Source organism: Lampetra fluviatilis, chromosome 7, assembly GCF_964198595.1.
Source record: "Lampetra fluviatilis chromosome 7, kcLamFluv1.1, whole genome shotgun sequence".
Lineage (NCBI taxonomy): Eukaryota > Metazoa > Chordata > Hyperoartia > Petromyzontiformes > Petromyzontidae > Lampetra > Lampetra fluviatilis.
In genome coordinates this window covers 11,846,596-11,918,684 of record NC_136281.1, presented here as the reverse complement: position 1 = coordinate 11,918,684, position 72,089 = coordinate 11,846,596, and the positions used below count along the sequence as shown (strand labels likewise).

At 45.2% G+C, this 72,089-nt stretch overlaps 2 protein-coding genes and 2 long non-coding RNA genes across 4 annotated transcripts; all 4 read left to right on the top strand.

Annotated features, from left to right (window-relative positions):
* The first annotated feature begins 21,823 nt into the window (after positions 1–21,823).
* LOC144933292 (uncharacterized) lies at positions 21,824–27,378 on the top strand. Its single transcript, XR_013637007.1, has 3 exons — positions 21,824–21,895; positions 24,588–24,720; positions 27,335–27,378. It is a non-coding gene; the product is annotated as an uncharacterized LOC144933292 (long non-coding RNA).
* A 46-nt stretch (positions 27,379–27,424) lies between these two features.
* LOC144933353 (uncharacterized) lies at positions 27,425–33,965 on the top strand. The gene is made up of 7 exons (XM_078858036.1): positions 27,425–27,513; positions 28,359–28,472; positions 29,263–29,564; positions 30,393–30,480; positions 30,945–31,083; positions 32,690–32,827; positions 33,923–33,965. Exons 3-7 carry the CDS (start codon positions 29,289–29,291, stop codon positions 33,963–33,965), a joined length of 684 nt encoding a protein of 227 aa, XP_078714162.1. The 5' UTR covers positions 27,425–27,513; positions 28,359–28,472; positions 29,263–29,288.
* A 1,125-nt stretch (positions 33,966–35,090) lies between these two features.
* On the top strand, positions 35,091–38,164 carry LOC144933291 (uncharacterized). Its single transcript, XR_013637006.1, has 3 exons — positions 35,091–35,218; positions 36,130–36,311; positions 38,026–38,164. It is a non-coding gene; the product is annotated as an uncharacterized LOC144933291 (long non-coding RNA).
* Positions 38,165–44,029: 5,865 nt separating this feature from the next.
* LOC144933352 (transmembrane protease serine 11D-like) lies at positions 44,030–47,800 on the top strand. The gene is made up of 5 exons (XM_078858035.1): positions 44,030–44,045; positions 44,147–44,315; positions 45,523–45,797; positions 46,137–46,282; positions 47,636–47,800. Exons 1-5 carry the CDS (start codon positions 44,030–44,032, stop codon positions 47,798–47,800), a joined length of 771 nt encoding a protein of 256 aa, XP_078714161.1.
* The last annotated feature ends 24,289 nt before the right edge of the window (positions 47,801–72,089 follow it).

Below are 72,089 nucleotides of genomic sequence, written 5' to 3'. Positions count from 1 at the left end.
GTCGCTGCCTCACCTCTCGTCTCTCCCTGTATTTGCAGCGAAGCACCGCAAATTTGGCGATTTTGACTAGAATAAATTATTGGAATCATATTGAAATGACATTTATAACACAGATCAGTGGGGAATTTTTTGAATCTGATTATTTCTTTTATTATTTACTTTTCATAACAGCTATTTTCATTGGAGTATGACAGGTGAGGCTCTGCCTCCCCTGCCTCCCCTGACCGCATGTACCTGCTGCAGATGTAGATGCCACCGCTTCTTCATGTTCTGCAGATGTAGACACCACCACCGCCATCTATAGCGCGACGGTTGCACTTGCGGCTCTCGATTCTAACAGGCAGCTTGTTTGTATCTCTGAACGTTCGTAAGCCGAACGTTTGTAAGTAGATGAGTCCCTCGACGTGGAAGCGAGTGAGCGTCCTTGCCCATATATAGTTATTGTGGCTCGTGAACAGAGGCTGTGTCTCGTTTGCTGCTCAGTCGATCCGGCAACACCTGGCTCAAAGTGGATCGGGTTTATCCATCTGGAAAATTTACAATTTGATCTTAAATTAAATCCCACGGTTCACAGATCATACAAACCAACGGTATTGATTATGTGATTTTAACGTAACTTTTTATGGCAGTTTGTTCATATACGGTCGATCAGAGTGCTGTGTTAAATCGCTGTTCAAAAATTCAGGCGTACACTGGACTTTGGAGGCAACACTATTTATTATCTAAACACAACGGGTAACTGTTAACATTAACAGGTTCACGATATAGGGTGGTAACCACCGTTCCTAACTTAGCTAATACACGGGGATACTACATTTCTGGACCGGAGACCGAGGATCGTAGATGGTGGCTTCATCCCAGACTTGACAATGCAGAACAGCCCAGCTCTCCGTCCACACCCTGCTTATAATCACTCCGGCGTAGCCGGCTCCGCCCCAGGCCTCGCCCCTCTTCCCGATCCTTCGGGAAGGCCCGAGCCCCCAACCACGTGACCCCCCTGGGGCCCCTGGCCCCCCTTTATCCGGTCACGTGTCCTGTTGGGTTCACGCAGAGTGTCACGGCCTGACACGACCTCCGTGACACCCGCCTACTGCCCCCGTACCGAGCCACAGTCGTGTCGTTCTACTACACTACAAATGCAAACGATTATTGTCCTGGATCGAGACGGTCATGATCAAGTGGCGAGCCCTCATTTATCTTTCTTTGATCGGCTAAGCGCTGCTTTTACGTCAGTTCGCTGTTACTTCAGTTCGCTGTTACTCCAGTCTGCTTTTATTTCAGTCCGCTTTTATCGTATTACAGCGCCGTTTCCAGGTGTGCGTCAATCCCTTGATCGCATCCACGGTGACAATTCCTAGAGCTCATTCCGGAGCAGATGGAATCTCTATTGATTCTCCCCTCATACCGATACCATACCTGTTCAACCCCTTATTAGTGCGTACATTATTACACACCTTGTTGGTCACCCCGTGCCCTTATAAATCTCAAAGTTAATCCTACAAAGTCCCATCACAAGGGAGAAACACAACCAAATAGACAATTTTATTTTTGCCCGTATTGAAACGTCTGTATGCCGTATGGACCTTAAAAATCAGTTTCCCTGTATAATATGGGTAAACGGTATGGGTTGACAGGTATGCGATATCGTGATGCTCATGCTGACCCATAAATCACAGCAGTGGCCCGGCAATCACTCGACTGTTGTGCGCGCAAATCAGGCTTTGTTCGTGCCCACTTTTAACACAGCCGTAAAAACAACTTACCTTGCCTGCCGGCAGGGACGATTATAATAGCACATTCTTAATTGAGGAGAGAGGTTTCCAGGTTCAGCAGGCTATATCAGAATCTGAATATTTACACTGGCGGAATCTGATGAGTTAATGACGTTCTTTTTGATGAAGACTGGTTTATGAGCGTCCAATGATGATGAACGCTTGTGTTGCGCCCGAAACGTCCTGATTTATTTTATTTTATACCTACGTGACTTTACCGAAAGAACAAAATAGTATGGATTCTTGCAGTCACGAAAGCTTAAAATCAAGATTGACCTTACAGGTTCCCTTACGAATTGAGATGGCTCTGTGACAATGACAGCGAGAGTAACACCGGGAAGTAAAGCTTCACAACAGCAGCAATGACAACGCATATCGAGCATTCCAGACACTCCCAGTCAGTTCAAGTGGCATGTCAGTGCTGAGCAGGTTTAGCGAGCTTCAGGTCGCCCTGGTGGAATGATGTTTGTCCGTTCACAGATTAGACGGATTATGCAATGATAGCCATTCCAGGATTGCAGTGATGCAGTTCGTTTCACCGCCATATATAATCGTGAACACAACTAAATCTTGCATGCTTAGGAAGTAGTAGTTTGTATTCCAGTGATTTTTTTCTGGCGCTCCTAATTCTCGATAGAGAATTGTCATTTGCCTACGACCAATTCACCAGGAATGGGTCCGATATTGTCAGATATTCGGAAGCTAAGCTCGGTTGAGAATGAATGGGCAGTGCTTGGATGCAAGACTACTATCCACAAGTTGTTATAGGTTACCAGTTCACGTGGAGTGAGGGCCAGTGCAAACATATGTAATCCCCTAGTGTAAATGTTAACAGGTTGGTTATAAACTATTGAGACACAATATAACGTGTACAACTGGGTAATACTTCTTCTGACTCCACTCTACAAAAGGTATTCGACACGACGTTGTTGCTCAGTCTTTTTCTATTCTCAACATCTATGAACACAATAGCGTCAAATTTCGACGCCATGCCGACAATATGAGTCACGATGCTCCCGGATCTTCAGAAGGCAATGTGAAACTAAACATAGATTTCTTTACAACCCCACTCTTAAAACGCATAAAGACATTCCTGCGGAGGGAGCTGGTAGGAACGGTGGGTTGCTCGGTCAATGGCCAAGGTTAACGGCGGCGTGGTGTATTCCGCAAATATGCCCGACTGTGAGGGCGGGCACAAGCCGGCGTGAGTAGGTTAAACGTTGAGTTTTATAAGGGCACCACGGGGTGACCAGCCCCTCCCCACCCAGCCCCACCCTCCCCACCCATTACAGACAGACACAATAATCCCCTGTGGGCTGGTGGAACCAGTGGGTTCCTACCAGTATTAACCTTGAAACTCCACCAGAAAGCAAACACGACAATATATGTTACTCATGAGCTCCAACTCTTCTACATCTCAGAGCCATTGCACGTGGCACATAACCACTCTGTGCAGCACTTGGACTTGTTTCCGTGTGAGTATCTTTGTGCCTGGCGTGACTTTTATCTCAGCTTGTAGCATAACCTCACCTATAATTATCTCTGACATATAACCGTGTCTGTTTACACCATCGTGCAATAATCCCCATAAATAGACGCAAATGTTTCCGTAACTTCATTATACGAGGAACGATGTTTTAAAAAGAATTTGTCGGAGCCAACTTTATTAGAGGAAGGAAACAAAGCATTATTTATTTTATGTTTGTGCACTTTTCTGTTCTGTAATGCTGTTTTTTTCAGATTTCTGTTGGGGTTTGTTTGCTCATATTTCTATTTGTTCATAGTTGTACTTCGTTTTATGTTACTATTTTTGCCATGTTGGTGACTCTTGCACATGAGACTATCCTGATTTCACGTGCTTAGCCAACATACACTTGCAATCATCAGGTGAACGGTATGTGATCGTGACTGTTCTAGATTTGAAGCTTTCGTGACTGCAAGGATTCATACTCTTAGTTCTTTCGGTAAAGTCACGTAGGTAAAATTAATAAAAATAAAACAATAAAAATCACGACGTTTCGGAGGCAACACAAGCTTCCGTCTTCAGGTGAAACCGTCACAGCAAAATATCTGTACCTTATATAGTGGTTAAGGGGGGAGGAGCCAGGAAGGGCAGCGGGGGAGGAGGGGTTGTGAAGTGGTCAATTACTGCTTTTGTTATACTGCTGGGTGGGTAAATGAATTAGATACGATTAAGCCGCTCTTTGTTATGCTGTTAATGCGCAAGTCACTGTGGGATGAATGGACTCGTGGTCAGGGACGTGTTGCGCAAGTAACTGTGGATGTACATAATAGAAAAGGGGCGGAAATGCCCATGTTACAGGGAGGAACAATGTTCCACCCTGCCCACCAGGGATTATTTAGCTGTCTGTCTGTCTGACTGTCTGTCTGTCGTACATAATATGTAATACACACAGCTCTTTGATTGGTGGAGACTTTACAAACAGCTCTTTGATTGGTGGAGACCTACTGCCGGGTACGGAGAGGGGAGGTGCCTAAGGGAGGAGGGTCAGGGGAGGGGCCTAAGGAAGGGGGGAGTCAGGTAAACAGCTCTTTGATTGGTGGAGACCTACTGCCGGGTACGGAGAGGGGAGGTGCCTAAGGGAGGAGGGTCAGGGGAGGGGCCTAAGGAAGGGGGGAGTCAGGAGAGGGGCCTGAGGGGGGGGGGTTCAGGGGAGGGGCCTGAGGGGGGGGTCAGCGGAGGGGCCTGAGGGAGGGGGGGGTCAGGGGAGGGGCTTAAGGATATGGGGGGGGGGTGCTCAGGGGAGGGGCCTAACAGAAGGGGGGTTAGGGGAGGGGCCTAAGGGGGGAGGGGCCTAAGGGAGGGGGGGGGGCGATAGTTCAGGGGGCTGTCTGCCTGGCTACCTAAAGTCAAGTTATCTTTTATACATACAGGTAGGAACAACAGGTTCCACACTGCCCACCAGGGATTATTTGTCTGTCTGTCGTGCACGAATGCGCTGTCCAACCAAGTTCCTACATGCCCACTCCGAAGGAACGTGTTTATACCAGTGTTGGCTGACAATAAAGAGTACTGTTAAACGTTAGGTATGTTAACACTCGGTGAAGTAAAATAGTGCCCGTCAGATAAGATGGTCCAAAAATGTGTAAATAAATCTTTTTTGCATGGTTGATAACATCTTCTATTATGTACATCCACAGTTACTTGCGCACCACGTCCCTGACCACGAGTCCATTCATCCCACAGTGACTTGCGCATAAACAGCATAACAAAGAGCGGCTTAATCGTATCTTATTCATTTACCCACCCAGCAGTATAACAAAAGCAGTAATTGACCACTTCACAACCCCTCCTCCCCCGCTGGCTCCTCCCCCCTTCACCACTATATAAGGTACAGATATTTTGCTGTGACGGTTTCACCTGAAGACGGAAGCTTGTGTTGCCTCCGAAACGTCGTGATTTTTATTGTTTTATTTTGATTAATTTTACCTACGTGACTTTACCGAAAAAACTAAGAGTATGATCGTGACTGGGCAGTGTACGGCTACTGACGTTGTTCTTGATTCCTTGTCGGCCCCTCGAAGACCGATCCGATGTCTTACACTTGTTATCCTCATGAACCGGACTTGCCCAAGTCTCTCATCGCAGCCTCCAGCGTGTCTTGACTCAATAGTCGTTTACCTGAAGGGTTCCACTCGTTAATTACTTTGCCAGTTTAATTTTATCCTCCATCGTTAATTCATGCGCTGCGCACGTCAGGGACCGTCCATAAATGACGTCACACACCTGGGGGGGGGGGGGGAGGTCAGACATTTGTGACGATGTGTGACGAGGGGGGGTTGAGAAATGTGACGTCACGTCAAAATGCGCAACTTTAAATAAATATGGACAACACGTTCTACTTAATTAAATATACTTTTTCATACATATTTTCTCCTACAACATCAGAGTGCAGCGCCACATTAAATACGCACTACAATGACAATAGTTTAAAGCGATTTGAAGCATGTTTTATATATTTTTTGGGGGGGTGGGGGGGGGGGGTCGAGCTTTGTGACGTCATATTTGAGGGGGGTCTGACTTTTTGTGATGCAGTGTGACGAGGGGGGGGGGTCAGAAATCGTCCAAAATCGCGTCACGTCATTTATGGACGGCCGCTCAGTCTTATCCAAATGAGAAGTGCATGTGCATTAATTTAGGTCGGAGAGAGACCGCACTTTTATCTACAGCGTAAAACTTTTTTTATAACGCACGTAAAAAAAGATCAAGAATGTTACACACGTACATCGTTATTTGTTCGATTGTATACATTTCAACCTATAACACCCTGCCTCTGAGCTCGGTACACGTTAATCCCTTTCTAAATTCTCACGTCGGTACATTCTCTCCATCGCTACACCCAATAATCCGGCTCGGCCTGCCTCTGCACTCACTGTTTTGCATGTCCCCTCCACGCCACTGGTACTGTTCAAGCCCAGCAGGCATCTACACCCTCTCCCTACACGGTGCTTGCGTCTTCGGCATCGTGATTGAGAGCCCCTCGAACCAGCTTTCTGTCTCTCTGCACCAAGAAACATGGCCCACGATATTTAGTGCAACCAAAGTATCTGCACAGGCCTCCGATCTCCATCCTATTTGTCTCAGATCTTTTTTGCTATCCTTTGACATCCTGCCTATCATCTCCCTTGCCCTAGCCCTCAGTGTTGCTGCTTCCCTTTGGTTGATGCTGCCTCTTGCCGCCCCCCCCCCCGCCCATACCCCCATTAGCATCACCCTCTCCTGCCTTGGGGGCACCAAAGCAAAAAAAGAGACCCCCCTCCACCAATGGGTAAAGGTAACACACATACTCTTTGGTTCTTTCGGTAACGTCACGTAAGTAGAAATAAAATAAAACAAATCACGACGTTTCGATCGCAACACAAGCAATCTTCATCAGGTGGAACAACCACAGCAAGAAAATTGCTGAAATGTGCGAGAGAGCTGCCGTGGCAAGAGGTAATACATACACATGTAGTTTTATTTATGTTGTTAATACTGAAATTATCATATGAAAGAACATAGTCATACTTTTCTTAGTAAAAAAAACATATTTTAAAAGGTTTTCACCTTGGTCCTGTGTACATGTACACCCCATGTGTTTATCCATTCCTGGATAAGCAACCTCCCTGTACCGTTTTGTTTATCAGAGTTCTTTTGCCGTACTTCTCCACTGGTCAGTGTGTGGGGTGTGAAGGTGGGGAGCATAGTACTGTACAACAATGTTCCCCCCCCCCGCCTTACTCTCTAATGCTCACAGCGTACCCCTGCAGTAGCTGCTGACGCCTGTTTATAGATGGTGGTAGGCGATTGTGGAAATCGCCTTCCTCTCTCCGTTGGGGAATCCCGAGTCAAGTTAAACTTTTTAAAGCACGTCGTAAAACTCACCTATTTGTGCAGGCCTTCCCCATTTACTTGGGATTTCAAAAAACCAGTACCCAAATTGTATTCATTGGCTTTTCCCGTTGTCTGATTTGATCGCTGTGTTATTATCATTCGCTTTTATCGTAGTTTGATTTTCATTGTCTGCATTTCGAGTCGTCGTTCTTGTTATTATCAGTGGCTTTGTATTTTGCTTTCATTTTATCTATATTCGTGAATAATTTTTTTTATTATTATTTTATGTACAGCACTTTGAGATATGTCGATATGACAGACGCTTTATAAAATGGTGATTATTATTTTCCAAGCACTCCGGAGGATTGGGTTATAGGATCACAATCATATAGTTGCCAGACTTTGACCTTGACAGTCTGAAAATTGGGCACGTGTTCGGGTGGCAGGAATTGATTTGTACCGAGATCTGGCACCGATATTGTGTTCAACTTTATTTCAGTAGACTGCACCGTTTGCATAGACTTAAGCCAGATCGAGACGCACCTCTGTGATTGGTCTGTGGAAAAGGCGGAAACTCTCTATACATAGCGCACTTAAAATGTGGATTGTCAGGTGTATGAAGCAATACGCTGTCGGGGAGAAACCCTGGTGTGGGTGTGGTACAGATTTGCATGATGTTCTACGAGTAAAAATGTCATCAAATAGGCTGCGTTATGCAGTTCGGAGCTGGCAAAATTGCGCACTCTCTGGGTCATTCAGTTGTAAGAAATCGTTAATATTCACTAAAAAGTTAATTAGTAGCACGATGAAAATTCACCGGGAATCCAAAGTAATTTCCACGACTGATATTCACATGCAAAGTTTAGTTTTGTTCACAATTCTATTGATGGCGTTCAATGGTGGTGGACTGTACACTCGTAAAATACTGATCGCTTCACTGCTTTGCAGGAATGACTGAGGCACAATCAATCTTCACTGCAGTCACAGCTCTTGTCTCAGTGTATGGAGCAAGCTTCATTCTCCACATACCAGCTGGAGCTCGTTCAAGCGGCTGTGCTCCTGACAATCCATGAATACTGTGGGTGTGAAATGCTCACAACTGAATTTTGAAATTTTTGTTCCATATTTTCGTTAACGACCGTGTTTCTGAGCCGTATGCCATCGCAAGTGATTCTCACCGATAAACATAAAACGGTCATCTTTTTGATGATTGGTTTGTTACTTTTCATTATCAAGTTAAGGTTTCCAAAGGCACTTCATCACATTCACGTCTGGCTTGATTTCATTAATGCAATGTTGGTTACCTTCAGCGGCTGACCAAGGTACATATTTTATCTGTTCTGCTTTTGTCAATTTGTTGACTGAGGTCACTCTTGCAAGTGAGAATTTACCTTGGCATTTTCTTGTCTGGGGAAAAATAAAATAAAATTTAACTTGGAACTTGACAGTTTTTATGTTGTGTGTTCCGCTTTTTTACTCTCATTCTTTTACAGAGTTCTGTTGTATTCGATGTTCAGTTTCACATCGCAGTCTCTTTGTGATACTTCTTATCTTCGTCAACACGTATTTTGACTTTTGTTCTCTGTTTACTTTCTTATACCACTCCACCCTCCCCCACCCCCTCCCCCCATGTTTGTTTTGTAGGCGTTGTTTGTGTATGGGGCTAGATGTTAACTACCTTGCCTGGTAAGCACGGGGTCGTGGGTTGAATACCAACCCTAACTCATGCATTTTTGGAGTTTGCGTGTTCCCGTGGTCGCGTGGATTTTTTGTCCGGGTCCTCCGGTTTTCCCCTCGACATTTAGAAACATGCGTTTAGAGTAATTGGCTGCTAAACATTTCCACATGATAAGCCACTTCGATTTAAAGCTTTCGTGACTGTTGGGATTCATCTTCTTGGTTCTTTCGGTAAAGTCACGTAGAAGGGAAGTAATAATATAATAAAAATAAAACATAATAAAATAATTCTCACGACGTTTCGGCTACAACGCAAGCATCCGTCTTCAGGTGAAGAATGAAACATTGCCAAGCTTGGAGCGTATATATAAGCTGGGTTGGTGGTGGAAGAAGTGCGCCTTGACACACCTCCTACGCATTTCCCATAAATATGCTAAATACCTCTTGATATGCAAATTATTTTGTCAAGGCGCTCTTCTTCCACCACAAACCCAGCTTATATATACGCTCCAAGCTTGGCAGTGTTTCATTCTTCACCTGAAGACGGCTGCTTGCGTTGTAGCCGAAACGTCGTGAGAATTATTTTATTATGTTTTATTTTTATTATGTTATTACTTCCCTTCTACGTGACTTTACCGAAAGAACCAAGAAGATAAGCCACTTCGTTGAGCTGTCATTCGTGGTCATGTCGCTTCTGAAAAATACCTATATATTCTCAGTGGGCCTTACCTGGTCAAATAAAAAATAGTCTCAATAGTTTTGGTTTCGTTTGGGTATATTACGTTTCACTATCAAGTTAAGGTTTTCAAAAGCACGTCAACCCACTGACATTTGCCTCAATGTCATTCATACATTTTTTTGCCACTTATCAATCGCTGTTCTAAGTACATATATGGGTGGTGACGTGGCCCGGCAAACGGTTATGTGCTGCTTGTTGCAGAGATTCGCGCTTCGATTCCGGTTAATACCATGGGTGTATTGACCATAAACTAAGCACTATCTGCATCAGTGACATCATTCAACATTAGCAGGCCATTGCGTGCTTACACTGCAGTTCAATTTGCTTTTAATCCCCCACAAATTAATGAATTGGGAGAACACGAAAGAAAAATGTCCCCTAATGTGAAATTACTGCAGCACTGTTGTAACTACATAGCACCTTTCCGATAGGCTTGCGTGAATACCAAATATAGGAATGATTTAATATTATGTTCAGTTGTGTTTTACAACCGAGTCCCTCATATAGATTGGTTTGTGACAGCTTGGATGACTTCACCGCTTTATACTGAGTTAAATGCTTTATCATTCTACAAAGGCTAGGAACAATGCTAATTTAAATTAACAGGGCTTTTCTTGAATATGATTCATAATGTGGTCAATGGAAGGGAACTTTTCCTAAACCCTGCTTGTTCCCAGTTATTGTTATTCTGTTCCCATGATCTCCGTGAATAATTACCTTAGTACTATAATCACCCAAAAATGTCTGTCCGTCCCGCACGTGACGTCACTCCACATGAGGCCCACCTCTCATTAATATTCATGAGTAGGTGGATTTTTACACTAACGTAGAGGAAGGTCGAGCTAAATTAAATAATTTATTACGCAAAGTCGCTTGACAGAAAGTGACGGCAAAAAATGAATCTACGCAGCACAGTGCTACATACATTTGATACTCCTGCTGACACTCCTGCTGTTATGGAGTGACTCATTCTGGCAGCTATGACTGCAAAGTTTGATCGTACATGTTATATAGATCGTTTATTGTTAAATTTGAATCACAGTTCCTATGATCACTGTTACATTGCTTTTATAGCTTTATTTTGGTGATTTCGAAAACGTATGGTTAAGCCATGTTTGTTTGTTGAAGTACAGAGTTAGCCTGATAACTTTAAATCTAAATTGTCCTATGGTTATTAGTCTTTGACTTGCATCCCACTGGGATTTTTGCACACAGCGTTGATATACAGTGTTTTTTCTGGAAGATTGTGCTGGTTTTTCCTGGATGTTTCTGTTGCGCGTCGTCACTTTAAGATGTTCTTTGTTCATGTTTTTGTTTGTTGCGGTTGCACCCGAGTCAAGAGAGGTTCAATGATTGGTTCTCGATTGCGGTGTTTATTCTGGACATCTGCATTATTTCACTCTGTTTGCCAGCGTTGTTCGGGACTCTTGGTTGAGATTCTAGTATGGTGAGAGTACCATCATCCAATTTAAATTAAACGCATTGCATATGTAACGGGTTCCGGAGACACTTGTAGAGGTAACTTCTTTATTACAATACAACACTCCAACAGTACTCCAACAGTCCAACACTCCAACTCTCCAACACTCCTGATACTCTGTTACAGCCTAGGTACACAGCCTAGATACTCTAGTCTGGCTACGCTCTGGAACTCGCCCTCACAAGGTCATAGAGTCGGGAGTTCCAGAGTCCCACCACTGGCTCTCACATCTTCCCAGGGTCCTCCGATGGCTGGTCTTGGGTCTTGGGTCTTGAGCTACGACTGGCCCTGATCGTCCAGGGAGCTCCGCTTTTATGCCCAGTCCCCAACGAGGGGTGGGGCCGTGTGCGCCCCCAGATATCCCACAGAGCACACACAGCCCCCCCCTTTGGCGGCGCCAAGGGGATTAAGCGCCTGGGAACTAAACGCCTGACGCCAAGAGGCTTAAGCGTCTGACCCGCCTGGGAACTCACCGCCTGGTGCCAAGAGGCTTAAGCGCCTGGCCCACCCAGGGTCCCAGAGCCCCCAGCAGCCCCTCCCTTCTTATGTCACTACATTACCCCCCTCTACGTAGCCTCCAGCCGTCCCGGCTGTCAATAATTAGAAAGTTTAAATTAACGCGAGAAAAGAAAAGAGAACAAGAAAGCAACCATAAATACCATAACCAACCTGTACAACTTTACACTATATACAAGCATCAATCAACAAAAAGGTGAAGCAATGACACGTGAACAAACGACCCATGGCACACCTAGCCCTCCTCGGGATCCGCATAGAAAACGGGGAATTAACAACAACAAATATACAGATTCTGACGCGTTGGATGCACAACCACCGCATGGATGGCAGGGTTCCACACCACCCTGTCAGCCTCCCATCCGTCAGGTGGAGAGAAGGCGAAGACCAACATGTCTATCACCCCTCTACACACACTTATCCGGACGTCTGACTTTACCGAAAGAACCAAGAAGATGAATCCCTGCAGTCACGAAAGCTTTAAATCGAAATTTAACTTCAAAGCTCATCAGATTCCTCCAGGATAAATAAAGATTCTGGTTTAGATAATTTGTACAAATATGTGCATTGTTGGAAATGTACCTTATCGAATATAAAAATAGCAGTGTACTGTATTGTAAACATTCGTACAATAAACCGTTGGTTTACAACGTTAGTGGCATTAGTGCTGGACACATCTTTGATGTACGTGACTACTGGTGTCATTACCTGGTGAAGTGCATGAAAGCAATGCTCGCGATTCCGTCTATTTGAATTATTACTGGGCAGTGATGGCAAACTCCACCTTGAACGTTTGAGTCATGGCCAATGTACGGATGCTTTAAATGATTCCAAAACAATAGCAATGGGTTAATCAGAACTGTTGAGTTCTTGGACATTTGAATAGTTTCTCAGGAATGTCCCTCCTGGTGACTATCTAGTGAAGTTTAACTTCTGAAATAATGTCAAACTGTTGCATTTGGGTTTAATATGTTTGCTCAGAGCTGTCCTCTGAGTTTAATTAGAAGTGTTATATTTGAACAATTAAGATCCACCGGTGACAACTGCATGAACCATAGCAACGTTTACAAGTGTGTGGATGTGTTGTACATTTGCCTTTAACATGTAATAGCTATAATTTAACGTGCGAATAAAACAATTAAACATAAATATTTTTTTAATGATAAAATAGTAATAAATAATCATAAATAAAATAAGTTATTAAGACTGTTGACTAGTAAATTAATTAATAAGTAATACCATTCATATCGAGGGCACTAACCTTTACTAAGCCTTTTTACATCCATTACACTATTGTAATATTACAATTGTAATTATTTAAATTAACACCTTAAAATTTTGTATTATTATTAATTTAATACATTGACATTTAATAACCTTTCACACGCTAACATTTTTTTTGCGAACACCCATATATATGTAATAAAAAACTCCGTTAGGCACTGCTGGTCTCCGCTTGTCTTTTATTCAGGTTCTTCTCCGCACCCCTCCTCCACGGACCAGCGTCGTCTCGCGCGCGCCCCGAGCACGCTCCCTCTCGCGTGCCACACACGCTCCTCCGTTAGCTCCTCTACTCCCGCACTCCGCTGGCCGACGGCGTGCTGAGGTCCTTCGGCCACGTGGCCGATGGCTCGGATCTCTCTCTCACCACCCAACGTGGCTCAGACTCTTAAATTCCCCAACTGCCCCGATCTCTTCCGGGCTCCCACTTATATCCATTCCCCCCACCTGACCCTGACTCCTCCCCTTCCGGATCGTCAGATCCGGCCTTCCCATACTACCCCGCTGGCTCTGCTCCCATTCACCTCGCCTCCTCCCATTGGAGCCGAGGTGAACGGTGGCCCCTCCCACACGCCGTGCAGACCAGGCTCCGCCCCCCAATACCCCGGGCCGTGTGGTTGGACCAGAGCCCAGCAACAACCCCATTTACGCTCGCATTACATATACAACAATTGATTATTTTCAGGAAATGGGGTCTCCCTGCTCTTCTGCTGGGTAGTCGTGCAAGAACACCAATACAGGGACTCCTCCACTTACGACAATTCAACTTACGAACTTTCAGAGATACAAACAAACCTGGTCCGTATGTCCAGCTGCCTGTTCGGATCGAGAGTCGTAAGTTCAACCGCCGCGCAATAGATTGCGGTGGTGGCATCTACATATGCAGAACACGAAGAACCAGCGGCATCTACATCCACAGGAGATTACACAACTTTTAAAGCCATTTGCCGTGTTTAGTGTACATGTCGTAAAAACGTGTTTGGAATCGACAGGAGCAAAGTCGAACGACATGCTCGCATGCACGCAAACACCAACTTATTCAAAACTGAGCACTAAGAATAATACATGCCCCAATGTCACGACCTTCGACAAACTCACGCACACCACAACGATTCAGTACTCTACCCCGAACTAACACGCACCAACGCCACCCGACGCATTTCAACACACCTCTTACACACAAACACCGCGTCCACACAGCATGTATAGCTTTACGTGAGTTAATACTGGTAGGAACCTCCTAGTTACACCAGCCCACAGGGGATTAATGTGTCTGTCCGTCGTGCAGGGAGGGGCTGGGTGGGAAGGGGAGGGTGGGGAGGGGCTGGGTGGGGAAGGTGGGGCTGGGTGTGGAGGGGAGGATGGGGAGGGGCTGGGTGGGGAGGGTGGGGATGGGCTGGGTGGGGAGGGCCTGGGTGGGGATGGTGGGGAGGGGCTGGGTGGGTAGGGTGGGGAGGGGCTGGGTGGGGAGGGTTGGGAGGGGCTGGGTGGGGAGGGTGCGGCTGGGTGGGGGGTGGGAGGGGTGGGGCTGGGTGGGGTGGGGCTGGGTGGGGAGGGGCTGGTCACCCCGTGGTGCCCTTATAAAACTCAAGGTTTAACCTACTCACGCCGGCTTGTGCCCGCCCTCACAGTCGGGCATATTTGCGGAATACACCACGCCGCCGTTGACCCTGGCCATTGACCAAGCAACCCAACGTTCCAACCAGCTCCCTCCGCAGGAATGTGTTTCGGGAGTGACAAAAAAAACCCCTCAGTTTATAGGATGATGGCCGTGAGGTAGATTTCATTGAGACTTACAAAACCTTTCTCTTAACTTTGTTGGAGTGCAGGTTTGCACCTTCCACAGCGCCCGTGTTGCGAATCACTCGGATTAATCATTACGCGATTTCAGCGCCACGCAATCACAGTGACAAGTGCGTTCACTGCCCACGAAACAACGCACTGCTGCCTCTCAGACACGTATTACTGCATTCCCCCTTTTCTCCCGCTTCCTCTCTTTATTTATTAACTCACATGTCCGCAATGGGTTCTCCTTCAATTTGAATAAGGCAGTCCTCGACTTACGAACGCCCGACTTATGAACATCCGTACTTACGAATAAGCTTCCCTGAAATAACTCGTAATTGCAAACTGATCCGCTGAACTATCTGCGAGATGTAATGAGTCGGCCTCGTGCTGCGAGTGTATGTGTGTGCGCGTGTGGACACGTGTGCATGTGTGTGTGTGAAAGTGTGTGGGCAGCGCTAGTTCCATTCTTGCTCACGGCCAATAGCAGTACCTGCTTCGGTGTGTAAACATCACCACTGGGGAGACAAAGGCAGCCGGGTGTGGAGCTGGCCACCCCAACCCCTCGTGTGCCGTTGCCAGCCTTCATAGGCACTGCTCTCTAACAGCACTTGCCCCAACAGCCTGTTAAGGCTACATGGGGCAATATTTGTCTTTGTTGTGTGTCTGTGTGTATACGGGTATTTTGTGCCCATCATACACTCCACGCCCACAACTCTCAATTGGTGATGGGGCAGCTTTGAAGAGAGTGGAGAGTTTGCCATACCTGGGCAGTGTGCTCATGACCGGCTCATTCCGTATCATTTCAGTGGCATTATCTTTTCATCGGTTGTGTAACGCTGTGTGGAAGCAACCAGATATGTCGCTCCACGCGAAGTCTTCTCGGCCACGGTCATGCCCTCCCCTCTTTACGTTTGCGAAACGTGGGAAACCCGAATGGAACATCTTCGACGACTGAAAACATTTAAGCAAGGACGCTAGGGGCTACCCATTGAGTAGGTAGGCCAAAACCTGTCAAAACTTGACTACCCCCCCCCTCCCTGTACGCACGCGTACCTTTACACCCCCCCCCCCCCACCTGCGTACATACGTACGCTTGACGCATCCGAATCCTATAGAACGGCCGATATTTAATCCACGCAGAAACGATCAAGGTCCACCGCCGGCTGCATTAAAGAATTGAGTTGTGTACCTTTAACAAGTTTGTCTTGTGTCCGCTAGGTTCAAACGCCGACTGAACCCGGTCTAACAGGTGACGTGTTATTCATGATCCTGGCTGAAGTCGACTCACTTGATGCAGCGTCGCCAGCCGATATTTTGTGGCAACGCATCAGATGCAGCTGAAATCAATGATTGTAGGTGATAAAGCTTCAACGTCAGCAGAGGATATCTCAGACACTTCAGGCTTCGATGCGTGCTGGCGCGCATCACCAGAAAGATATAATTCTGCTCGCCAACGCTTGACTTGCTAGATCAGCAGTAACATTTTCATTCGTAGTGTCATCCCACTTTATTTTCTCCCATAACCGATTCGTTTAATTTGTGTTGTTCTTGTTTACTAGCTTGCGGCCTTGCTTTACACACAGCTTTGTACAAACAGTTATACTTGACCGTGTTATCCATCCTGACTGGTTATTCAAAAACACGCGTCTATTATGATTCTCAAACACAATTAAAACTCGGTGAACTCGTCTCAATATAAAGTGCGTCGACTGAACATCTGCTGTAACAGTAGACCGATGTACAGACAAGTGTTAGTACTGAAGTCCAGGCAGCAGCAGCACGAACAGAGCACCGTGGCAGCTAAAATCTTGAGCCAGTGGCAGTCTGCAGTGAGGCCAGATTCAAGGATGTGTGATCCATGGGTCAGGCCGCCAAACTATGTCAGACTCACTGCTGAGCTGCGTGACAGCTAGCAGTCAGGGGTACGGTGGCGTACAAGTGACACCTCTCCCACAGTCCTACTTCTCCTGAAGAAACTCAACGGTGGCTCATTTGAAGGCCAATGTAGACATTATTATCGAGGCTTCACCCCCCCCCCCCCCCCGTTTTCTATGCATACATTGTCAGTAGACACCCCATATGCAAGCGGACGCATTTGGGTTAACCCCCCTCCCCCCTCCATGCGTACGTACTAAATGGATGGCCCCTTACTGGGCAGTTGGAGGCAGTCGCCCTCCAGCAACAACGAAGGGCAGAGGAGCGACGCTCACAACAACGAGCGGAACGCCGGGCGGCTAAAACACAGCAAGTTGACACGGTTGGGGGCACAGGTGGTGCATCGGCCAGTCATCTCAGTTAGTCGACCCATGGCACCTGCTGGGTCTGTCCCGTGACCTCCTGGCAGCGGGCGTTCGACACTTCACGTGGCCTTAACGTGCACATAGCCTGGTACAGGCACCGTGGAGACGTCACCGCCACTTAGTGGCGAATGGCGGTTGTTGTTCTTGTGTATGGGTACGCGCGTGCCCCGTGTATGTGAGTGCAATTGTGGTGACTTATTGCACCCCGTCCGACTACAATCTATTATCAGAACCCAAGGTAAGTGGGAATAAAAATCAGTTTACGTTACTTTAGTTAGCTTTATTTACAATACAGTTTTTACTTACAGTGTTACATGCAAATGTACAATATTTGTTTTTAATAACGAGTTTATCAATGCTTCCCTATTTGTTGAACCGTAACACATTTCATAACACCGATATTTTGGCAATTAAAGTGCATCATTGTGTTCGGGCTTACGAACCGTTCGACTTACGAACGGGCTTAAGGAACCAATGATGTTCGTAAGTCGAGGACCGGCTGTGATTAGTATCAAAATCACCCAATATCTATCCACTGTTAGATGAGGGCTTCCCCAATACCTCTTCAGAGGTCTGCAGTGCAACAATCCATATAGCTCCTGCAAATGAGCTGATTTCATTGCTGCACACCCATGGTGGAAGTCATTGACGAACATTTAACAACTGAATAAAGAAGGCTGTGAAGGTTGGCCGAAGATGAAACAGCAATACAAAGTCAAACACGACAAGATTGCTGAAACTATTGAGCATATATATTTTAGGTATAACTGGAAAGCACATTAGAGTATGTAAACCTTGCACAAATATTGAAAGGTCAACCGGCATGAGGACAATTCAAATAACAAGGCAGCCTACGTTTAGCCAACTGACTTTAATAATAAAAAAGACACGTACTGCTTTTCCTACAGAAGTAATACGCCTTAAATGAACACAAATGCTCGCACACTCGTGTGTGTGTGTGCGCACACATGTGTGATGTGAATGGGCGTGGCGTTTCCGATCGTCAGAAATGTGGTTTGTTGGGTTTTAAGAAAATGTCGTGTCAAGAGCCTCTATAAAAGCCCCGTGCCAGTGGTCAAGGCTCATTGAGAAAGGCGTTGGGGGCTCGCGTGCTACAGGCACAACGAGCGTCGTCGCCATGAGGCTCATTGCCAGCCTTCTCACCTGCTTCCTCCTGGGTGAGTCATCTGCACTTTCCAGCTGAAATGTATCATCACCTGTGCTTTGGGATGCGATGTGGCTTCATTTGAATAATGAAGAATAGAAAATGTGTTCAACTTTACGATTATTTCTTTTGTTTCTTTTTCAGTTGGTGATGTGCAGGGCAACTGGGAGGGTTCATTGCAACGGGTGTTGAGCTATCCAGGCACCTGCCACAAACAGTTGCAGGGCTCGGGTTACTTTGCCATACCCAACAACGAGAGTTGCCTCTACACGATGAACGTTGACGCAGATGAAGTGGTCAGCCTCTATCTGAATTACTAGTAAGCAGTGTTATATTTTTAAATCTCTTGTTTTTATGAAGGGAGATAAGTGGAAGAAGATACGCGCTGTACAACGGAGGAGATGCAGTATGGTATAGTTGGGTGGATAGGCAATGAGGGGACACATACAGGAGGGCCATAATCGTGCAACGCTAAGCCAATGGACCGTGTTTGGTATGGTCAATTTTACTATGCACAGCAGGAGAGTTGTGATAAAGTTAGCATCAGAAACAGCATCAGCATATCTTTGTTATTTATACAATTAACATACCATCGTGAAGAAGAGACGTGCATGAATGCAGTCAAATCAGACTGTTTTAAATCGTCATATTGGTGAAATAATAGCCCAAACTGTCAGTTAGAGCTGATGGGTAAATGTTGGTTGGGACACGGAAGACTTGGGAATGGCGGGGAGAGAGGGGTTAGTGAAGAGGGTTTGAGCTTCCCCCTAGCGCTGTAACAGAATAAAATGAATCCGCGACAGAATGAATAATACATCACATTTTCAGGCCCAAATGTGGAGACATTGGGCGTGGCTTTGCCCATGTAAGGAATATACTGCATCGGGAATTGACGATCCAAAGTTCGATTAAACGGGAATTGACGAGATTGTTAACGATCCAAAGCTCGATCACTGCTCGATAACTTCTCAAAGACAAACCCCTCCCCCCCATGGACACATGTACAGTATTGGAAATGTCATAGCTTGATTACTGTTCGATTCCATCGATGCAAGTATTCAAAATTTCTAAACTCGATCCATACTCGAACACATAGACATGTGTATACAAATGATGTCATAGCTCGATCACTGTTCAAATATCGCTCGAACACGTAGACACACTCAAGCCATTTAAAGAATCAAAATACTGCTGAGCAATACAGACATTGCATCTGAAATATATACCGTCTATACTAGTTAGGTAAGGGTGGCAATCTGACACACCACAGGGACGTGGAGGGTTATGTTTATATTTTGTTGTCCACAGTTTCCCCTACTGCCTGAACGACAACAACAACACTGGAGTGAGCGTGCATGATGGGCCAGACAATCTGGCACCCATTTTATCCACGTTTTCCTGCGGCTATAATACTGCAGGCCTCGTGTCAACAAACTCAACCCTCTCCGTATACTACTTCCAAAGTAGCAACAATTATTCGTACTCATATGTCTACATCTCATTCCATGCATCACCTGGTGGGTACCACACTCACACACACACACTGACACTGGTTGGGTAATGTTATTCAATCATTCATACTCGAAGTTTGAGTCAGATCAGAGTCCACTAAGATAAATTTTTAATTAGTTAACACTGGAATAAACCCATTGAAGTCCTGGCAAAAACCTCGAGAAATTAAGTCAATAAATTAATTTACATAAGGTGAGAGTGAGTTAAATTTTATTAACTACAATCAATTAAATGTTCTAATTTTGCAAGTGTAAGCCAGACATTATGCTTGTTTACTCAGGAAAACCTTACTGAATCTCCATTTATCCATTTCAGAAGGGTCCTGTAAAGTTTTTGCATGCTGTGTAGATTCCAAATGAGTAATTTGCGGAGTACATTTTCAAACTTGGACCATGACGGTGGCACCACAGAATGGCCTACTCTTGCGAATGGCATCACTGGATCATTAATGTCCACTGTGAACCAGACAGGTGTGCATTTTATGGTTAATGCACCCGCAGTAATAACCAGGGTGGCCACTGGATTCGAACTGTGAATCTCTGCAACAAGCGCCGATCACGCTACCACTAGTCCATGGGAATCAATCTTATTTAAAGCAGCTTTTTAAAAAGTTCGTATTTTACGCTTGGAGATAACGCACCTGTTGGCCAATGAGGTGGCGATATTATTTTTTTCAGGACATTGTGCATCATTATATGTAAATATGCATAGATTTTTTTCCACAGTTGAATATTTCACGTTTTGAACATAGAGAGTTCATTCGGGGTGTAGGTGTTCTATTGTATGCAAAGGTGTCCGCCAGAATTTTGGTTCTCACCTTGTATCCTTTTGACACACTGATTTTCTGCCAAGTAACATTACCAAACAAATTTAAATCTTAATCATTCAGCATCACCTTACAAGTTTGAAGACTTAGACGTGAGCATTTTCGAGATAAACTTGACAAACATGTGTATATTGGTATAAGAAGTACAGTTTATGTAAGAAGTGTTCCTGCTAACATTGTGCTTTGTTTCTCAGCTTCCTCGAGGTGTGGGGGGAGGCTGAATGCTCAAAGTATGATGCTGACATCTCCAAACTACCCACACAACTATGAGTACAACTCCAGTTGCACTTGGGAAGTCTACACTCCACCCGGATACATGATTTTTCTATATATCAATGATTTTGAGTGAGTATGGAGTGCGCCATGAGAATATCAATCCTACGGACATTGCAACATAATTATCTGTGGACAATTTGTGCTTTAAAAACAATTCCTGCCACAACTGTGGGATATTTAAAACCGATGAAGACTACGATTCCCTCTTGGCTGATTTGTTCTAACTTGTCACCCTGAATTGTCGCAATTGATCAAATTCTAGGGGGCGGAGGAGTGAGGAAGAATTGTTGTATGCTTACTTATTTGGCTGGGATGACTTAAATTGTTCAATAAATTACACAACTTTCATGAATCATACTTAGATGCTCAAATAGCATTTCAGCAGGGTCATATTACATTTAGCCACCTCAAAGTTGTTTTGGTATTTTGGGTTATAGTGTGACATAACTCATGAGCATTTTAGCCATCACCATGATGCACATTAAATATATTTAAAGGAAATGATGCTTCGCATTGAATGTTAGTTAAATAACAGGGGAAGCTCCCCCATTGTTCAGTCTGCATACATTCTATCTACATAAACTACAATCTTGATTTGAAGCTTTCGTGACTGCAGAAATCCATACTCTTTGGTTCTTTCGGCAAAGTCACGTAGGTTTAAAATAAAATAAATCACGACGTTTCAGTCGCAACACAAGCGTCCGTCATCGCTTTCGCACCTGATGACGGACGCTTGTGTTGCGCCCGAAACGTCGTGATTTATTTTATTTTCACCTACATGACTTTACCGAAAGAACCAAAGAGTATACATAAACTTCACCAATACATATAGAATTGAACCAGAATTAACACAATTTACTAAAAAGGAAGAAACTATTTTTGGAATTGATTCCTAAATGGACAGGGAATTATTGTCGGCTTCCAGCTCTTGCCACTTTGGGTTATATCACTTTATTTTAGAAACTCTGCTGTTCATTATTTATTAATTTCTTGTCGCTCAGGGTACTGGATGAGCCCGGGGCTGATAGGACTCGCAGTCACAACCGGCAGTGCGACCACGACAGCCTCACCGTCCTGGAGAACGACAAAGGAAGCAGCTCGGTGGTGACTCGTCTTTGTGGGATCCTGCCAGCCAGCCAAGTGTCCACCATTGGCAACATGACCCTGCAATTCACCTCGGATGGCTCAGGGAATGGAAGGGGGTTTAGCCTTCGCTTCTACCGCAGCGGTAAGAGGCTCGGTGGCTATAGTCTCTAAAATGTTGGAGAGTGCACGGAGGCATTAGGAGACCATGTTCCCTTTATGACCTCCTACTTGGTCTCCGTGAGCTCGATGTGCTTGGCTATTCGTAAAGAGGGGGGAGTCTGTGGATGTAGGGTCATATCCCTTTTCTGTAGGTATGTATGTATGTTGAACTTGTTTCGCACTGTATGAAGCCAAACGTGCTAAGTGGAGGTGCTGGCGTATTTTCTAAAATCTTAGTGCTTCAAATACACCGTGTGATTGGCAAGAGTCGCCTTTCTCAACAATGCTTTTTGGGTTCTGTAACATTTATGAAACGTTTCAGTTGAGGCATTGTTTAACTTACATGTTTGCTTTTCTCAGTTATTTGAAAAGTAGTGACTCGATTTATAATCATTTTTATAATGACACATGCATATTCGTGACACATTTCAGCTGGTATACTCAACTAAAATGTAAAATATTCATTGTATTATCTTTGTACAACATGAGGTTTTGGTAAGTGAGGTGGATTGAGTGAAACCGGTAGTTCTCTTGCATTTCATAGAAACGAGTCACTTAATAGGCATCTAGATACACAGGGAAGCACTATTCCACTGGGAACGGTGTACAAAAACCGCACAGACACACGCATCACCGAATGTGTAAAGCTGGCTAAATCTCAGGCAGTGAACTGGCAGGTAACCACAGCATGTTACAGGTATTGGCCTAGAGCTCAAAAACGAACGTTATGGGTTTGATCCCTCCAACAAGAAACATGCTATTCATCACATGTTTGGTAAATATTGCTCCCAATCGACTGCAATTGATATTTTTTTCTATTTCACCAGCTAATTGTATCCTTTTCAATGGTCTGATTATCATCAGAGGTAACTGTGCCCCACTATTGGCGCGCAAAAGTGACTCAAAGGAGTAGGGCACGGGCAATATAGGGGTAAAAGTGCACGAGGCTTGAAGTCAACCGGTATCCATCTGTTTAGCTATTTCACCTGCTGATTCTAAGTCCTGCCACAGCCAGGAAAGTGAGTTGAGCTTGGGCTATTTACAGTGAAAAACTGACCACCACACAATGCTCATCCTGCCCTATGGGAAAAGTGGCTGCGCTTGGCCCGCGACTGGAAAATGCTAGCTGACATTGGCCGGCAACTTGTGTTTCCTCCGGAGATCGCAACCACCACCCTAAGACCTGACATGGTGCTCTGGTCCCGTTCGCTCAAGAAGGTCTTCATCATTGAGCTCACAGTACCCTGGGAGGACTCAGTAGATGAGGCTTATGAGCGAAAACATCTGCGCTATGCCGATCTAGCTGCCGAAGCACGGCATCATGGCTGGAACACAGAAGTCCGACCAGTGGAGGTGGGCTGCAGAGGTTTTGTGGCAACATCTACAACCAGACTGCTTAGAGACCTGGGAATTAAGGGCCAGAGCCAGCGTTCGGCAATCAGAGCTGTATCGGAGGCGGCAGAAGGCAGCAGTCAGTGGCTCTGTACTTGGAATCATATTTGCAGCTTATATTATGATTCATGCTTGATTTTTGGGTTAGGGCACGTGATGATTTGGCAAATTATTTGTTAAGACCCTCAGCCCGACACAGCCAAACAAAATGAGTGATCACACGCACGAGCATTTAATGTGTCAATTATACTTTTTTCAGCTCAACGTTAAATTGAATTCTCACAAGTAAATGTAGAAATTAGATACGGTGTATTTGATACTGCATCAAATATCATCAGGAGAAGATCCAGGATGTCAATACAAATCTAGGAAGTCTGAATTTCTGACTTCATTGAGTTTTAGTTTTTCTTCCTGACTCTCTCACTTGCTCGTGGGCTGAAACATTAACAGTTGGTGCGTTAAATGCTCGTACACAACGCGACAATCTCATTGGCTTGGCTGTGGTCATCATTATCTGGCCCAGCCTGAAAACATCTATTACGGATAAAAGTTTTAGGCAACCTGGAGCTGGTGAATATCTCCAAGGCCACAGCTGCACGATTCGCACAAACCTTGACAATGCAGCTGGTGACTTGATGGTGGGGTTGATGATCACCATGATAGTGTGCACTGTATTGCCCATGTAAGCAGTAGAACGAGGAAGTCACTATCCTATATGCAGTATCCTGGCCTTACAAAATATGGATGAGATGAAACGGTCAGTCTTGTAGACAGAGTCCTCAACATGGATAGTGGCATCAAGTAGTGAAGTTCACGGGCATAGTGATAACCGTGGTGCCTATAGGAGAGTAAGGAGGTGCATAACTGCCAGTAAGTGACTCGAGTGAATCGGTGAGTGATGTTCACGAGAACAGTAACCATGTGACTTGCGATAGCAGAGTGATGATGTGAATGACGGGAGTACATCTGAGTGCTTGTGTTCTTGCCGCAGTCTTACTCTTGATTTAAAACTTTCGTGACTGCAGGGATTTATATTCTTGGTTCTTTCGGTAAAGTAACGTAGGAGGGAAACAATCAAATAATAAAAATCTAAAACAATTAAATTCTCTCGACGTTTCGACTGCAACACAAGCAATCATCATCAAGTGTGAAAACCACAGCAAGAAATGTATATAGTCTTACTCTTGATAAAAATATATCAATTAAGGGGCTATGTTTTAACTCATTTACCGTTTAATGTTTCTTTCATTCTGTTTGATGCCTCTCGTTGCCCACAAAATCAGAGAACGTCTGTGGAGGAACACTGGAAGGTACTAATGGTACATTTGGCAGCAACTACGGTTATCAGTCCTGTTATTGGCATATCACTGTCCCCGAAGGAAGCGTCGTGCACATCAATGCATCATCAATTTGCAGGTAAAGATCATTGCCTTGTTTGTCTGTGTGCTTTGCAGACTGTGGAGGAGCGGTCGAGTGGGAAGTGGGGGGGGGGGCAGAGGCGGTGTATGTGTCATTTATTTTAAGTATGGGTATAGTGACAGACAGGCGCATGCATGGCAGGGCACACCAGGCAGAACACAGAGCCCCTTCATTGTTCTGACCAAAGCCAATAAATATAATCTGTGAGTACGTCCCCTGTCTGCTGTATTAATGTAAAGTGCAGTGGAATTAGCCGTGTTTTGAGAATTCACGAGCTAAGATTTTTACTTGAGGATGTGTGGCATTCTGAAAATGGGACATTTACACAAGTTAAGTCGAATGTGGCTATTGTTCCTTATTCCACACTATTCATGATGCTTAAAATTGTTCCAGACTGACAAAGCCATGGCAGTGGAATGAACTGTCTTGCTCGTCGGGAATATAAAGAGAAAGTTTTTTTTCCGATCACCAACGTTTGTCCAATTTCTCCCTCAATCCAATAATCAAATACAGCCATGGCCATCTGTGTCAACAACAACTATTTTATCAATAAAATAACAAAAATACAGCCACCTCTCGCTCGCTGTCCTCCTCCCCCACCCCACACATCTGGCCTGCAATGTCAAAGCGTTGGTTTTTTTGCAGTTGTGGATCACATCCAGCATTATTAGGCGATTTTCCTGAGTTGAATTGGCGTTCTAGATTTGAAACGTTCGTGACTGCAAGGATTCATACTCTTAGGTTTTTTTGGTAAAGTCACGTAGGTAAAAAATAAAAATAATAAACACTTGATACAGTAAATCTAGCTGTGACGGTCCCACCTGATGACGGAGACTTGTGTTGCCTCCGAAACGTCGTGATTTATAATTTTATTTCTATTATTGTTATTTTTATTATTTCTTTTTTACCTACGTGACTTAACCGACAAAACCGAAGAGTTTGAATTGGCGTGTTTGCCCAGGTGACAACTTTATTTAGCTGTCAGGTGAAGGAGGGTGTACAACACACATTGCCATTGCACTTGCGCGACCTGACCCAAAACCCAATTACAATTATAACATTGGTCTCAAAAGCCTGAGAGTAAAATATTTTACTTATTTCACCAACAAAATTCATTGATGGCACATATATGTGTGTGTATAAGTATGTGGGGAGCGGTGGCGTAGCGGTGAGTGGCCTGCATTACGAACCCGGCGACCTGAGTCCGATTCCCGCTCATGGCCAACACCAGTGACAATTATTGGAACCAGTTCTGGGCCTATCAGAGGTCCACTCGGCCTAAAATAAGTACCTGGTGCAATGTGTAAACATTGCCACTAGGGAGACAAAGGTGCCCGGGTGTGGTGTTGATCATGTGTATCAGCAGGATTGGACCCCAACTGGTCAGCTCCTTACATGGACAGGGATTGCGCCATACAGTCTTGACATTGTGGCAGAATCTACTTGCCCTGCCCCTATTTTAAAATAGTGAGGCACAATAGGAATGGACCACTCTTTTAATGATTTCCTCATGTAGCAATGGAGTAAAGCGTGGTTTTGTGGAGGTCCTTATGCGCTGTGCAGTACATCATCAATGCACGTGTGTACACCAGCATGCGATACCGAGTCGGGTCTGTAGGTGGCTGGCAGGGTTATTGAGTAATCTGACCTGTACACCAGTCACGTGGTTAATGGCGACTCGGTTGAGGATTGCTGTGTGACACACGTGCTGTTGCATTTTATAGGTAAAGGACCCAAAGGTTTTTTTTTATAGTTATAGAAATGTTCCAGTCCTTAAGCTTGGCTTTAAATTGGTCGTTTGTGATATATTCAATAGGAGGTGGTTTAGCACTGTACACTGTAAAAGATTACGTACTGTAGTTAATACTGCTAATACTCTAACCCTAATACTGTTTATTCTATAACCATGCCCATGCATCCCGAGTATGACTACTTGCAATGCGATTAAGAATATAACACATGTACAGTAATAAGTTGTATAATGGTGACAAGTACAGTTCATATACAGTATATATACAGTACAGATAATGGATGTAAGATATTAATATAAGTGGATGGTATAGATAGACATACAGCTTAGGATTAAAGTAATATTCGAATAGTGAAGTGTAACCGTTATGATTTAAGACAAAGATGGTGTATCAATAGTGTAATTGGGTTTAAGGGAAACTTATTGAGTAACCTGACCCGTACACCAGTCACGTGGTTAATGGCGACTCGGTTGAGAACTGCTGTGTTACACAGAACTGCTGCGTTATACTGTGTTATACAGCAGTTCTCACAAATGTGTTTGCCCTCGATTTGGAGCACCTGCCCACGTGTCCTTCATTTCGAGCGTGCAACAATAGTTTGGCATTTGCAAAATATATCAATTGCAATATTTTGGCTTTGTGGAAAGTTTGTGCCAGTGGAAATATCCATAAAACCGAATATTCTCTTCATGAACTGAGTCGTGGTATATTAATGTAGCAGTAATGATGCCAATGAGTGTCCCACACAGCACTGTATAGAGATGCATATAATCCTGTGTTATGGTTACCTATATCACCTCTTGTGCTGTTTTGTAAGTGGGTTGATGCCGGATTAATACTGATTTTTATTTTTCTGTCAGTTGGGACAGCTACTATGAATGGGCAATCTACGATGGCGACTCCACGTTTGCACCTATTCTCAGCCAAAGACACGGTTACTACGACTGGGAATGTGCACCATTTTCTGTAAAATCAACGGGGAACAGTGTCTTCATCCGCTACTATGGGGGAGCATTCACAGCTACCTACACAGCAGTAGGTATGTACATTGTACGATGATGTTAATATGCTCGAATGGAGGCCTAAGTGGATGAGAATGTATGTTATATGTATGTTGAACCTGTTTTGTACTGTACGTGGCCAACGGAGATGATAATGGGAGGTGCGAGAATGGATGTCTGTGAGAGTGAGGAAGTGTGTAGACGTCCCTGCACTTCCTCGTGATCCCCTTGGTTTGATTCCTTGTCTTGATGGATAATGACAGTCGTGATTGGTATCAATATCTGATATGGGCACCAATTCAGTCAGTTCAGGCTTATAGTGTGAAAATCGTCACCAGGGAGACATTGGCGTGGCGCTGGTGACACAATCAGTAGCACCGTGTGCTTACCACGGGTAAAACGCGTGCAACTATTGTGAGGAAATTCAGTTTATTGTAAACAGCAGCTCCCACTGCTGCTGTGGCTTGATTGGCTCGATGTCCCTTTTGGAACTCAAAACATTGTGGGCTTGAAACTTGCCTGGGGAAACATTTTTAAAACGTTTCGACGTTAAATATATTTAATCAGTTATGTTATATATTTTGTATTGTCAGTTGATCGAAAAGTATTTTAGGAAATTCAAAATTAAGCGGTGCGGTTTTTAAGTGTCCTTTTAAAAAGTCGGTGTGGATTGAACGCTGCTGCTGTGATCACGCAGCGGGATGATCGTGGCCGCATACCAGTCGGCGGAGGCTGCCATGAAGAAACGACACCCGGCAGTGACTCACGGTCCCACTTCTTGGTGTAGAGAGGAGGTTGTGAGTCGTGCTGCGGAGAGTTCTATCATGAGCTGTGGGAATCTTGTCATTAATTGTTTACGTATTTACCCATTTGTCTCCAATAGCTGCGGATCAGTCGTTTGACTGTGATTTCAATGGAGGCTTCTGTGGCTGGGGATCCTGGTCTGAAGATGTCTTTCACTGGGACATAGTGGACAGTCGGTCCTATCCATCATATGGTAATGCTTCATAATGAACATATGTTCACAGCTAACACTGCAACATTGTTTTAATACACAGCTATTCGAAGCATTGTTTCTCCTATTTTCTGTAGTTACAGCGAACGTGTAATTTTGCGGATGTCATTACCCCCATGTACTTTCCAACTGCTCTGCTGTACCTGTCATCAATAAAATCAGGACGTTAAATGTATTGTGGCATTATTTGCAAGAGTAGGCCATTGTGAGTCATTGAAATGTTTTACTTAAAATCACGCAATTGGGATTATGCTTAGCAATTATCGCTCCCTACTGCAAAAACTTGACAGGAACCTCCTGCCTAAAAGAGTCACGATACAAGCACAGAAATAATACATCAACACAATTATTGAGGTACCTGCGTTTTTTTGTAACAAGAATTTCCATGGAAATGGTCCTAGTGAATGCATAACCTGTACTTTTCAATAAATAATTTGCAAAGGGCAATGAATGAAACATTCTTTCTCAACATAATACATTACTAACCTTTATTTTCATGCATATTTTTAACATTCCATATTTTTTTCTGAATTGGGAAGTTCAGCTTCAGGCGTGGCAGTAATCTGATCACAGTGACATCTGTAACCATTAGATAAGGATTCTCTATAAAACAATGTATATGATAAGAGACGAGTGGCTCGCATCTTCATCTTTTGCTTAAATCTCCATCTGTGTGACAATTCTTATAAGCACACTTATTATTTGTACAGCACACACACTCCTTTTCATGGATTGCCTGTTCAGTCGCAGTCTCAATTGTGTCTGTGCGCAGATGGGAGCCCCTTTACTGGAGTACGCATGAGATCTCAACCCAGGAACGTCACGCAATTGAAAAGCCATCTGCTGAGCCCCGTCTTGCAGCCTTTCAATGGAACTCGCTGCTTTCGCTTTAAATTTGGACCTTACAACAGTGCCAGTCTCACGCTCCGCGATGCATCGGGCCGCGGGGGCATGGTGGCGGACGGGAACCTTCCCCTGCTGTGGAGGCCCAGTCTGTTAAACATAGCGGACGTGGGCGGTGACCAGCAGCAGTGGTCGCAGGCGTTCGTGAACATCTCCGCGGACGTCACTCAGGTGCCCTTGTTTGAATTTTGTCTCAGTGACCTGGCAGGGAGCATACCGCACTTCACGTGACGGCCTCAAAGTGCACCTATCCTTTGCACAGATGCTGTGGTGATGTCACCGCGATTTCTTGGCGTTTGGAGGCTGCTGCTGTTGTCTTTGAAGCTTGCCATCAAAAGGCTTAGGAAACAAATTAGCAAGATTTTTAATTCCATCAAAATATAATCAATGCTAATTGATATTGTATTATCAACAACGTTTAATCCATGATTGCAACGTGTGCTTTTATACTGGAATTAAGTTTTATATGCAAATTCTGCTTATTTATGAAAAAAATTGTCTTCATGTCAAAATATTGCCATCATGGGACATTTGTATGGACTCAATTGATGCGATTACAATTATGACCACGTATGAACACGGGTTGAAGTACACAGCCTATAGTTTAGTAAATAATACATATAGACTAGAGTATGGGAAAATGCAGTCTTGACCAGTCTAAAACAGTGGTTTTCAGCCTCATTGTTATGGCGGCCCCCCAAATCAAGACGACTCGTCCCTCTCCCCAGCCGCTGCATCCACTCCCCCTTGGTTACCAAGGCCACAAGACACGGATCACGTGTCCGTGCCTTTAATCAACACGGTGTTAGTAAGGCATTCTTCATTTTCAAATCATCGCTTTTCACTTATGTTGGCTGTGTCAAGGAATCGAACTTGAATATTTGGGTATGATAGTGCAGTGCGCAAATCACTGCACCCAGCATTTTTTTGCATGTTGTTGTTTTGCGGATTGTTTGTAATAACTGCAGGGCGCTTGTTCATTGCACCTTCTGCATGCAGGTGCTGTTTGAGACAACCAGTAGTGTAATCGAGACTCTGGCTGGGATCGACAACGTGGAGTTGAATCCAGAAGCCTGCCCGAGCGACGGTAATACAAATCATCTGCATTGATTCAACATGATATTTCATCTTCAGGTGTAACTGTGTGACCTCATCACCAACTGTTGCTTAACTGCCCCCCCCACCACCCGGTCTCTGTAGACCACTTTGGCAAACAACGGATTAACGGTTGGAGTGTAATGAGTGGCGACGATTTTGCTGTTATTCCTCCACTGAAGGAGCACAGACTATGGTGGTTTACTATATGGTCCATAGTTTTGGTTGCATGGCCACAATCGCACTGTAGCTGGTCATTAATTACCCACCATGTATCCTTTGGCTGGCCCTTGTACGTATGATGATGATAAACCTCATTATCATGCTCATGAGGATGGTTGGCTTTGTTTCACGTCACTATAAGCGGCGAGTTAAACTTAACACGTGAGGCGGACGTAAGCCCTAGTGCTGGATGCATGATTCCTCGTGCTCTGTTCTCCCCTGTCTCCACATCAGATGTGTGTTACGAGGCGGTCAATGCTGACGATGGTGTCCTCGTGGCCAATCCTTCTGATGGCAATATGACCTCATCGTGCTTCTGGGAAATAACGGTCTCCACGGGAAAAATCATTCAGTTTCAACTGAACCCAAATCTGTAAGTGAACCGTGCAATAGAGAGGGACTCGTCATGGACATTTCATAAACCTGAGGCAGAACTTATAGATCCTGTCTTGAAGTGCTATGTCTAAGTGTCTTTCTCAGATGTGTTTACATTCACCGTCAGAAAACTTGTCAAATTCTGGGTTCAAGCACTGAGTTGTCAGCAAACAGTAGCCCCCTTCTCTCTGGCTTCCTCTCTCATCACATCCAACCCTGTTTTCCATAGCACAACATAATCATGAGCGTCATTGTGTACATAATCTGTCCCTTCACATAAACACATTTAAAGCAGTATTCACACATCCCATGAGCCACACAGCATTCTGATGAGATGCTGAATGTTGAAACTCGTGCAGCATTTGCTTGTCTTAAACCAATGTTGCTGAAGTTATGCACTCCCAGAAGGTTGTATGTGTAAAAAAAGGGGTTCTATTTGTAAAGGAGGGATATCGTCCGTTTGTTTTTTTTCATCTGTTATAAATAGCAGTGGACTTCATGCGTGCGGATCCCTGCTGTAGCCTCATTTACATCAACCCTAACGACTCGCTCTGATTTCTCCAGTCCTCCCTCCACAGACCCCAATAACCAACATCCATTGGCACATTAGAAGTCTTTGGGTTAGATCGCTTTCTCCACATTCTGAAAGAATTGTGACACAAATGGCTGGACACAGCCAGATCAGAAATCTTAGCAAATCTGCTCCCTCTACTGTGAATTCCCCCCCACCCCCTTTAGCGTGACATGGGACTGCCACTGCTATTAAACTTGTGCTTTGACTCTCAGATATATGACTTTCTTTGGCCCATGCAGCTCTTGATAACCCATGATTAAAACACACTCGTTGTGACGATATTATTTTTACCATGACGTATTTGTTATTCATGTGCTTGTGAGACGGCGCATGCTCTGCCATCATGAATCATGTTTTACAACAGCCATTTCCTGTTACACATGATTATATATAATGCAATTAAATTAAAATTTTAAGTTGTATAATTCATTGTGACTTTCTTAACCATTGTTAGTGCTGATCATTTAAATTTTTAACTGTCCTTAATTAAGGATTTTATAGCTATTAGCTTGGTCATTGTAGTGCCTCTACATTTGTACAAAAACTAGTCATGTGCAGCTTCAGCACACCATCCTCAGAATGATCTGCCTCTCTCTGTCTCATTGTTTCTATCTATCTATATGTCAATCTCTGTGTTTGGATTTATGTATTTCTATGGCCACTGTGCTTGTAATTTTCTGTGCCTCTGTCTGTGCATTTGCAATTCTCTGTGTCTTTCTGTGTTTGTAATTGTCCGTGTATCTGTTTGTGTGTCTGTCTCTGCAATTCTCTGTGTCTCGGTGTTGGTCTCTAGATCTCATATTTGCCTCATCTACACAGAGCCCCACGAAGCATTGGGTCTTTTTTGTATATAGGCCTGAATGTTAAACCTCTACACATATCAGTTTGCTTAAATATGTGTTCCTGCATAATTAAAAGTGGCTCCATATTATAGTGACTAATAATTATTAGCCAATAAAAACACTGCTGAATGTCTTGCTCGTTATTATACGGACTGTGCTGTCGTACATTAATTATGTTTTTATTTCAGGATCTATGACTCGTACTGTGCATCTTTTTACAACGTTAAAAATGGGTCATTGAGCCTAATGTATCCGTCCTACTATTCCCCAAATCCATATCAATATTACTCTTCGGAAAATCAGCTCATCGTCAGATTTAACAAAGGGTGCTCCAATAATTCAAGTTATATTATTGGGAACTTCACTGCTATAAACCCAAGTAAGTACTTGAGTGTCAGATGTTTGTGAATACAGTATATATAAATATTTCATCGGCAAAAAAATCAGCATGCATTGGTATGTCAAGATGGCATCTCCATGCTTCACACGTAGGGTTTCCACCTGTCTGGTTTGACTCTTACAATCCAGGGAATTGACATATGTGCTCGGGTAGCAGGAATTTATTTTGTACTGAAATCTAATACTGGTGTAGTGCATTCAACTGAGTCGCAGACGTAGCCTTGGAGGCAACACATTTATTTAACTCCAACACACGGGGTAACTTCCCCTTCACAGAATAACAACCTATGGTGGTACCACCAGGCTAACTACACTAATTACAATGTAACTGCTACTACGGACCGGGACCACAGCTCGGGTCCAGGTCCACGTGTTGGAGACTCGTTGAACGTAGAACGTAGACGAAGGTTTCTTCCAGGATGAACAACTACCCTGGTCCCTCTCGGGACCCGGCTTATCTTGTCTGTGGCATGGCTGGCTCCGCTCTTGGCCACGACCACCTGCCAGAATCCTCGGGGGAATCTGGATCCCAACCACGTGACCCCCCTAGCCCCCACTTGGGGCCCCTTTGTAGACTTAACTTGTCACGTGTCCTCTTGGGTCAACCAGAGTGCCATGGCCTTTAGTAACCTCATTCCTACGGCCAGCACTCCCACACCCTGTCCTGTAGGGTTGACACTGCACGCCAAGCGTGTTGCTATCTAGCGCGATCAATCAGCACTCACCGGGCCCCTCTAGGGCTGGTACTACACCCACACCACTGTGGTGTCTGTGATATCGTTACACCGCACGCCGTGCCTCTCTAGGGCCGGCACTGCACAGTGACATCCCGCGATGTCACCACATCGGTACTGTGAACTTTATGATAATTTATTGCATAGTGATTATAAACTTTGGCCGAAAAGGTGGCAACCCTATGCACAAAGGCCTTATCATAGTCACCAGCTCAAAAGAGTTGAGATTATGGTATTTCTTAAATTAGGTTATTTTGCCAATAGACTGGTGCCAAATTGTCCCCACAGTGCAGGGATAGGGCTGCTCAACATTAAGCCCCTCCAGCGCTAATGGCAATAGTAGGCATTGGGTGGGCCTATGAGTGGTGTTTAGAGGAAATTGGGCGCAACAAACTTGACATGGAGCTGGCTTAATTGTCAATTTATAATTGCAATCTGGTGGAAATTGCAATAATAGGGCATCATCAGACGAGAGTGCGGTCTAGTCATGAAACCAGGACGGATTTCTCAGTCAACATAGGTTTATGAAAACTACGCAGTATGTATGGAATAAAGTTCAACAAAATACCACCTCATCTTGGTACAAATCAATTCCTGTCACCCTGAACACAGATGCCAGTTCATAGACTGTCCAGAAAGGTTACACCAGACAAGTTTTTTTTTTATGGGGAGCAGTAGCATTGATTGCCTGCACGCTTGTGATGGGAGAATACACAAACGAAGCTACTGCATTAATCGCGTTCACCTATTCAGTCAACCACCTGCATGTGTTGTCTGGAACTAGGGAAGTAAAGGTATAGCCACGAGCTGCCACCTAAATTTAAAATGAAAATCTTTTTTCAATGTCAAGCATGATAAATGTGCATATGCTCATGTGAATGCAACTGAATATGAAATAGAAATGGGATCGCACACCGATGTACAACAACAGCCACTCTGCTCTTCTACTTATTTTATTTTCTACAGCAGTGTTAACATCAAACATGTAGAGTTCTGTTTTATTTCACCTGCGTAGTGAAATATGGCCAAACAACCCCCATAACCGACATGGTGTAAGGAGGCCTTCATCCAGCAGTGTAATGACATAGGGGCTGTAATGTTTTTATTTCATTTGTTATATATGGGTGATATTTTCAATGATGGAAATTCCACGTGTTTAATGCTGGAGGCCAAATTTTGCATAGGACATCACTGATATTTTTGTTTCCCAGAAAGTGGTACTAATTTTTTTCACCCCAGATGGATGATGGACTGACTCTACCACTACCAGGACTTGAATACACAACTTTATGATTAAGTGCTAATTAAAGTGCCCTTCCTTGCAATTGACACAGCTTACCTAAAAGTGTGTGGCGATAGTTCGATATCGTAGCCTTTGAACATTGGAGACTTGTCTATATCTTGCCTAAAACATATTTCCTCCTAATTAGATGAGATATTTGGATGTGGAGGGATTTTGAACAACACCTATGGATGGATATCTTCCCCAAACTACCCAAATGACTACAGCTACAATATGCATTGCGAGTGGAGATTCGAGGCACCAGATGACGCAGAAATTTACATCTATTTCTACGGAGTGGAGTAAGTACTGGTGAATCATGGTTACGTCACTCAGAGAAATTCAGGTGTGCGAAAAGCACGAATTGATATGCACGCAATTATATTTTTATTTCTTTAATCAAAATGTCTTCCTGGAAGAAAAAAACCCGAGATGGAACGTTTTATATGACAGAGGTAACTAGGATACACATTGCATCAGAATCAGTCAAAACTATTTTAATTTCGAACTTGTTGATTACTTTTGACACATAAAACTTGGCCAAGATACATTTTATCTCTAACAAAATGTTTCTCGTGACAATGCTCTGAACGCGCCTGACATCATTCCAGTCAGACAGCTGTGGAATCCAAGTTGACTCGGACCACTACGCAAATGATTAATCACGAGATATTTTTTGCAAATCACAGAACCAAGTTACCTCATCAATACCAATTAAATAATAATAATGAAGTCCTTTATAAACAGGTGAGAGTGCATACTGTATCGATATACAAGTCTAAATACACATTGAAAAATGCAACATTGCCCGATGGCAATTCGCCCGATGACGCTGGATGTAATTACCAGAGGAATGTCGTTTTCAAATTGTAAATGTTATGGATTTACTCTCCACCACACCGATGGGCTGAAGTAGTAACTAATTGGTGCGTTGTTTACGTGACAAACCTTACTGGCTGTGTCGGGTGGTGGAGGGTTACGACACATTTATACTTACGCGATCTAACACAAAAAACCTTTATTGTGAATAATATTGGTCGCAAAAGCCTACGTGTTAAATTGGTTTTCGTGTTTAGGCTGTTTTTAAAGCAGCACTCTTTCTGGCTGTCCACATTCCAATATAATTTCAAGACAGCTGTTTCAAGCACGTAGTGCCATTGTGTTGAAAGTCACTAATTACCTGTATATGATGATAACCCTATTTTACCCACAGCATTGAGGAATCCGATGGATGCACCGCAGACAGTCTCCAGATTTACAATGAAAGCGCTACGGTGCCCGACAGGCTTTGTGGGACCAATGTATACAGGAGTGTCACATTGACTTCAACAGCGAGGATTGTGTTCACGTCTGACGGGCAAAACGAAGGTCGTGGGTTTGAAATGTACTACAGAGGTATGGTCCAAGTTCCTGTGCGTTAATCACGACCTAGTCGACTGTGCATTGCTTTTCATGTGTGTGTGTGTGTGCTGTATGTATATGATGAGTGTAGGCAAACCGTCAGACCTGTAATTGTGGCAGTTTCATGAAGCATAACATGCTGACCTTGTTTTTAGTGTTGCTGCGATGATCACGAGGGAGAGAACCTGGCTGGATTTTCACATTGGCTTATGTAGATGTAGTGAGTCACGTCTGAGACACCAATAGTAGGAGGCAACACACGTGCATGCATGTCCACTTCTGAAACGTGTGTAATGTGCACCATGCCGTAGTCCCAGAAACGTACGTTCCACTCACAGACATTGCACATCAGCGGCAGGTGGTATCGAACCTATACATGAGTACTTGGTGCAGTGCGTAAATATTAGCATTTGGACGACAAAGGTACCCAGGCATGTTCTTGCTCACACCATCTGAGAGAGACGGGGAGTGTAATTCTGTCGTGGCCCGTACACTTTACTGTCATCCCATGCATACATTTCCTCTGTTTTATGCAGCTGAGAGCCTATTGAGACAAACCGTCCCTTTGCATGGGAGACCTGCGTCACAATTCAGTACTATTCAACATGTGAACAAATGGAAAATCTGATATTATAAACCTGACAGTAATATCAACGTTTGCCACAATGTTAAACACAATGAACAATACATTGACAATCATGCAGAATATACTTGGCAAAATACAACTTAATTTTCTGCAAGATATACTTTTTTCTCGATGGGTACTCCTGGGAAGTAATTCAATGGTATTCAAAGTAATTTGATAGTTATCACTTTGAGGGAGTTCATTACAGCAATCTGAGGAATTGAAAGTGATGGGTTTTTTTATTCAGGAAAATTACACTGTGGCATTTTAGTCATCGTAATACAATACAACTACAGACTATTTAGCACAATAATGAGGAAAGTGTAACCATTGAAAAAGTGACAGTTTTTGACGGTTGTGGCGCATGAGGCAAAGATGACGCTACATGATGACACGTACCAGGACGTTGCTCGCATATAATCGATGGGCCCAGGTAAGATGGGCTATGCCCATCTATGATATGATTTTAAAATGGTGCTTGTGCAGCTTATTGTAAATGGTAGAACTGACGAGCAGTGCCAGAACTGATTGGCTAAATTGACAACATTATTTCATCAAAGGTAATGTTTCTTATATAAACTGCACAGACTTTCAAATTACACCTCATCGAAATTACTGGAATTATTCAAACATAAATTATCCACATAGTAATTCGTTAAAAAAAACAATTACAGTTCAGACAGTGATCCAGGTTTTATTTCTGGTCATGCATAGCACTAGTGAGCACCCGGCTAGGTAGTAGAATACACTGTTCTAGAATTAGTAGGTTCTAACTAACATTGCTTGTTTCATCAAAATCATTAAGATACATGTGAGATTTGTGTATGTGTGTGTGTATGTACATGTCACATGTGACATTGTGTATATAAGCATGATTAATGTGGACGTTCAGTATATATGTATTCTGGACATTTGTGAAAATTCTGGACACCTGTGAAAAACAGCTTAATAGATCATTGGATTCCTCCGGTCAAAATAAAGATTCTGATACGTACGTTGAAAGAAGAAAATAGCTTATCACAACCATATATGGAATTAAATTCATACTCTTGTCGAATTATGTTTTGTTCTCTTCGTCATCAGTTTCCGTGCCATGTGGGGGGAACATATCTGGGTGGCAAGGTTCAATTTCGACCCCGTATAATGGTGGTGTGTACAACCAGTACTGTGTCTGGACAATAGACACGCCACCCAACACCATCATCAAGCTTTCCTTCCAACAATTCAGGTAATAATTGTATAACATTCCTTGGAAATATTTTGTGTGTGTTTTTAAAGATTATTGCAAAGTTTTGCTTAAGATTTTAAGCTGTGGTGGGTGAATCTTAATTTAGGAGCTTTCGTGACTGCAGGAATTATTCTTTGGTTCTTTTCGGTTAAGTCACGTCTAAAAGTAAAATAAAATAATAAATTAAAATAACATATTACGACGTTTCGATTGCAACACAAGCAATCATCATCAGGCATAAAAGAAACAGCAACAAAAAATCTAACTAGAAAACTATAGACAGACATACAAGCAGACAGACATCACTGTGTGCCGTCGTGATGTCTGTCTGCTTGTATGTCTGTCTATAGTTTTCTAGTTAGATTTTTTGTTGCTGTTTCTTTTATGCCTGATGATGATTGCTTGTGTTGCAATCGAAACGTCGTAATATGTTATTTTAATTTATTATTTTATTTTACTTTTAGACGTGACTTAACCGAAAAGAACCAAAGAATGTGGTGGGTGAATTAGGTAGCTTGAGTGCCCAGAGAAAACTCACATTGTGGGATATAAACAAAGTTGTTATTAACTCTTCTTTTTTGTTGTTGTCTGAAGCATGTCATACGAGTACAAGATTGACATTTACGATGGAGCATCTCTGGAGGCTCCTTACCTTGGCCGATTCAGTGGATACATTGTTCCACCTCCAATTCTGTCCACGGGGAATTCCCTTTACCTCTCTTTTTACAGCCCGAATAGCTACTACTATCCAACATTCAATATCTTCTATGAAGGTAAGACTAAGGCAATACTTTTGCTGAACCTATTGAACTATGATTAAATCGAGCGTGAAGTATAGGACCAAGAACAGATCCTTTCTATAGATTACATCATGGATAATTTTCTCAGAAGCTGATACGACATACATTACTTCAGTAGCTGTCTTTTTCGTGGGTTTCCCACAATATAAATACTAGAAAGCAACACATACATAGTGCCTTTCCTGTTCTTCAGCTGTCTGGGAAAATGACAAGGATATATCTATATGTCCTCAACAGACTTTATCTTGTTTGGTTATCTGGTTGTTGTTTCCGGAGAGTTTAAGCTCATGTTTGAGTGTATTTTGTGAGGACTCAAACGACTAGGAGAGTCTCGTTTAGTGAGAATGACCTTGGTCACCAAAATTAGCAATAGCATGAACAAAATACATCAATCATAATAGAGGTTTTTTTAGGTTAGATCGCGTAAATATATAAATGTGTCGTTAAAACCCGCCACCACCCGACAGCCAACTAGGAAGGTTTGTCACGTTAACAGAACATGCCAATTCGTCACTAGTACAGCACACCGGTGTGTTGGAGAGCCAAGCCACACCGGTGTGCTGTACTAGTGACGAATTGGCACGTTCTGTGTACGTGACAACACTTTCTAGTTGGCTGTGTCGGGTGGTGGCGGGTTTTAACGACCCTAAAAAACCTCTATTATGGATATTGGTCAAGAAAGCCTCCTGCGTGTTAAACAAAATACAACAATGAAGCAAATATAAATCCAAGCAAAAAATAAAGAAATTTAAATCAGATTAAAGATCGCATGACAAGAGTATTCGATACAGTCCCGAATAAAAACTTGGTTATCACCATATTAAAACATACCCTTCATGCTTACAGCCTAAAACCCTGCTCACTCTCTGCAGATCAGAGGTAGAATTCTTCATATATCTACTCTCTTGTCTCTGCATCAGGGAATGCTGATCTTGAAATCTCTGCAACCAGTTTTCATGTTCTTTGGATCGTCATATCTTAATTTTTCCATGAAATGCAAATGTCCTGTATACCATTCACCAAATGTAGGAAAACAATGCAGGTTATTGTTCTCTGCTCTTATGGCTATCATCACACCCTTGTATTAGCATCATCCAGGAGATATTTGGTCATGGGGACTTTAATGTCCACAACAATTAATTCCTGCCACATCACTTGTAAAGTTGGTCTTGAATCTGATTCTTTTGGCTGTTAAATGCACAGGTCCAACTGCAGTTGGAATACCCTGGTTACATCTGGGGTGGAGCTCCTTTACTTGATAGCACTGAATGTAAAGCATCTTCAAGAACTAATTATCTCAGTGACCATTCCTCTAACCCATACTCTGTTCAATCGCCACATTGCAGGGCAAACATGTTTTATTTGTCATTGTGTTACTATTTGAAACGAGTGATCAAGCTACTCTTGTGCATAGGGTTTTAAGGTCCCAGCCATGTGACCAATTTGAATGTGCTTTTTTATAATTCAACTTGGGCCAGCTCTGAGGAATTCAATCGTGCAAACGATTGTTAAATGATTAGCATGTAGCAGGCCACTCTTTTAAGAATATGCTAAAGAAAAGTGTTTGGTTTTGTCATCTTCCATGACCATTTCATGCCACAATGTGAAGTTATGCTCTCTGTATGACATCTGCAAAGCCACATTTCTTTATCTTAAGCCTTGACTCCAATGGCAGTTAGGGCAACATTTGTAACAATATTTTTTACTTATGTTAGCATTTAAAAAAAAAAAATGTCCTTTAAATACATGCATTTGGAGTGTGATTTTAATAATATGATGGTTGACTAAGCACATGCTCACTGTTTTCATATCACCCGCTGTGTGGATAAGCGATGAAGATCGAAACGGCTGCTGTGCTGCAGTCTCCCGGGAGAATCTCGTCCGGTGACGTGACTCCGTTCTACAACGACACCTTGTTCTTCGTGTGGGAAGTGAACGCCGGCCCAGGCCTCAACGTCAAACTCAATTTCTCATCGCTTAGGTGAGGCATACATTCTGCATAAGATGCACGTTTACGTGGGTGTTGACTTTCCTATCCCCTTTTCATCAACCAGCTCTGACCAGCATGGAGAAGTATGGCCAAACAGCCCCCATGACCAACGTGGTAGACCTTCGCCCAGGAGTGGATTGACAAAGGGCTGTACATTTGTGAATTTCAGCACTTGAGAAAAATGTGGCCACTCACACCATGTTTCAACAGTATAAGAAAGATTAACAGCATTGGGGCTGTTGTCGTGTGGTGTAGCGGTTCGTGCCCTGTGCTACGAACTTGGCGACCCAGGTTTGATTCCCGCTCACGGGCAGCACCAGTGACGATTATCTGGACCGGTCCTAGGCCTCCTCTAGGTCGACTCAGCTTCAAATGAGTACCTGGTGTGGTGTGTAAACATCGTCGCCGGGGAAACAAAGGCGGCCGGGCGTGGTGTTGGCCGCCCGCCCCCTCGTGTGCCATGCCAGCCTTCATAGGTGATCGCTACAGCACTTGCCCCAACAGTATGTTAAGGCTACACAGGGGATCTTTGTCTTTTTGTGTGTGTTTTAGACTGGAGGAAGACCCCCTGTGTCTCAATGAGAGCCTCACCGTCTATGATGGGTGGAGGTCTCCAAACACCAGCCTTGGCTCCTTCTGCGGGTCCAGGCTGCCCCCATCCGTGCGATCGACATCTTCTAGCCTCCAGCTGCTCCTCCGCCTCCGAAACAATCGGCCCTGTGCGTGGGAAGCCCAGCCAATGTTTTCATTTTCCAACTTCTTCTCTACCTCATGTATTTTCACCTCATCCCATTACTCATTTTCCTCCATATCTCATCTCCTCCTTTGTCTCACCTCTCCTTCCACATCGCTGCAAACCAACTCGTAGCCTTTTGACTTTGAGTCACGCATGCTGATATAGCACCACCTGGGTAAGCTAGTTTTCAAGTATAAAATAATACGCAGTCAATTAGTAGGCTACACCATGTAAGTGAATGCCTGTTGTACCACTTTCTAAGATAGAAATCGCATGCCGGTTCAGTTTGTCCATTTTTTTAGTGTAAATCCCAACCTTTTGTTTAGGAAAATGTCTGTGCTTATTGAGACTGAGAATGTGGATGTAAAAAAAATCGATTGCATCGCAATCCTTACCTCTATTCTCTCATCTCACTTTACGTTCCTGCCCGCCGTCTGTATTTTAATGCTTTGCTGTCTGTTTCTGTTCCCCCTCCTCCATGCGCACAGCCTCGGCTTCACTCGTTCTCTCTCCTCGCCCCCCTTCACCGGAATCAACCGCCCTTGCACGTCAAACAATCGCCCTCTCTCACTACCTTCCGCTCTTCTCTTAAAACTGAATTATAATTTTCTCGTGCCCACCCCTCCTTCTCTTCTTGTCCTCCCCACTCGCACTAACGCCTTCCCTGTCCCGATCTCCCCATGGTCGCCCATCATCGATCCACTCATCTCATTACCATCTTCCTTTATTCCACGCATCGTCACCACCACCTCATTTTACATATATCGCATCCACTCATCTTGTTTCATCTTGTCAACCATCTTGTATTATAGTTATATCACTGTACAGTGCCTTGGTTGAGGCGCTATATAAAGGTTAGTTTCCAATGAATGTCACTTTTCATACTCATTGGAAGAGTGGAAGGATATTAACACACTAAGTTTAGCGTGGAACAATGGACGAGCTCTTTTCCCTCTCACATATATTTGAGGGGACATGGGAGTATGCTTTTCCTGTTTACCTCTGCTTTGTAGACTTGGAGAAGGCATATGACCGTGTTCCCCACAATGCCTTGTGGGAGGTGCTGCGGGAGTATGATGTACCGGTGCCGCTTTTGTGCATTAACCGGTCCCTCTATTCCCAGAGTGAGAGGTGTGTCCGTATTCTAGGTGTTAAATCAAAGTCGTTCACTGTGGGTGTTTGACTAGGCCAAGGGTGCGTCTTGTCTCCACTTCTGTTTGTGATTGTCATGGACAGGATATCAAGGCACAGCCGAGGTATGGAGAGCATCCAGTACAGGGGCAATGGAGGTGGCGTCGCTACTTTTTCAGATGACGTTGTCCTCTTTGCATCGCCAGTCTGTGATCTCCAGCTTGCACTTTAACGATTTGATGCCGAGTGTGAAGTGGCTGGGATGAGGATTAGCACCTCCAAATTTGAGGTCATGGTTCACTCCCAGCAGATGGTATTGTGTGCTCTCCAGGTGAGGGCTAAGAGCTGCCCTTAGTGGAGGAGTTTAAGTACCTCGAGGTCTCTTTCATGAGTGATGGTAGGTGGGAGTGGGAGATCAGGCAGCGGATCGGTGCAGCATCCGCAATGATGCGGGCGCTGTACTGTTCCGTGGAAGTGAAGCGGGAGCTGAGTTCTCTAACAAAGCTCTCGGTTTACAGGTCGATCTACATTCCCACCCTCACATATGGCCATGAGCTTTGGGTAATGACCAAAAGGATGAGATTGCGGGTACAAAAAGCCAAATTGAGGTTTCTCTGCAAGGTTGCCAGGTTCACTCTCCGTGATTGGGTGAGGGGCTCTGTATTCCGGGAGAGCCTTCGAGTCGAGCCGCTGCTCTTCTGGATCGAGAGGAGCCAGTTAAGGTGGTTCGGGCATCTGGTAAGGAGGACCCCCAGTACACTCCCCCTGGAACTCTACCAGAGAAACACGTCCCAATGGGCGAAGACCCCGGGACTGGCCCAGGACACGCTGGTGGGACTTGTTGCTCGGCTGGCCTGGGAACGCCTGGGAATTCCTCAGAAAGAACTTGAGTCCGTTGCCAGGGAAAGGGAAGTCTGGACAGCTCTGCTCAACACGCTGCCGCTGCAAACCCCCTCCATGACAAGTGGATTGAAAAAGGAAAGAATGAACGAACAAACATGTCGAGCTAGTGAACTTGGATGCTTCTTAGTCATGTTAAAGCTCCCTATTTTTTGTTGCAGGGAAAGGGTTCGACCTGAGCTTTCTTGAAACTTCACAGGTGCCATCTATGAAAGGTCAGTGGTGAATTCATTACCAAGATGGAAATTATAACGCTATTGCAATATGATGTTTAGTTATCGATTAGACACAACTGAGGTTGAATGGCAGTGAATGACGGTGAAAATATGAACAATTTTTGAGCTTGGCAGAATTATGATTCTCATGACACTCGTCCCTTGGAGCTCATTTGCTGTCTCGTTCTCCCTGCGCGTGCCCAGGATGCGGCGTCCAAAACTCCGCGGGTGGTAGGGACCGCATTGTTGGGGGGACGCCCGCCACGAGTGGCAAGTGGCCCTGGCAGGCAAGCCTCCGCAATTACGGGAGCCACGTGTGTGGCGCCAGTCTCATCTCCGAGCGCTGGCTCGTAGCGGCTGCTCACTGCTTCATGTGAGTTGTCTCGGCCTCGCTGTGCACTGCGTTGCACCACTATCCGAGTAGATAACCTCGCATTCAATAAACCTTCAGAGCCAGGGTGAACATCTGACTTCAAACGTATAACATGAATTGAACGAGGTAAAACTGATGGAAAAACAGCACAAAATACAGCATCTGTTAATACTGAATAGCTATACAAGAAAATAAGCTACTGTGTTAAATAAGGGCACATCGTGTAATCACCATACTGCAGCCTAAATGTACAGCACTGCACATAACACTGAACTGTGGATGAGATATTTCGTCATCCTTGCTCTCAAGATCGAAATAAGGTTACATGGGTACAAGTCTGACTCAATTTATTCAATTACAAGTAACATTCCCAATAATGCAAGTGGCAGGCTTCGTTGTTAACTAGGCCCCATATGTATCATAACAATTTAACAGTATTATAAAGGCATTTACAGCATTATAACGGCCATTCTAACATTAGAACAGCATTCCCAGTATTATAAGAACATGAACGAACTTACAGACAATGCTTCTTAAAATCCCACAATGAACAGATGCACCTGTCTTCACTGAGACGCTATTTGTGCCTCCATTTTGTTCTATGTAATGGCTGACACCCTGCTGCGTGGCTTAGAGAATGTCAAATCGTAACTTCCTGGTCACGTGACCAAACTCAACATCAATACAGGAAATTCCTGTGTACGCACACACCCACACCTGCCGTGAGGCAGAACATGAGTCCTACTGCATCATCGGGGCAGGGCTTCTTTCGTTGTCGAAAAAAAACGGGAGGCATTGACACATTTGCTAATAAATGCACAACATGGACCCCCGAAGCATTATGGAACCACAGAGCCATACTCACTCTGTGAATGTCAAAACTGAAATAACGACACATTTATATTTATGCGATCTAACCCAAAAAAAAACTATGTTATGAATGATATTGGTTGCGAAAGCCTACGTGTTAAACCAAAACTGAAACAAGTTCCTTTAAATTAAATTGAAACATAACTGAAAGTATTTTTAATTCTAAGCTGCTGAAGTTAAGGAGTTATTTGTAAGGAATTCTGTTGGGACCAGGTTGAGATAATTAACTTTGCTACACTTGAGAACAAAGTTTGATCGCGGGTGGCGGCTCGCGACAGAACTCTGCACACGGGCTGCGTCCACATCACCACGTGTCAATGTGGCGTCCCCCTGACAGGTACAGCAGCAACGTCTACGAGTGGCAGGTGTACCTGGGCATCACGTACATCTACGACAGCGCTAACGCAGTGATAGTGAACGTGGCTCAGATCATCACTCACGAGCGTTTCAACATCAGCACCATTGACTACGACATTGCCCTGGTGCGGCTGAGTGACCCCGTCTCTTTCAACCACCGCGTCTCACCGATCTGCCTGCCACCGAGCACCAGCCATTTCCCACAGCCCGGCAAGACCTGCTTCATCTCGGGCTGGGGACGGACATCATTGGCCGGTGAGGCAAGCAAGGCCTGGTTTGACTGGTTTAGAGATGTGTATGCAGGTCGAGTTTTTTTGGTCCTAAAGGTTAAACTTCGAGAGTGTAGGTCTGATTAAAAAAAAGCCCTGGTGCTTATTGGTGCCTCTTGGTATTGGGCGTTCTTATTGGCAACGTTAGGTCACTGAGGGCGTGGACATCTCGGTTGAGATTGGCGTTGTGCGCAAGGTACTGGTTGGCTTGTTGCAACGCAGGACCATGAAGGATGGCCTTCATTCAGCAGTGGATTAATCATGGCTGATGATGGAAGGTTGTGGGATGTCTTGTATCTCATTGCCTGTGACTCATCTGTTACAGAGAGCGGCATACACTATGACCTCCTGGAAGCTCCCATGCAGATCTTCAGCCATGAAGCCTGCTCGTCGAATCTGATGAACGGGGACTTAATCACGACACGCATGATCTGCATTGGACACCCTGCCGGTGCAATAAGCTCCTGCCAGGTATGAATGTCACAGCAGCCAATAGGCACTGATTCAAATGTTTCTTCTTGAGGTGCCTTTGTGCGTTGCTTTTCATTATTAACATTGGTTTTCCACTGCTTTCAATAATTGGTATTTGGTACACATACTCTGATGCTTTTCCAGTTATGCTCCTCCTACAGACTACTCCAATTGCTTCGTGAACTGTTGCATGACTTTTGTTTTGCTCGCATTTATCGAGCTAAACTTTGTGGCCTTTATTTTTCTTCTTTATTTTTCTTCTATCACTTCCCATAGCTCATTCACATTTAAATGCTCTGATGACCATTTTCAAAACAAAAGCTGACAAGAATGCAAATAAAAACGGAGAGATCAGTGCTCGATATTACGTTGTGCAACAAAAGAAGGGACACGGATTAGAAAACATAAGCAGATTAAAAACACGTGTGACTCTCACGAAAAGTAAGCGGTCTTGGACGTCACTAGAAGTGGTAATTTCCAGTGGTCGAGACTAATGACAGAGTGGAAGCCAAAGGAGGGAACACGCCTTAGAGGGGCCGTCCACCACAGGAACCGAGTTGTTAAGATTGTTACATCGCAGGACTGTGGGAGAGGGCAATGTCTTGTGGGGGCCTTCGTACAGCAGTGGATTGGTCACGGTTTATGATGATGGGCAATGAAAAGGCAGCGTCGTGCATTATTTGTTAGACATAATATAGGTTGTGGTTATATACGAATTTAAGACAGTGGTTTGTCGACAAGCAAACTAAGGAAATCACGGTAGATTGCAGATCAGTGATGGTTAAACGTTAAACCTTGAGATTTCGGGTTATTTCCTATAGGTGAGCAAATTCAATAATATCATTAATTGTATGGGCGGAATGGAAGATGTTCACACCAAATCAAACATTATTTTCCAACAACGTATTTGTAGTGGTGCATGAGCACAAATAAAAACAACATCGACACATTCGTCAATAACACTACCTTAACATAACGTATAATAGGTGACGTTTCAGGCAATGGCCCTTATTCATATATGATAGAACATTTGAGGTCCGTTCAGATGATTACAGGAAATTGAGAAGTCCTAGAATACTATTTTAAAATTCGTGGGTGTGTGAATCACACACCAGGTGAGTGTCCACGGAGGTGTCTCTTTGGTACAATCGACTCGGGCCACAGAGTATGGTACAACCCATCTCAGTGCAGGACAATGAACAAACGCTCCTCAAAAAAGTCAACAAGATGAGAACAAATGATACAAAGACTTATGTCTGACACGAGGCGCCAATGGGTACTGAGACGCGCGGGCATTTACTCCGTGACGCTTTGCGATATATCGACGACTGATCACTGTCTCTGCGGCTGCAGGGAGACTCGGGGGGCCCCCTCGCCTGCCAGGGCACAGACAAGGCCTGGTATCTGAGTGGTGTCACCAGCTGGGGCTTTGGCTGCGCCTTCCCCATGAAACCCGTCGTCTACACCAAGACCAGCAAGTTTCTGCCATGGATCAAGCGGTACACAGACCTGCCCTGAGGACGGATGAACGATGCACACGGGCGGTAGTTCTACAATGTTCATTGCTCGTCAGGGCCACCAGATGGTGCTCTAGACGAGTGGTTTGCCGCTTGCGTTTGAATTTAATTTTAACAAGCCCCAAAGTTACTTTACGTGATATCTCATCAAAGTTCGAAAAACGTCATGTTTTGAGGCTCAAAGCTAATAATTGCTAACTTGACTTTGTGTTTCCCAATCTGAAATCAGTTTATTTTCATATCGTTGTGTTCGTACATCGTTGGGTTCAGGAAAATAAGCGAAATTATTAAATCAGGAAAGTATATTTTACTTTGATTTAGGGAAAATAGATAATTGTTTTAGACAGATATGTTTTAACTGTCTTGGGTGTATTTGTCATAACTGGAAAATGAAATAAATATGTTGCTTTGCATTAAGGTATGTTATGTTTACTGTTGTATATATTTTCTGTTCAAGTACTGATATGTCATTCATTTGCCGAAGTGTTCTCATGATTAGTACTGGCTGCACCGGTTTCACCTCCAGCTACTTAATACCAGGCCCGCAATTAAAAATACACAAAGCTTTAGGCAGGCATGATTATTGTGGTATTATGATACATATCCCATAAAATGGCTGGAGGAACAAAGACAAAGCTCCCCCCTTGTTGGGGTAAGTTCTGTTAGCATGCACCGATGAAGACCAGCATGGCACACGAGGGGGTGGGTGGCCAGCACCAATGCCCAACCTCCTTTATCTCCGCAGTGGCGATGTTTACACAGCAAACCAGGTACTCATTGAAGGCTGAGTCGACCTAGTGAAGGCCCAGGACCAATTCAGATAATAGTCGCTGCTGTTGGCCGTGAGCGGGAATCGAACTCGAGTCCCCGGGTTCGTAGCGCTGCACGCCAACCGCTATACCACCGTTCATATTCTTAGGTTTTTTCTGGTAAAGTCACATAGGTAAAAACATTAAAAAGTAAAATAAAATAAAAATCACGACGTTTCGGAGGCAACACAAGCTTCCGTCTTCAGGTGGTACCGTCACAGCCACGACAGCTGTATCAAGTAAATGAGAGATTGCAGGAGTTACCACTGCGTTTATATAATGGTTGGAGAAACTAAGAATAGACTGCATAACAAAGGCTGAGCCTTTGTTATGGAGAGGTGCGGTTTGTGACTCAACCTGTAACAGGGAGACCACCACTAAACATGGTAAAACAGTAATGGTTGTCTGTCAAATAAGATTGGCAAATAAGTGTAGTTAAATCTTTTTTGCATGGTTAATCACATCTTTCCAATGATTACTCAGTTTGTAACCGTCATCACGGTTGAAATTATGTCTGTGTTTGTATATTTGTATAGCTTCGTGTACAAACCTTTGATGGTAGCCAGGAGGTTTGCAGAGAACCTTGGTCTCGGAAAATACAATTTCATGAGAGCCCACCGAGTTGTAGCAATGATCGGCAACGGCCGAAGAATCAGTTCTGCCGTGTTTCAGATCTGACTTGTGCTCGCGGACACGATCAGAAACATGACGTTTCGTTTCTCCAATGTAGCAATCACCACAAATGCAACTCAATTTGTAGACTCCAGGATACTGTAAGTCAGGAACGACATCCTTCACAGATGGAATCAAATCACGGATTTTATGCACTGTACTGAATCGGACTTGGATCTTATGTTTGTTTAGAATTTTGGAGATCTTTTTGGTCACGCCTGCTATGTATGGCAACGTGATAGTTTTGGTCGGAGTTTCATGTGGCTGTTTCTGTATGGTGGGAGAGACAGCTTGGCGGATAGTGCGGTCAGAGTATCCGTTCATCCTGAGGGCCCGATATACATGTCTTAATTCACCGGCCAGGTGGTGTTGGTCAGCAATGCCATGGGCTCTGTGGTATAGCGTTTTGATGAGATAATTCTTTTGAGATGGGTGGTGGTGGGAATCCGGTTTCAAGTAGGAATCTGTGTGGGTGGCTTTCCTGTAGACAGAATGTCCCAAGGATCCGTCAGGCCTCCTCTCAAACAGAATATCCAAGAATGGTAGTTTACCATCTTTCTCCACTTCCATGGTGAATCTGATGGATGGGTGTCTAGAATTGATGTGCTCCAAGAAGTGGTTCAATGCTGGGAGGCCATGTGGCCAGATGACGAAAGTGTCGTCCACATACCTCTTCCACAAGGAAGGACGCAGGGTGGATGTTTGGATGGCGTCTGATTCAAACTTTTCCATGAACATGTTGGCTATAACTGGTGACAAGGGGGAGCCCATAGGGGTACCCTCATTCTGTTTGTAGAAGGTGCCATTCCAGGTAAAATAAGTGTTGGTGAGGCAATGCCTAACCAGCGCAGGTACATCAGAATTAAATCCATGTTGGACTAAGTCCTCAATTATTGTTAGGGTGTCCGGTACTGGGACTTTGGTGAACAAAGATACTACATCAAAGCTGACGAGGATGTCATCAGGAGATAGTACCATGTCCTTAACCATAGAGACTAATTGGGTTGAGTTGAGTACTGCCGAAGAGGTCTTGCCTGTGAAGGGGAGCAGAGTATCTGATAGAAAACGGGCTAGTTTGTACGTAGGAGAGTTTATCGACGACACGATGGGTCGTAGCGGGGTGCCTTCTTTATGGGTTTTGGGAAGACCATAGAGTCTGGGAGGTCTAGCCGCCGATGGTTTTAGAGAGGGACGTTTGCTTGGTTCAATTAGGGAAGTCGAACTCGTGATGATACTGTTGGTTTTTGTCGTTAGGTTTTTAGTGGGATCGTTTTTAAGTTTGGAGTAACTCCCATCATTAAGAAGGCCCAGGATTTTGTTGTTGTATGAATCTTTATCCATGATGACCGTGGCATTGCCCTTGTCTGCCGAGAGGATGACTATATCATCTCTCTTTTTTAGGTCCGCGAGTTCAGAGCGTTCGTTTTTGCTGATGTTACTTGTGGGTTTCTTAGCATTCTTAAGAATAGTAGCTATTTCAGCTCTTGCTACATCCGCATGGATGTGTCCTATGCCTCTGAGGGCTACATCAATCTGAGAAATCATATCCTCTACTGGTATATATTTAGGGGTGATGGCGAAATTTAGTCCTTTGGCCAGTACCGTTTTTAGATTGTCAGAAATTGGGATGTTACTCTGATTAATCACGGTCTTGTTAACATCCAGCTTTGCGATGTGTGGCTCTGGTTTCTTCTTAGATAGGAGGTTGAATTTAGAAATCAGGTTAGCTTTGCATTTGGCTGACATTGAGTCAGCAGAAGCAGAAGTCATGTAATCAACGTGGTTCCAATCGGAAGGTGACATTTTTTGTGTTAACATTAAATGTGTTTGTAAGAGAGTCTTGTCTAAATTATCGAATTCAGATCGGAGTAACCTTATTCTCTCCGAGATTAGTGATAGGCTAGCTTTAAATAAGATCTGTTTAGAGTTCGGTGAGGACTGTCACACCAGCATGGCGATTGCACAACATGGAAAGAGCTGGGGAGCAGAAACTGGAAAGGAAATAGTTGACACGGGGATGCGTGTAGAGAAGCAGAGGACAGCAAGGGGGGGATGGGGGGGGCAGGAGAGAGAAGTAGGAAATGTGAGTTTGTGAGAGGAGCAGGAGGGACGGGGAAGAGGAGTTGTGGAGGAGCCAAGGAGAGACGTTGAGGATGGGATCTGGGGCCAGCTCAGCTCACCTAACCGCGTGGTTTGCCGGCATAATTCACGTTTACGAGCATTCGTAGCAATTCAAATGGAGCCGCGCGGCTGGAGCGGTGCAGCATAATTGCTTGAGGCCGACCTAAATGATCGGCTTGGCCAAATGGGAGCAGGGCTGCATGGGAGGAAACCGGAGAACTCGCAAGAAACTCTTGCAGAATTTTGGAAGAAAAAAAATTCACACAGAAAGCGCCTGAGTTGGGAATCCAACCCAGGGCGTTCTGCCCGTGAGGTCCAGGGGTTACTATTGCACCACCCTGTCGCCCCATGCAGACGTGTTTACTGGGATAAAAGCTCGTTGTTGTGAATAACTCGGCTATCAACTGTCATGCAATGCGTATAATGGGAAGACATGCGTGGGTGTATAAACCAGGGAACTTGCAGGTCTGAGCCCACTCAGACGTGGTGGCGGTAACGATGGCACACAATTTACAAAAAACATCGAACAAAGTGGAAAGTGCAAAGCATTGAGAGATGCATGGTATTATATTGAATGGTGCGAAAACATGGATTAGAGATTATATATGCGGGTTAAAGAAGACCATTCAAATTGTTGGCCAAGTAAGTTGACTTGGGCAGGACACGTCGACAGAAGTGATGGTGGCCCAAAGGTCAAGAATAGCGAAGGAGTTGCAGCCGTGGCACGGAACGTTTCCAAGAAGATGTCCACGAAGGAAATGGAGCAATGAAATCTGCAGGTGTGCAGATAGTGGAGGGTTGTTTTACTGACGATAGCTAATCACTTGCGGAGTTTTTGTTTCAATATCCATAGGCAACAAGCGTGACTCAAGTAACCAGGGGCAGCCCTAGACTAACTGGCTGCCACCAACTTGCGCCCGAGGCGAACCACCCCCAAACCCCAAGGGACAGATCGAGGCTGAGGTTTTTTTTTTTGGTAAACTGGGAAACACTTTGCCCCTTTTTCCGTTCAATGTTTTTTTAAGCATATATATGTTTTAAAGAGGTGCAATGAGCGACTTCCGCGACACGTCGTGTAGAGGGTACTTCTTTTAGTTCTTACACTGGGCACAACACAGGCCAACCTTATCCTTCTCACTCTGAGTACAACACTTATATATTAACGTCTCTACTGGCTACACACACAGCCGGTCACTCGGCATGGTCCCACCGCCCTCACTCGGCTACGCCGCTGGCTGGCGGCGTGACGAGGATGGCGATGGAAACCCCACAGGAGACCTTCTACGTGGCCGGAAGACGGAGAGAGATGACGGCGAGCAGCGACGCAGTCCCAAGAATCCACACATGAACCCAGAGCTCTGGTCTGTCCCCGCTTATATCTCCCTAGGCGCGGCTAGGCTCCGTCTCCAGCCACACCCTATCGTGGAACCTTCGAGCAGGTTCCCGTATAGGTGCGGTACGGCAACATTTAAATGGGTGATGTTCACAGCAATGTAACAAAACGATAGACGAAATGAAATGGGCTGTAGCTAAGAAAGTCGAACATATTGAGCAGTATTACATATTAATCAGCATTCCAGTACTACTTATCAGTATATAGCATGACGTGAGCAATCGAAACAATATAAATGTATAGAAGAAATACGCTGAAATAAGTAGAAATTAAAGAGCAGCAGTACGCACAGGTAAGTTGAGAAGCAGGCTACAGTCTAGATTATAGACTGCCAGTACGCCGACTCAATGACATAAGCCTTGCTACAGTCGACATAAAAAGCAGGAAATACGGGCAGCAGCTGAAAAAGCAGAATACAGTCGACATGAAAGGCTGGCAGTACACTGAGTGAGGTAAAGAAGCAGGCAACAGATTATAGACTGGCATACACTAATAATGGGCAAAGGCAAAATTAGCAGTGCAGATAATAGAGTGGCAGTGCACTGACGCTAATTAATCAGCACACAGCAGGCGACATAACAGACTGACAGTACACCGTCGCAGCGTCGTACAAACACAGCTGAAAAAGTGAATATATAGCAACCTAATAATGAAAAAATTGTTTTGTGCACACAAACATTATTATTGTAATATCTGCCAACGTATTAGTTTCATAATAGTAAACAATGAACCTGAGTTGTTATCTGCACACAAAAATTATTATTGTAATCTTTGGCAACTTATTTGTTGAATAATATTAAACAATGAACCGGAGTTCTTATGTGCACACAAAGATTATTATTGTAATATCTGGCAACGTATTTGTTTAATAATAGTAAGCAATGAGCCTGAGTTATTATCTGCACACAAACATTATTATTGTAAAAATTTGTCAAGTGATTTGTTTAATAATCGTAAACAATGAACCAGAGTTATTAGCGTAAGAAGTAAGGAAATTTGTACTTAGCATAGCCGTGGTGAGGTCTAGTCCGGTGCGGAGCCCCCGTCCTGGCCTACATTGCCGAGGCGGCTGAGGTGGAACGTTGCCAGGCTGGGGGCTGGGCCGCTACCCCTGCCCCCCCACCATCCCTCACCCGTGCTATAATAATGCTATCTAAGCACTATAATATTATTATCTACGGACTCTGTAGTATTAACTGCACGCAACGTGTTGGGGGGGGGGGGGGCGAAGAGGACATGGCACTGTGAAGAAATAGCCGCAGCGTAATGTGTATATTTATTGCATGTGAAACGCATAAAAGAAAATGTCCCCTGTGAGCTCGACCGAACGCACATCACTTGGCAGAGTCCGCCCCCCCCCATGCAATTGGCGTGAGTTGGTACGGTCGATGTCACACAATAAAGAAGTAAATATATCAAAATCCCACTAAATCGCTAATTTAACTAATTTAAAGGTGACGTACGTGAAAAAGGAATAGCCTATTCCCACCGCAGGGCTTAGGGCGTGCTGCCTGGCCATTTTTTTGGACCTTCACAAACGCACGCGCAGACTTTTATATGTAAAAACAAGAAAGAAAGAAAAAGGAGAAGAAAGAATAAGATTAAATCCCACGGTTCGCAGATCATACAAACCAACGGTATTTATTATATGATTTTAACGTAACTTTTTATGGTAGTTTGTCCATACGGTCGATCAGAGTGCTGTGTTAAATAGCTGTTTAAAAATTCAGGCGCACACTGGACTTTGGAGGCAACAGTATTTATTATCTAAACACAACGGGTAACTCTTACAATTAACAGGTTAACGACATCGGGTGATAACCACCGTTCCTAACTTAGCTAACACACGGGGATACTACATTTCTGGAGACCGAGGATCGTAGATGGTGGCTTCATCCCAGACTTGACAATGCAGAACAGCCCAGCTCTCCGGCCACACCCCGCTTATAACCACTCCAGCGTGGCCGGCTCCACCCCAGGCCACGCCCCGCTTCGCGATCCTTCGGGAAGGCCTGAGCCCCCAACCACGTGACCCCCATGGGGCCCCTGGCCCCCCTTTATCCAGTCACGTGTCCTGTTGGGTTCACGCAGAGTGTCACGACCTGACACGACCTCCATGACACCCGCCTACTGCCCCCGTACCGAGCCACAGTCGTGTCGTTCTACTACACTACAAATGCAAACGATTATTGTCCTGGATCGAGACGGTCATGACATGATCAAGTGCCGCGCCTTCATTGATCTTTCTTTGATCGGCTAAGCACTGCTTTTATGCCAGTTCGCTGTTACTTCAGTTCGCTGTTACTTCAGTCTGCTTATATTTCAGTCCTCTTTTTATTTCAGTCCTCTTTTATCATATTACAGCGCCGTGTCCAGGTGTGCGTCAATCCCTTGGTCGCATCCACGGTGACAATTCCTAGCGCTCATTCCGGTGCAGATGGAATCTCCATTGATTATCCCCTCATACCGATACCATACCTGTTAACCACATTATTACTGCCTACTTTATTGCAGACCAATTGAGACCTTATTGGTCACCCCGTGCCCTTATAAATCTTAAAGTTCATCCTACAAAGTCCCATCACAATGGAGAAACACAACGAAATAGACAATTTTCGTTTTGCCCGTATTGTAACGTCTGTACGCCATATGGACCTGAAAAACCAGTTTCCCTGTATAATATGGGTAAACTGTATGGGTTGACAGGTATGCGATATCGCGATGCTTATGCTGACCCATAAATCACTTTGTTCGTGCCCACTTTGAACACAGCCGTAAAAAAACTTACCTTGCTTGCCGGCAGGGCCGATTATAATAGCACATTTTTAATAGAGGAGAGAGGTTTCCAGGTTGAGCAGGCTATATCAGAATATGAATATTTACACTGGCGGAATCTGATGAGCTAATTACGCTCTTTTTTGACGAAGACGTAGAATGCATAGCGGTATTGCCATGGTAAGTTTGCGACTGGTTTATGAGTTTCAGAAATGGATGTACGGACAGAACATTGTATTCGAAGCAACCTACAGGTTCCCTTACAAATTGAGATGGCTCTATGACAATGACAGCGAGAGTAACACCGGGAAGTAAAGCTTCACAGCAACAATGACAACGCATATCGAGAATTCCAGACACCACCAGTCTGTAAAAGCGGCATGTCAGTGCTGAGCAGGTTTAGCGAGCTTTAGGTGGCCCTGGTGGAATGATGTTTGTCCGTTCACAGATTAGACGGATTATGCAATGACAGCCATTCCAGGATTGCAGTGATGCAGTCTGTTTCAAGGCTCAATATAATCGTGAACACAACTAAATCTTGCATGTTTAGGAATATTGGAGTAGTTTGTACTCCAGTGATTTTTTTCTGGCGCTCCTAATTCTCGATAGAGAATTATCATTTGCCTACGACCAATTCACCGGGAATGGGTCCGATATTGTCAGATCTTCAGAAGCTAAGCTGGGTTGAGAATGAATGGGTAGTGCTTGGATGCAAGACTACTATCCACAAGTTGTTATAGGTTGCCAGTTCACGTGGAGTGAGGGCAGTGCAGAATATGCAATCCCCTAGTGAAAATGTAAACAGGTTGGTTATAAACTATTGAGACAATACAACGTGTACAACTGGGTAATATTTCTTCTGACTCCACTCTATAAAGGTGTTCGACATGGCATTGTTGCTCAGTCATCTGGTCGAACACCATATGAGACTGGGCTCTAAAAAAAACTGTCTCTGGTGTGGACCAATCAATTTCAAGAACAATGCATACATTATCAGAGTGCTGTATTTTTTTGCATTCTGACCGCAAGGTATTGTGGTTAATGCAAACATGATTCCTTGTAAAAAGGTGTCAGTTTTGTTGCCAGAAAAAAGGGTAAAAACCTATTATTATATTTTGCTACTGGCAATGGAGGCCTCATGATGTAAATGCTTACCCCGAGCCCTCATTACTTTGATGGTACGTTGTCTTTGAGTTGTGCGCCTTTTGGCGTCATCTGGTCGAACACTATATGAGACTGGGCTCTAAGAAAAGCTGTCTCTGGTGTGGACCAATCAATTTCAAGGACAATGCATACATTATCAGTGCTGTTTTTTGTTTGCATTCATTATGCATAAAAGACGTCACGCACCTGGGGGGGAGGGGGGGATCAGATATTTGTGATGATGTGTGACGAGGGGGGGGGGGGTGTTTGAGAAAATAGACGTCACATCAAAATGCGCAACTTTAAATAAATATAGACAACACGTTCTATTTAATGAAATATACTTTTTAATACATGTTTTCTCCTACAACATCAGAGTGCAGCGGCACATTAAATATGCACTACAATGACAATAGTTTAAAGCGATTTGAAGCATGTTTTATTTGGGGGGGGGGGCAGAGCTTTGTGACGTCATTTTTGAGGGGGGGGGTCTGACTTTTTGTGATGCCGTGTGACGATGGGGTGGGGGGGTAAAACATCGTCCAAAATCACGTGACGTCATTTATGGACGCCCGCTTAGCTCCTCGAAAACCGATCCGATGTCTTACACTTGATGAACCGGACTTGCCCAAGTCTCTCATGGCAGCCTCCAGCGTGTCTTGACTCAATAATCGTTTACCTGAAGGGTTCCACTCGTGAATTATGTTGCCAGTTTAATTTTATCCTCCATCCTTAATTAATGCGCCGCACGCGTCAGTCTTGTCCGAATGAGAAGTGCATGTGCATTGACTGAGGTCTGAGAGAGACCGCACTTTTATCTACAGCGTAAAACTGTTTTTATAACGCACGTAAAAATAAAGAATGTTACACACGTACATTGTTATTTGTTCCATTTTATACATTTCAACCAAAACACCCTGCCTCTGACCTCGCTACACGTTAATCCCTTTCTAAATACTCACGTAGGCACATTCTCTCCATCGCTATACCCAATAGTCCGGCTCGGCCTGCCTCTGCATTCACTGTTTTGCATGTCCCCCCCACGCCACTGGTACACGGCGACTCTTTCAAGCCCAGTAGGCATCTATACCCTCTCCATACTCGGTGATTGCGTCTTCGGCATCGTGATTGAGTGCCCCTCGAACCATATTTCTGTCTCTCTGCACCAAGAAACGTGGTCCACGATAATTAGTGCAACTAAAGTGTCTGCACACACCTCCGATCTCCATCCTGTTTGGCTCAGATCTTTTTGATATCCTTTAACATCCTGCCTATCATCTCCCTTGCCTTAGCCCTCAGTGTTGCTGCTTCCCTTTGGTTGATGCTGCCTCTTGCCCCCCCCCCCCGCTAATACCTCCATTAGCATTACCCTCTCCTGCCTTGGGGGCACCAAAGCAAAAAAACCTCCACCAATGGGTAATACACATACTCTTTGGTTCTTTCGGTAACGTCACGTAAGTAGAAATAAAATAAAACAAATCACGACGTTTCGATCACAACACAAGCAATCTTCATCAGGTGGAACAACTACAGCCAGAAAAATGCTGAAGTAGGTGAGAGAGCTGCCGTGGCAAGAGGTAATACACATGTTATATTATATATGTTGTTAATACTGAAATGATCATATGAAAGAACAAAGTCATACTTTTCTTTGTAAAAAAAATATTTTAAAAGGTTTTCACCCTGGCACTATGTACATGTACACCCCATGTGTTTATCCATTCCTGGATAAGGAACTTCCCCGTGCCGTTTTGTTGATCAGAGTTCTTTGGCCGTACTTCGTCACTTGGGAACTGCCAATTAGAATGTATTGTCACAATCAAGTGAAACGTTTAATAAGGCAGTTTCTTACAGATGTATATAAACTTCACCCGTATTATTATATTGTAAGTATCCATTGTGAGACTTCGGCCCCAACAACAATTACAAATGTATCGTACAATGTATGACCCTCCCCGACTGGACATGTGTGGAAAAGAACTTCAAAGCTCATCAGATTCTTCCAGGATAAATAAAGATTCTGATTTAGATAATTTGTACAAAGATGCGCATTGTTGGAAATGTACCTTATTGAATATTAAATTTGCAGTGTACTGTATTGTAAACATTTGTACAATAAACCGTTGGTTTACAACGTTAGTGGCATTAGTGCTGGACACATCTTTGATGTACGTGACTACTAGTGTCATTGGCTGGTGAAGTGCATGAAAGCAATGCTCGCGATTCCGTCTATTTGAATTATTACTGGGCAGGAATGGCAAACTTCACCTTGAACGTTTGAGTCATGGCCAATGTACAGATGTTTCAAATGATTCCAAAACAAAAGCAATGGGTTAATCAGAACTGTTGAGTTCTTGGACATATGAATAGTTTCTCAGGAATGCCCTCCTAGTGACTATCTAGTGAAGTTTGACATGATTTCAGAAGTTCAATCCTGGTGTATAAACTGTGGCATTTGTGTTTAATCTTTTTGTTCAGGGTTGTCCTCTGAGTTTAATTTGAAGTGATATATTTGAAGAATTAAGATCCACCGGTGACAACTGCATGAACCATAGCAACGTTTACAAGTGTGTGGATTTGTGTTGTACATTAGCCTTTAACATATACTGTATGTATTTATTAATTACATTATTGTATTGCACAGTAAAATGTTAAGTAAAAAACAAGGTAAATTCTTAGCCTACCAAGATGAACTGCAATTTCATAGAAAGTTTATTCAGGAAACAATCCTATCTACTATTAAAAAAAAACTTTTAACATGCATTGAACACCGAGACAACTTAACTCCGTCGACCGCTGGTAAGAGTGATGCATCACACAAGGCGGGAGATGCGTACATCCCGGGAGCGTCCCAACGTACAGTATCATACCTCGTACGCTGCTGCGTTTGCCTGCCGCTCGAAATGTAATTTTTTACAATTTTGTCGTATCGCTATCGCCATCGTAAGATCGAAATATCGTAAGTCGGACCGTCGTAGGTCGGGGACTAGCTGTATTTAAATTTAATACATTTACTTTGTACAACCTTTCACACATAAAACATTTTTTTGCGACCATCCAATATATACAATTCAATATTTTCAGGAAATGGTCTCCCTGTTCTTCTGCTGGGTCGTCGTGCAAGAACACCAATACAGGGACTCCTCCACTTACAACCATTCGACTTACGAACTTTCAGAGATACGAACAAAACTGGTCCGTATATCCAGCTGCCTGTTCGGATCGAGAGTCGTAAGTTCAACCGCCGCGCAATAGATTGCGGTGGTGGCATCTACATCTGCAGAACACGAAGAACCAGCGGCATCTACATCTACAGGAGATTATACAACTTTTAAAGCCATTCGCCGTGTTTAGTGTACATGCCGTAACAACGTGCTTGGAATCGACAGGAACAAAGTCGAACGACATGCTCGCATGCACGCAAACACCAACTTATTCAAAACTCAGCACTAATAATAATGCACGCCCCAATGTCACGACCTTCGACAAACTCACGCACACCACAACGATGCAGTACTGTCCCTCCGCACTCACACGCACCAACGCCACCCGACGCCTTTTAACACACCTCTTACACACAAACACCGCGTCCGCACAGCATGTATAGCTTTAAGTGAGTTAATTCGGGAGTGACAAAAAACCCCTCAGTTTATAGGATGATGGCCGTGAGGTAGACTTCATTGAGACTTACAAAACCTCTCTTAATTTTGTTGGAGTGTGGGTTTGCACCTTCCACAGTGCCTGTGTTGCTGCAGTTCACCGCAATGGACCCATCACTCACATTAACCATTAATCATTACGCGATTTCAGCGCCACGGAATCACAGTGACGAGTGCGTTCACTGCCCATGAAACAACGCACTGCTGCCTCTCAGACACGTATTACTGCATTCCCCCTTTTCTCCCGCTTCCTCTCTTTATTTATTAACTCACATGTCCGCAATGGGTTAAACTTCAATTTGAATAAGGCAGTCCTCGACTTACGAATGCCCGACTTATAAAATCCGTACTTACGAATAAGCTTCCCTGAAATTACTCGTAATTGCAAACTGCCCCGCTGAACTATCTTGTTCAGAGGAGCAATCCTCTGCGAGATGTAATGAGTCGGCCTCGTGCTGGGAGTGTATGTGTGTTCGCGTGTGGACACGTGTGCATGTGTGTGTGAAAGTGTGTGGGGAGCGCTAGTTCCATTCTTGCTCACGGCCAATAGCAGTACCTGCTTCGGTGTGTAAACATCACCACTGGGGAGACAAAGGCAGCCGGGTGTGGAGCTGGCCACCCCAACCCCTAGTGTGCCGTTGCCAGCCTTCATAGGCACTGCTCGCTAACAGCAGTTGCCCCAACAGTCTGTTAGGGCTATATGGGGGATCTTTGTCTTTGTTGTGTGTCTGTGTGTATACGGGTATTTTGTGAAAAGCTTGCCATACCTGGGCAGTGTGCTCATAACCGGCTCATTCTGTATCAGTTAAGTGGCATTATCTTTTCATCGGCTGTATAACGCTGTGTGGAAGCAACCAGATATGTCGCTCCACACGACGTTTCGGGTCTTCTCGGCCACGGTCATGCCCTCCCTTCTTTACGCTTGCGAAACGTGGGCAACCCCAATGGAACATCTTGGACAGTTACAAACATTTAGGCAAGGACCCTAGGGACCATCCATTGAGTAGGTACGCAAAAATCTGTCAACTTGACCCCCCCCCACACCTGTGTACGTACGCTTGACGCACACCCCCCCCCCCCCCGAATCCTATAGAACGGCCGATATTTAATCTACGCAGACACGATCAAGGTCCACCGCCGGCTGCATTAAAGAATTGAGTTGTGTACCTTTAAAAAGTTCGTCTCGTGTCCGCTAGGTTCAAACGCCGACTGAACCCAGTCGAACAGGTGACGTGTTTTTATTGATCCTGGCGGTAGGCTCAGACATGGCTGAAGTCGACGGACTTTATGCAGCGTCGCCAGCCGATATCAGATGCAGCTGAAATCAATGATTGTAGGTGCTAAAGCTTCAACGTCAGCAGAGGATATCTCAGGCACGGCTTTGATACGTGCTGGCGCGCATGACCAGAAAGATATAAGATCGCTTCTGATCGCCAACACTTTACTTGTTTTGCACACTCGAAATGAAGGACGTGGGCAGGTGCTCAAAATCGAGGGCAAACACATTTTTTGTGGTTAATAGCAATCTTGTGACAATCGATCTCAGGAACTTCCTGCATACCATATCTGGATTGTATTGGTCATTAGCTCCTTTTTCTTTAGATGCAAATAATAGTTTGTCCTTTAATTCGATAGCTCGGAACAAAACGTTTTCTGCAGTTTCTCTTGGCTCCTGAGAGATGTTCATGAACTTTTGATAGAGATCAGATGTGCTTTCTTCTCTATACTGTCCCTTCAAAATGAAATTTTAACTTGTAAATAATCAAATCAGTTTTTATTTCTAGCATGTCCTTCAAATTTAGACCAGGACTGATTGTTCTGACTACTGCCTCAATTATGTCAGACTCAGCATGGCCCTTACGGGTTCCTTTGTCGATCTGGTGTATCAGATTGGTGTAAGATAACTTGTCTTTCTGCCCTCTTTCACCAATCTACCCTTCAGATCCTGAATTCTCTCTGTATTGTGACTTCCGGCACATTTCCTAGTCTGGCCATTCGTACGGGATTCAATGCTGCTGTGGTTTTTGTTCCACCTTCACTTGAGGTTTTCTTTTCCTCAAGGATTTTTCTGGATTCTTTATGTGACACTTGTATTTCACCATCCATATCTTCAGATAGTTTTGCTGGTGGCAGTGTTTGACCTGTTCCATTGCTGTCATTGTCTTTCTGCTGTATTGTTTCAATGAAAGACAGCAGGTTTAGAACATATGCACAGGTTTTGTACCAGTTAAAAGGGTAAAAACCTACTATCATATTTTGCCACTGGTAAAAGAGATCTCATAGTGTAAATGCTTACCCCGAGCTCTTAATACTCTGATATTGCACTGTGTTTGAGTTGTACGCCTTCTGGTGTCATCTGGCCCTACACCAATGGGGTCTAGGCTCTAAAGAAAGCCGTCTCGGGTGTGGGCCAATCAACTTCAAGGACAGTGCATATTATCATCCTTATCAGAGTTGCTTCTTTTTGTTTGCTTTTTTGACTACTTGTGTTGTGGTCATTGCAAACATGATGCCTTGAATAAAGGTGTCAGTTTTGTACCAGTTAAAAGGGTAAAAACCTACTATCATACTTTGCCACTGGTAAAAGAGATCTCATAGTGTAAATGCTTACCCCGAGCTCTCAATACTCTGATATTGCACTGTGTTTGAGTTGTACGCCTTCTGGTGTCATCTGGCCCTACACCAATGGGGACTAGGCTCTAAAGAAAGCCGTCTCGGGTGTGGGCCAATCAACTTCAAGGACAGTGCATATTATCATCCTTATCAGAGTTGCTTCTTTTTGCTTACTTTTTTGACTACTTGTGTTGTGGTCATTGCAAACATGATGCCTTGAATAAAGGTGTCAGTTTTGTACCAGTTAAAAGGGTAAAAACCTACTAGCATATTTTGCCACTGGTAAAAGAGATCTCATAGTGTATATGCACAGGTCTCTTCATCTTTTTCTTGGTCTTCAACTTCATCAAGTACTCTTTCTGCCATACGAATCAAAGCCCGTCTGCTTTAATCTTCACCAGTCTCATCATCATGGAAACACTTCAAATATCTGCATGTTTCCATGAGCTGGGCTTTCTGCAGCTGATCCAAAGCAGTACTGGCCTTGCCCTGCAGCTGTTCCAGTGCCATGATGTGAAGACCGTTTTTATATAGGCTGCCTTTATAATTGCTTGGTCCGTCTCATTGGAAGAGTTGATCCCCGTCAGTGAACTCTGGGACACTCTCCTGCCAGGCTCGCCAAAATATGCTGCACACTCTAAATGAAGGACGTGGGCAGGTGCTTCTAATAGAGGGCAGACACATTTATTTTGAATTTAACACGTAGGCTTTCGCGACCAATATTATTCATAATATAGGTTTTTGGGTCAGATCGCGTTATTTATAAATGTGTCGTAACCCTCCACCACCTGACACGGCCAAATAGTAAAAAAAATGTGTTACGTTTTTCAAAGACAAATTAATTGACTTCTTTAGCCCACCGGTGTGCTGAAGAGAGAATCAACAGCATTTTAAAATTTGAGTACGACGTTTCGCTGATAATTACAATCCGCTTCATCGAGCAAGAATGGTGAAGCTCTCCTGTTGCTTCCAGTCTTAAATAGAGCAGCATCAGGGTGACGTCATCATTTAATTCAATTCAATCTGGTGCAGTGATTCGAGGCAAGGAGGGGGAGGGTATTGTAATTATATAGATTGGTAATCATTCAATTGTTATTCATTGGTATTTGTTTCCCTTATAAGGAATTGTAATTGTATTTATTTGATAATACGCTTCCAGGCAGCACAAGAAACATGAAATTATCTCAAACACAACTGTCGGCAGTGGCAGAGCATGCTTGTCAACAAGGACACTCAATTGATTTTGATAACGTTGAAGTGTTGTGTAAAACTAATTATTACTGGCCAAGAATAATTAGAGAATCCATTGAAATTGAGATAAACAGAAATAATTTCAATCGTTCTGACAACTACAGGCTTAGTGCGGCCTGGAAGCATATTATCAAATAAATACAATTACAATTCCTTATAAGGGAAACAAATATCTATCCACTGTTAAAAAACAAACAATATCTATCCACTGTTAGATGAGGGCCTCCCAATACCTCTTCAGAGGTCTGCAGTGCAACAATCCATATAGCTCCTGCAAATGAGCTGATTTAATTTATGCACATCCATCTTGGAAGTCCTTGAGGAACATTTAACAACTGAACAAAGAAGGCTGTGAAGGTTGACCGAAGATGAAGCAGCAAAATAAAAGTCAAATACGACAAGATTGCTAAAACTATTGAGAATATATATTTTAGGAATAACTGGAAAGCACATGAGAGTATGTAAACCTAGCCCAAATATAGAAAGGTCAACCGGCATGAGGACAATTTAAATAACAAGGCAGCTGAAAGTAAGTACGCCTACGTTTGGCAAACTGACTTTAATGAAAAAAAACACGTACTGCCTTTCCTGCAGAAGTAATACGCCTTAAATGAACACAAATGCTCGCACACTCGTGTGTGTGTGTGCGCACACATGTGTGATGTGAATGGGCGTGGCGTTTCCGAGCGTCAGAAATGTGGTTTGTTGGGTTTTAATAAAATGTCGTGTCATGAGCCACTATAAGAGCCCCGTGCCAGTGGTCAAGGCTCACCGAGAAAGGCGTTGGGGGCTCGCGTGCTACAGGCATAGACAACGAGCGTCGTCGCCATGAGGCTCATTGCCAGCCTTCTCACCTGCTTCCTCCTGGGTGAGTCACCTGCACTTTCCAGCTGAAATGTAGCATCACCTGTGCTTTGGGATGCGATGTGGCTTCATTTGAATAATGAAGAATAGAAAATGTGTTCAACTTTACGATTATTTTTGTTGTTTCTATTTCAGTTGGTGATGTGCAGGGCAACTGGGAGGGTTCATTGCAACGGGTGTTCAGCTATCCAGGCACCTGCCACAAACAGCTGCAGGGCTCGGGTTACTTTACCATACCCGACAACGAGAGTTGCCTCTACACGATGAACGTTGACGCAGATGAAGTGGTCAGCCTCTATCTGAGATACGAGTAAGCAGTGCTATATTTTGAAATATCTTGTTTCTATGAAGGGAGATAAGCGGAAGAAGATACGCGTTGTACAACGGAGGAAATGTAATATGGTATAGTTAGGTGGATAGGCAATGAGGGGATATTCAGGATGGTCATAATCGTGCAACGCTAAGCCAATGGACCGTGTATAGTATGGTAAATTTTTCTATGCACAGCAGGAGAGGTGTGAAAAAGTTAGCATCAGAAACAGCATAATCATATATTTACGTATACAATGAACATATCATCGTGAAGAAGAGACGTGCATGAATGCAGTCAAATCAGACTGTTGTAAATCGTCACATTGGTGAAATGATCGCCTAAAACCTAAAACATGAGTCAACTCTCAGGGCTGGTGCGTAAATGTTGGTTGGGACACGGAAGACTTGGGAATGGTGGGGGGAGGGAGGGGGTCAATTAAGCGGTTACGAGCTTCTCCCTAGCGCTGTAATAGAATAAAATGAATCCGCGACAGAATGAATGATACATACATTTTTCAGGCCCAAATGTGCAGTAATTGGGCGTGGCTTTGCCCATATAAAAAATATACTGCATCGGGAATTGTCGATCCAAAGTTCGATTAATTGTGAACCGACGAGATTGTTAATGATCCAAAGCTCGATCAATACACATGTGTAGTGGTGATACGCGCTGGGTGTATATGTCGTGTGCCAGCGCGTATGTACGGGTGTGTGTGTGGTGACGCGCGCTGACGGGGAGGAGCAGGCGTCAGTGCGCGGGTGGGGGTAGTGCTGCTGATTGGCTGTGTGCCGGTGACGCGCCCAGAGGGAGTGATCGGGTAGCAGCGCGGTGTGATTGGTCGGGGAGTGGAAACACGCGCTGAGCGGAACCGGATCGTAGGGATAGCGCGTAGGGATTGGGTAACTGAGGAGCGGTGCCGACGTTGAGGTCCGCATCCGCTCCGTCTCCCGGGAAGAAGAGGTATATAAGGTGATGCACAGAGGAGCAGGGGGCAGAAGTGGAACCATCTAAGAATGAAGACGAGGGTGCAGAGATAGAGCCCGGAGAGGAGAGTAATGGAGAGTAATGGAGAGTAATGGAGAGTAATGGAGAGTAATGGAGAGTAGAGGAGAGTAAGGTATAAGTGTGTAGCCAGCGAGAGAGAACGGTCTACACGAGCTGAGTAATGTATAGTGTGTAGCCAGCGAGAGAGAACGGTCTACACGAGCTGAGTAATGTATAGTGTGTAGCCAGCGAGAGAGAACGGTCTACACGAGCTGAGTAATGTATAGTGTGTAGCCAGCGAGAGAGATGCAAAGTCTACACGAGGCGAGTGGAGAGTGTAGCAGAGGCGCAGAGTCTACACGAGACGAGAGAAGAGTGTAGCCGAGGCGCGGAGTCTACACGAGGCACAGAGAGCCAGCAGCACAGAGTCTAAGAGAGTCAAGAGAAGCGTAGGGCGGAGAGAAGAGGTCACGAGTTGTACCGTTGTATGGTGACCGCATTGTGAAGAAGAGAGGCCACGCGTTGTATCGTTACAAGTCAAGATTTAATAAAAGAAGTGTGTTCCCGTCAAGGAGTTTCCTGCCGTCATTTTCCAATACTTCATCTGGCGTCAGAAGTGAAACGGGCTTCCAAGCATGGAGACAAGGAAGACCCGTAGGACCCACGGGATTGACCGCGAGGAAAACCTGGACGACTCGGGGCCGCTGGTGGCGGGGGGATGAGGAGGAAGACTTGCCCACGCTACAGGATCCGTCGACGGCGCCGGCCGAGCGACCGGGGACCGAGGCCGTGCTTCGTGAGGCGCACTCCCGACTGGCGGAGCTGCTGCTCGCCGCCGCGTCCATCTTGGCGGAGATCAGCTCGTCGGGAGGAGCGGGGACGGTGGGGGACATTTTACAAGGTCGCCCCGCAGATTCCCGCCAAAACGAATGGGGGATTCCCGCCATTGCGCCTGGGCCTACTTTTGGCGGGAACGGCGAGCGCCACGTGGTGGTGGGTTCCCAAGCGCGCGCATCGACGTCATCAGCGCGCGAGGGGGTCCGCCATTTTACGTCTGCCGCGGGAGCCGCCATCTTACACACCGACGGAGAGGCGGAGAGGAACCACGAGGCGGATGACTTCATTTTTCAGCAGCGTCTGCCCACGTTGTCAGCCTTCAAGGCGGAAGGCGGAGACTGGGGCAAATTTCAGCGAAGGTTTTTGGCGCATCAAGAGATGTCAGCGTGGTCCGATGCTACGGCGCTGCGGGCGTTGCCTGCCCTGCTGGACGACGACGCGCTCGCGGCCTTCAGGTCTGCACGGAAGTCGGACCGCTCCACGCTGAAGGATGCGCTGGGTTTGTTGGCCAGGGTCTACGGACCTCCCTCGGCGTGCCGCCATCATTTCTACGCAAGACGGAAAGCGGCCACGGAGACCGCGCTGGCCTATCGCACGGCGTTGCTGGCTCTTGCTGATGCTGCGTTCCCTCGGATGGACGAGGAGGGCCAAGACGCGATGGTTTTGGAGCAGCTGCTTAAGTTGGCGCAGGACCTGGGGGTCCCTATCAACACAGCTGACGAGATTGATATTTCTTCTTTGAGAGTCGCCACGAGTATTCAAGCGCACGAGGCCCTACAACGGAAACAAGGCGTTGGTTGCGACGCTGCTGTCGTCGCAGCCCCGGGTTCGGTGGTCACCGAACCCCAAGTCGTCAGCCCACGAGAGGAGGCGTTCGCCACGGGACGACCAGAGGACTGGAGGCCGGGGGCTCGGTCGCCTCTGCGATCGGGCCGAAAGTCGGAGCAACCAAGATCTACTCCGACCCTCGTCACGTGCTATAACTGCGGCCTCCGGGGCCACGTGGCGTCCGGGTGCCGCGCTCCGCGGCAGCGCGCCATGGGAGCTCGGCTGGACGACGACCGAGATCCCAAGTCATCTCTACAATCCCCGGCAAGTCGCGGCACCTCACACGCTCGGCCTGTTTATTCGGCACACATGGGACGCCGCGTTGCGGCGGAGGAGGGCCGGTTAAGGTTCGGGGATTCGGTTCGGCGAGGGGGGTTCGGCCGGGACCAGGGAGACATTGAATGGGCGGAATTGGGGCATAGAATTGTGGCTGCTTCGGCGGGTTCGTCCGTTGTTACGGGATCTATTGATGGGGTCGAGATTAGGGTGTTAGTGGACACGGGGGCATCGGCAACTATTATATCGGACCTCATTTATGATATTCTCCCAGTCCAATGTCGTCCGCTGCTTCCAGTGGATGTGCCATTTTACGCCGCTAATGGGGGATCGTTGGGCATTATCGGTCAGATTAGGGCGTCCATTTGCATTGGAAATATCAAATTGTCGGGACCCGTTTTCGTTTCGTCTTCTTTGGCGGTTCCGTGTCTTTTGGGCACTGATTTTTTGGCTAAAATGCCCATTAAAATTCTTATCGATCAACGATGCATTGAACTGCCATCGGGTCGCCGGATTGCATTTTTGACGAGCCCTACTGACATTCGGACGGCGTGCGCTACGATACAAGCGGTGGCGACACAGACCGTGCATGTGCCCCCGGGTTCACAGATGTTGATTCCCCTCCGGTTGCGGAAACCATGGGTGAGGGAGGCTTCGGAACAAAGTATGCTTTTGGGTCCTTCTAACAAGGCTGTCGGGGGTCTTGATTTATCGGTGGCTCACACTTTGGTGCGGGCTGACAGGGATCCGTTTGTGATGGTTTTGAACGCGGGGTCGCGGCCAGCCGTCATTCCACAGGGCACCGTGCTGGCTCACGCGGCGCGGGTCCCTGTGGATGATGGGTTGGTTGCGCAGGTGGGCTCGAGCCCCGCGCGGAACGTTGAGCCAAGGGAAGACCTTGAGTGGGTCCATTCGCTATGCGCCGCCTCGGACGATTTGTCGGCGGCGCAGTTGGGTGCGCTGCGCGAGTTGCTCATAGAATTCTCTGATGTGTTCAGTAAACATGAGTATGACATTGGGTGCACGGATTTGTTGCACCACCACATTGAAACGGGCGATGCGGCGCCGGTCAAGCTAAATCCCTTCCGACTGAGTCCCGTGGAGAAGGAACATGTTCAGTCGGCTGTTAACGAAATGCTAGAAGCCGATATTATTTCGCCCTCCTCTAGCCCGTGGGGAGCGCCTATTGTGCTGGTTAAGAAGCAGGACGGGTCCCTGCGATTCTGCGTTGATTTCCGTCGCCTGAATAAGATCTCTGTGGCTGACGCGTATCCGCTCCCCAGGATGGATGAGTCCCTCGATGCATTGTCTGGTGCGCGATATTTTTCGACTCTTGATTTGTTATCGGGGTTTTGGCAGTTGCCGCTCGACGAAGAGTCGAAACCTAAGACAGCATTTCGGACTCCAGGGGGGCTGTTCCAGTTTAACCGGTTACCCATGGGACTTCACTCCTCTCCAGCGACGTTTCAGCGACTTATGGAGTTGGTTTTGTCGGGCTTGCAGTGGGATACATGCTTGATTTATATGGACGATGTCATTGTTTTCAGTAAAACGTTTGAAGAACACCTCCAGCGATTGAGAGGGGTGTTCTTGCGAATGCGATCGGCTAAGTTGAAATTTAAACCGGCCAAATGTCACCTCCTTCGTAGGTCGGTTAGATACTTGGGTCACATTGTCGATTCTTCGGGGATCTCCACCGATCCCGCGAAGACGGATTGTGTCGGTTCGTGGCCGACACCTACGTCCGTTTCCGACGTGCGTAGTTTCATCGGGTTTGCTTCTTATTATCGGCGGTTCGTTGAGCACTTCGCCACTATTGCAAAACCCTTGCACGCTCTAACGGCGAAGGGAGTGAAGTTCAAATGGGGACCGGAGGAGGAGGCCGCGTTTCGCTCCCTCCGGGACGCCTTGGTGGGTGCCCCACCCTTGTGTTATCCCGATTTTGCCAGTCCCTTTTTGCTGGACACGGATGCTAGCAACACGGGCATTGGGGGGGTGCTATCCCAAGTCGTTGGGGGTGTCGAAAGAGTTGTCGCTTACGGTAGTAGGGTGTTGTCTCCGGCGGAGCAGCGCTACTGCGTCACCCGTCGCGAGCTGCTTGCCATTGTTTTTTTTGTGCAGCAGTTTAGGCCATATCTCTATGGTCGTCACTTTACAGTCCGAACGGACCACGCGGCGCTACAGTATTCATTGAGGGTCGCCCAGCCCTCGGGCCAGTTGTCGCGTTGGTTGGAAGTCCTCCAGGACTATCAGTTTACGACTACGTACCGTAAGGGGTTGCGACACACAAATGCCGATTGCTTGTCGCGGTTGTTGCCTTGTGATGAATGCGCGTGTTTGTCGGGATCGGCGCGCTGTAAACCGACGCTTGCGGGGGAGATGGGGGCACTGGCTGCGACAGCGGGCGCACCGATCGTGGATGATTCCACTGCCTCTCAGGGTCGGGACTCGCTGCTCTCGCTGTCGCTCAGCGAATAGGGCCGCCTCCAGATGGCGGACAGCTCGCTGCTAGCATTGCGCCGCAAGGTTGGGGGTCCCGAGGGGGACCAGGAGCGTACCGGCTCCTATGTACTTGAGCAGGGCGTGTTATTGAGACGGGACAGTTTGTCCCGGCGGAACGCACTCGTGGTGCCTTCCGCTGTGAGGGGGAGGGTTGTCTTGGCGGCACACGAACGCCTCTTGCACTTGGGAGTTAACAAGACGCTTGCCCTGCTTCAGCGTGACTATTACTGGCCGGGAATGGGAAGTGATGTGGCACATATTCTGAAGGGGTGCGTTGAGTGCGCCAGGCGTAAACCACCGCCCGTGGCAGCTAATCCACCGCTGCAATCTATTCAGGTCTCGCGTACCAACGAGCTCGTTGCACTCGATATTTTGGGGCCCTTCCCAGTCACGCCGAGAGGGAATAAATATTTGTTAGTGGGGGTCGAATACTTTACCCGATGGCCTATGGCGTGGCCTCTCACTAACCAGTCGGCAGCGGCTGTGACGGATGCCTTCGTCCAGGGCTATGTCCTGGACAAGGGGGCTCCCGAACGCCTGCTGACCGACCAAGGTAAAAATTTTTCGAGTAAATTGTTGCAAGAGGTGTGCGATCTGTTGGGTACCAAGAAGGTGCGTACCTCCCCGTACCACCCGCAGACAGACGGGATGGTGGAGAGACTCCACAAAACTTTGACTTCCATGCTGTGCCAGCAGGTGTGCGAGGCACATGTAGATTGGGACCTGAAGGTCCCGGGAGTCCTTGCCGCGTATAGAATGGCCCCCCATGCAGCTACGGGGTTTTCCCCATTCTATTTGATGTACGGTCGGGAAGCTGACCCGCCAATGGAAACGCAACTTGGCCTGTCCGCTCCACGAACTAATTCTAATTTGGCAGAACATATTAAGTTTAATATTCACAAGCTGACAGAGGCGAGGGAGGCCGCACGGCTTAATTCGCGGGCTCGCCAAATTGCTAATGAACGGTTGCGGGCACGGAAGGTGTCCATGCACGAATGGAAACCAGGTGACAGGGCCTGGCTGCATTGCCCTCAGGCACCCTTGGCTACGTCGCCTAAATTGTTGAGACCGTGGAGGGGACCCGTGGAGGTCGTGCGCGTTGCACGGCCCCAGTGCGTTCAGATAAAGTGGGGAAAGCGCCGTTGGTACGTTCACCCCTCCCGACTGAAACCGTTCTCGCCTCCATATGGCCTCCCCTTGTGTCGTGATGGCCGGGCGTGTGACGTGACCGGCGACCCAGAAGGGGAAAT

Coding starts and splice junctions, on each gene's coding strand:
- LOC144933353 (XM_078858036.1), top strand. CDS start 29,289: ATGAGATCTCAACCCAGGAACGTCACGCAATTGAAAAGCCATCTGCTG. Junction 31,084..32,689: donor TTTCAACTGAACCCAAATCT/GTAAGTGAACCG, acceptor TTTTTATTTCAG/GATCTATGACTCGTACTGTG. Junction 32,828..33,922: donor ATCGTCAGATTTAACAAAGG/GTGCTCCAATAA, acceptor TTGTCCCCACAG/TGCAGGGATAGGGCTGCTCA.
- LOC144933352 (XM_078858035.1), top strand. Junction 44,316..45,522: donor GCGGCTGCTCACTGCTTCAT/GTGAGTTGTCTC, acceptor TCCCCCTGACAG/GTACAGCAGCAACGTCTACG. Junction 46,283..47,635: donor GTGCAATAAGCTCCTGCCAG/GTATGAATGTCA, acceptor CTGCGGCTGCAG/GGAGACTCGGGGGGCCCCCT.